Consider the following 72,089-nt stretch of genomic DNA (forward strand, 5'->3'; position numbering starts at 1 on the left):
TCCATGCCAAAACATTCGCACATCTTCCCGACGTCTCACACAAGACAGTGTAATTAAATTGCCCCGCAACCCATGTCAATCTGACCGAAACTTTTGCTTCATTGCGGAAGGAGGAACGGTCAGTCCCATCTGTTGAAGCAATAAGCTCGGGCGAAGCCCAAACACTGCAAATACTATATTCCTTGTCTCCCCATCCTAGCCTTATAACCCATGGCCCAGGATTCTTTACTGCCCAGTAACGTGCTGCAGTGTCTCAGCTATTCCCAGTTCAAATATAACACTCCTGAACCAACCCATGACGGAATAGTAACATAGAGGAAGCTTTGTCTGGACGGGGATCGGTGTTGAATTCCGGGTCTTGTGTCACAACGCGGACGCGGATATATTTCAACTAATCTAAACTGAGCATACTTGGTGATTATTTTATCGTTGAGTGAGACCTAGACCAGGTTAGTTAGTTAGCCTTATTTCCTGTAGTGGAACAGGAACAATCTGTTTAAATATTAAATAGTTATTATAGTCCTGGAAGCTGAGTAGAGTAGATTTTTCTTTTCTTTTAATGCACAAATGTTGACTGGTTGCAAGATGCAATCCCAACATTCATTGCTCATCTCTTCATTGCAATACAGGCGTCATATATTCCATACAGTAAATGCTCAAAGCATCCTGGAATCCACACCGGTTCCTGAGGTCACTGTGCCTCCACAGTAATTACAGTTGGATAAAATCTTCCCTCCTTGAAGTTCTGGTGTCCTGTTACCCCGGTGACTGAGGAAGAGGCTCACCAGAAGCAAAGCAAAAAGGAAGTAACTGTCTCAACCTCACATGTTTTGAGTTTGCTTATGAACAGAATGAATACTGAACACTCAGAAATGTTGAAATGCTCAAACTAAAATACCAGTATCAAGTAAATCTGCTGTCAGTTCCTTCTCCACAACACTTGCAGCAGTGCTGAAGCTGGTCATTAAATACGGTCAGTCTGCTTCAAAAGTCGGTTATCTGTTATTTACAAAATACATTACACAATACATTGTGGTGATAGTCATGAAATTTCCTTCTTTGCTTAGTTAAGCGATTAAAAGTTTTCAATCAAATTTTTGTAGCTTCGAATAACGTAAAAGTACAGTTGACAATACAGGCAAGTTTCTGACCCTACTAATGGATAGAATGATGGAGGAGAAGGTTTGTAGATACATCGCAGTGATTTGTGAGGTTGTGCTATCTGTTCCAAGACATCTCTCCTGATGAAAACATCTTTATCCGTCCACTAGATGCAGACGTCAGTATTTGCCACGTTTCAGTGAGTTTCCCCGTCCCAGCGTGCCCCCATCAGCCATTTGAGAACAGGCCCAGGGACAGCGAATGCTCCAAATACATAAGGCTTCTCATTCCAGGAATCGTTATTATAAACAATTACTGTGGTAAGCACATTTCCACGAATAACAAACTCTTTGGTGGCAGTATATTTATTTAAGAAAACCCGTTGTTTCCTTACTGGCCCGTTAACTGGTTATACGAACTTCTGAAGATCAGCGTGCTCATGTACGCATGGAGCCGAAAGAAATAGGGGAGATCTTCAATGATTTATCTGGGTGTGCATGTACTTGAGAGACAGATATAGAGACATAGAAATGAGGAAACGTTCGTCAGGTCATGGGTTATGTCCAGTTTACGAAACATGTGCTTGCTCGCTTGAAGTGAGTATAGATGGATAAATCGCCAGGCCTGACAACATATTCCCTGGAAACATTTGGGACGCTAGTGTTGAAACTGCGCGAACGCTGGCAGAGACATACAAAACGGTCATAGTTATAGGTGATGTGCCAGCCGACCAGAGGAGAACTAAATATTCTCATTTTTGTGGGAAAGGTTTGATAATAGAACATAGAACAATACTGCACAGTACAGGTCATTCAGCCCACAATGTTGTGCCGACCTTTAAGCCCTGCCCCCATAATACCCTCCACCTTAAATTCCTTCATATACCTGTCTAGTCGTCTCGTAAATTTCAATAGTGTATCTGCCTCCACCACTGACTCAGTCGGTGCATTCCACGCACCAACCACTCTCTGAGTAAAAAACCTCCTAATATTCTCGTTGAAGTGTCCTCGCCTTACCTTAAAGCCACAGCCTCTTGTATTGAGCAGTGGTGTCCTGGGGAAGAGGCGCTGGTTATCCACTCTATCTATTCCTCTTAAAATCTCTATCATGTCTCCTCTCATCCTACTTCTCTCCAGAGAGTAAATACCTAGATCCCTTAATCTCTGATAATAATGCATACTCTCTAAACCAGGCAGCATCCTGTAAAATCTCCTCTGTACCCTTTCCAATGCTTCCACATCCTTCCTATAGTGAGGCGACCACAACTGGACACAGTACTCTAAGTGTGGCCTAACCAGAGCTTTATAGAGCTGCATCATTACTCCGCAACTCTTAAACTCTATCCCTCGACCTATGAAAGCTAACACCCCATAAGCTTTCTTAACTACCCTATCTAGCTGTGAGGCAACTTTCAAGGATTTGTGGACATGTACCCACAGATCTCCCTGCTCCTCCACACTCCCAAGTATCCTGCCCTTTACTTTGTACTCTGCCTTGGAGTTTGTCCTTCCAAAATGAACCACCTCACACTTCTCCGGGTTGAACTCCGTCTGCCACTTCTCAGCCCAGTTCTGCATCCTAACAATGTCTCTCTGCAGTCTTCGACAATCCTCAAAACTATCCACAACACCACCAGATTTTATGTTGTCTGTAAACTTGCCAAATCACCCTTTAACTCCTACATCCAGGTCGTTAATAAAAATCACGAAAATTAGAGGTCCCAGAACCGATTCTTGCGGGACACCAGAAGTCACAACCCTCCATTCCGAATGTACTTACTCCACCACGGCACTCTGCTTTCTGCAGGGAAGCCAATTCTGAATCCAACCGGCCAACCTTCCCTGGATCACCTCCCTTTTGACTTTCTGTATGAGCCTACCTTGTGGTACCTTGTCAAATGCCTTACTAAAGTCCATGTAGATCGCATCCACTACACTACCCTCATCTATATGCCTGATTATCTCCTGAAAAAAAACTCTATCAGGCTTGTTAGACACGATCCTTCACAGAGACATGCTGACTGTCCCTGATCAGATCATGATACTCTAAATGCCGATAGCTGCTATCTCTAAGAATCTTTTCCAATAGCTTTCCCACCACAGACGTAAGGCTCACTGGTCTATAATTACCCGGACTATCCCTACTACCTTTTTTGAAGAAGGGGACAACATTCGCCTCCCTCCAATCCTCCGCTACTATTCCCGTGGACAACGAGGACAGAAAATCCTCAGCAATCTCTTCCTTCGCTTCGTGGAGCAACCTGGGGAATATTCCGTGAGACCCCGGGGACTTATCCGTCCTAATGTATTTTAACAACTCCAACACCTCCTCTCCCTTAATATCAACATGTTCCAGATCTTGAACCTCACTCATATTGTCCTCACCGTCTTCACATTCCCTCTCATTGGTGAATACTGAAGAGAAGTATTCATTGAGGACCTTGCTCATTTCCACAGCCTCCAGGCACATTTCCCACCTTTATCTCTAATCTGTCCTACCTTCCCTCCTGTCATCCTTTTGCTCTTCTCATAGTTGAAGAATGCCTTGGGGTTTTCCTTTACCCTACTCGCCAAGGCTTTCTCATATCCCCTTCTTGTTCTCCTCAGCCCCTTCTTCAGCTCCTTTCTTACTACCCTATATTCAGTAGAACCATCTGATCCTTGCTTACTGAACCTCATGTATGCTGCCTTCTTCCACCTGACTAGATTTTCCACCTCACTTGTCACCCATAGTTCCTTCACCCTACCATTCTTTACCTTCCTCACTGGGACAAATTTATCCCTAACATCCTACAAGAGATCCCTAAACATCGACCACATGTCGATAGTACATTTCCCTGCAAAAACATCATCCCAATTCACACCCGCAAGTTCTAGCCTTATAGCCTCACAATTTGCCCTTCCCCAATTAAAAAAAAAATCCTGTCCTCTCTGATTCTGTCCTTTTCCATGATAATGCTAAAGGCCAGGGAGCGGTTGTCGCTGTCCGCAGATTCTCACCCACTGAGTTATCTGTGATTGACCCGGTTCGTACCTAATACTAGATCCAGTATGGCATTCCCCCTAGTCGGCCTGTCAACATACTGTGACAGGAATCCGTCCTGGACACACTTAGCAAACTCTGCCCCATCCAAACCATTGAACTAATCAAGTGCCAATCAGTATTAGGGAAGTTAAAGTCACCCATTATTTTAACACCTTTCCAAAATCTGCCCCCCAATCTGCTCCTCAGTATCTTTGCTGCTACCAGGGGGCCTATAGAATACTCGAAATAGAGTGACTGCTCCCTTCCTGTTCCTGACCCACCCATGCTGACTCAGAAGAGGATCCTGCTACATTACCCAGCCTTTCTCTAGCTCTAATAATATCCCTGACCTGTAATGCTACCGTCCTGCCCTTTTTCCGCCCTCTCTATCCCTTTTAAAACACTGAAATCCAGAAATATTGAGAATCCATTCCTGCCCTGGTGCCAGCCGGGTCTCCGTAATAATTCATGTATCCAAGCTCTCAGTTCATCACCTTTGTTGCTGATACTTTTTGCATTGAAGTACACTCACTTAAGCCCTTCTACCTTTACACCCTTTATTCTGCTTCTCTTTCCTCAAAATGTTTTTAAATGTTAGATCTGGCTTTACTACGTGAACTATGCTTGCAGTTCTCGCATGACCTTTATCCTTCTACACCTCACTATCTGCCCTAATACTCTGGCTCCCCTCCCCCTGCAAATCTAGTTCAAACCTCCGGAACAGCCCTAGCCAACCTTCCTGCAAGGATATTAGTCCCCTTCCAGTTCAGTTGCAACCTGTCTCGTCTGAACAGGTCCCACCTTCCCTGGAACGAGGCCCAATTGTCCAGAAACATGAAGCCGTCCCTCCTACACCAGCTCCTTAGCCACATATTTAGCTTCATTATCTCCTTATTTCTAGCCTCACTAGCACGTGGCACTGGTAGAAATCCTGAGATTACAACCCTGGAGGTCCTGTTCTTCAACTTTGCACCTTACTCCCTAAACTCTCCTTGCAGGACCTCCTCCTTCTTCCCATCCATGTTATTGCTTAGTCCATTTTTGATCTTTACAGTGAGAGAGAGAGAGAGAGAGAGAGAGAGAGAGAGAGAGAGAGAGAGAGAGAGAGAGAGAGAGAGAGAGAGAGAGAGAGAGAGAGAGAGAGAGAGAGAGAGAGAGAGAGAGAGAGAGAGAGAGAGAGAGAGAGAGAGAGAGCTCATGCAGAGAAAACAGAAAACACAACGATGGCCACCCTGAACGAGAGGCCGTGAGAAATCTGGATCTCACTGCCTTGTCTGAACGGGTGAAAGATGGATCTACTCAGACAGATGGAGCAGTGTCCCGAAGGTGCGATTACTCGGTTTAACCTTCTTTGTCTGCAAGGACACAACAGGTGGAAGGGTCGCTTCCCGCGCCCTGGAATGATGTAAAACAATTGTAGACACCGACTATCGATCCAGGTGAAGTTTGGACCCGATGCGGGACTGGGTGACGAAGGTAAAGTTTGCGGGATAAACCTCAATGGATGAGTGCAGCCTCGGTATCACCACCCCATCACGCTCCCAGGACCAGGGCAAGAGGGGCTGAGCGGCGGCTCATCTCATTCGGTATGTAGTGAAGGTCCCACAACACAGACCGACCCCGGCAGGTTCTGTCCAGCAAGCGCAGAGAGGCCGCCAGATCGGGGAAGTTAACTGGGTGCATTACCTTACATCAGACGTCCACACTCGGGACCAGCCTCAGTACTCACCGATGAGAACTTGTTTTCACGCCGGGATAGTGAACTCTCCCCCGGATTCCCGATTCTGGCGGTGATGGTCGTCCCCTAATCCGGATCCTACAGACGATCCGCCGCCGCCGCCGACCCGCTTCAAAACAGAACTGAAGGGAAGTCAGGACTGTAATTTATGTCATCAGAGCTGGGGGCGGAGCCTCGAAAACAAGGCAGATCTGCGGTAAAATGGGAGCAGGAAAAGGACTCACGTGACTTACACATTCATGTACGTCCATGAAATTGTGCAAAATTTTGCAATTTCCGCCGTCAGCTGAGATTCTAACAACAAAACTTTCTTAAGAATATGCGAATATATCACAGGTCTTGTAGCTATGTTTAGATCGTGACGAGATTTGAAGGATTATTCTAAAGTGGACTGTTCCTTTAAACTAGAGAGAGAGGGAGCGAACAGCTTGTGTACTAATTCAGCAGCAGGGAGACAGAAAGTCTGTGAGTTGCCTTGGAAACTGAGAGGCAGAGCTATATGACGGACAGCTCGTGTTCAGCACTTGGAGATATATATAAGGTCAGTTGACGTTTTAATCAGACACACACCAGAGACACACAAGACACACCACAGCAGACACACACCAGAGACACACAAGACACACCACAGGAGACACACGACTCCTGAGGCAAGGAGGACACTGGTGAGCTTTGTGTGCCCACGACAAGGGTGGGGTTTTTTCTCACAGTGAGGACAGAGGGGTGACCGGTGCGGAGATATCGGTGTGTTTAACCCTGGTCTGGGGTTGATAACTCCACCACAGAAGACGGCATCCCCTTTTCTGTGGTCACAAGTTGGTGACTTTTAAATAACTTTCGGGAACAGGAGGACGACGTGGAGGATCGGCATCGGCATTGGAAGACAAACCAACACTCTAACTCTCTCTCTCCAACTCTACTCAAACCAAATTCCAGAACTGAACTGATTACTTACCATCCCACCGTGAGACTGTATCACCCAATCACCTGAGCTGGGGAAGCTTATTTACTCACCTATATATGTGCATAAACTCTGCTAAACTGTTTACTTTATCTCGTTTTATATTACTTTACTCACGTAGTTACTAATAAAATAGAGTTTATAACGGCAGACACAGACTCCGTGTGTGCCCATTTCTGCTGGCTCTTTAACCCGTTACGAGGTACTTAACAGGCGTCCAAACCCAAAGGCAGTATTCCAAGTTCGGGCTCACCGACCTCTTCAATACCTGCTGCCTCCCGTCTGAGGTGTCTGACTTTGTCTGACTCGGTGGAAAAGGAATGCCGTCTTTTTCAGCCGGATGGACTTGGTTCAGCGAATAAAGGGTTAACCTAGGTGCCAGTGGAAATTGAGGATTCTCAGTTATTTGTGTTACACGGTGTTCTAAAAGTTGGTGATGAGTTGAAAGTTGGTGATGTGAATCTTATTGGAAATATGGAGAAAGGTGCTGTTTCTGGATTTTTGAATAAAGAACTTGGGAGGTTTGGACTGGTTTCGCGACCTTTGACCCTGCTTGCAGGGCAATGGCCTGTAAATTATGTGAATCTCTGTTGAATTTTGTTTTCGCAATAGGAAGTAAACACATTCAAGGTTGTGGAGTTGTTTTTCACGATTGTAATGCGGAGAGAAAGGATTGTTTTGGTTTTGAGAGACCACCTGACTGGGTTGCTATAGAGACGAGTAAAGCTGAAAGTCGAAAGAACAGAATGGATGGGTTGTTTGGGAATTTTCATAATGTAAACGTGGTCTTCGCAAGCTTAGTAATGGTACTGGGTTTGGTAAATATTAGGTTGGCACCTATCCAGGGTGAAGTTTATTCAGCAGTACAGCTAACAAGCAAGCTTGTGTCTGACGACACACGCACAGATACTGATGTGAACCTCACATGCGCAGTGACCCGAAGCATGTCTAAAAATCAGCTGCTGCTTTAAAGGAGATAGCTCTCACAGAAGTGTAGGTTCAGAGAGAGAGGAGTCAGTAGAATATTATCTTAAGGATGGGGTGTCACTGAGGAAGTGGAGATCCCCTACTGTGCCTGCAAGTGAGGATTGTGACATTGAACATCAAGTTGTGGTCCCGAAAGTTTACAGGGCTGAGATTTTAAACATGGCTCATAGTATGTCTTTAGGTGGACACTTTGGAGTGAGGAAGACAGTAAACAGCATTAGGAAGGAATTCTACTGGCCTAATTTAAGGAAGCATGTTGTGAACTTTTGCAGGACTTGCCATACCTGTCAGGGTGCAGGAAAACCTAATCAGGTGATCCCAGCGTCACCACTTAGACCAATAACTGCTTTTGGTGAACCTTTTTCTGGGATCATAGTGGATTGTGTTGACCCATTGCCAAGGACTGCAGCTGGTTATGAGGATTTGTTAACCATCATGTGTGCGATGTCTAGGTTCCATGAAGCGGTGCCTCTCGGGAACATCAAGGCCAAGACTGTGGTAAAATCACTTATCAAATTTTTTCACACTGATATGTCTACCTAAAGAAATCCAATCTGAAGTAACGTTACTTCAAAAACATTCCGGGGGTTGGTTAAAGAATTGAGAGATAAGCACATTGTGTCACCATCGACCCTACTCAGACAGCAATGGTCAGATCAGAATGTGTGTAGGTGCGTGCTGAGTTATGTTTAGGAATTCAGAGACAGACTTAACAAGGCTTGTGACTTTGTGAAGCAGAATTTACAACACGCCCAGATAAACATGAAACAGGACTATGACAGAAGACCGAGGGAGCAGAGATATCGTTCTGGAGAAAGGGTCCTGATCATGTTCCCTCTCCTTACCAACCCCCTGCTAGCGAGATTTAGTGAACCATGTGAAATAATTAAGAAAATTGATTCTTTAAATTATGTTATTAGAACTCCTGACCAATGAAAGGCTACGCAGATCGTCCACGTAAATATCATCAAGGGTTATCATGACCCAGACCCTGCACCAGTGAGTACCGTTATAACAACGGAGGAGATTGTGGTGTCTGGTACTGGGATACCAGAGCTCCGCGTAGTTTCCACAAGACTCAGAACTTCTGATGTTTTGAAAAATCTTGATGGAAAGACTCAGCATTTGCAGTCAAAGCAACGTAAACAACTGAAGAGTTTAATTACCAAGTATAAAGATTTATTCCCTGACATTCCAAGGCCCTGTACGGCTGTGGTGCATGACGTAATTGTAGATGAAGTTAATCCGATTAAGCAGCACCCTTACAGAATGAACCAAGACAAAAATAAAATGGTTAAACAAGGAATTGAATATATGTTAACAGCCGGCATAATTATGCCATCCACTTCAGACTGGGCGTTACCGTGCGTGATTGTCCCTACGTCGGATGGGAGTATGAGATTCTGTACTGATTACAGGAAAGTTAATGCAGTAACTAAGGCAGATGCTTATCCCATTCCAAGAGCGGATGACTGTATTGACAGAGTGGGGAAGGCTAAATACCTTACGAAGATTGACCAGTTGAAATGTTACTGGTGTGTTCCATTAACTGAAAGGGCGAAAGAAATATCTGTATTTGTGACACCATCTGGATTGTATGAGTACAATGTTTTACCGTGTGGGATGAAAATTGCTCCAGGGATGATGCAAAGGATGATGAATTCAGTGATTCAGGATTTAAAGAATACAGTGATTTATATTGATGACTTGGCTGTATGGAATAACACCTGGGAGGAGCATATCTCAGCAGTAGAGAAACTGTTTGAAAGGCTGTCAAAGGGAAATCGCACTGTAAACCTCGCTGAAAGTGAATTTGGCCGCGCCACTGTCACGTATCTTGGATATGTAATAGGCCAGGGCCAGCTGACACCTATGCAGGCCAAGGTTCAGACTATTCCTGAGGTTCCCGTTCCGACAGGCAGGAAAGCGTTATGAAGGATTTTAGGAATGGTTGGGTATTACCGTAAGTTTTGTAAGAACTTCGCAGACATTGCTCTCCCTCTAACGAAACTCCTAGGGAAGAGTGAAAGATTTGTGTGGAATGACCTCTGCCAAGAGGCATTTGACCTCCTGAAAACCATTCTGTGTTGTCACCCTGTACTGAAAGCACCTGATTTCACTAAACCATTTCCAATGGCGGTAGACGCTCTTGGTGAAGCTGCTGGGGCGGTATTGTTGCAAAAGTGCAGGTCGGTGGGACTAGGTGAGAGTCAGTGTTCGGCACGGTCTAGAAGGGCCGCGATGGCCTGTTTCCGTGCTGTAGTTGTTATATGGTTAAAGCATGATGATGAAATTGAACATCCCGTAGTTCATTTCTCAAAGAAATTTAATGTGCATCAGGAAAATTACTCCACTGTTGAAAAAGAGTTGCTAGCGCTCATGTTAGCATTGCAATGCTTCGATGTCTACATATGTCCTGCGCGGAAACCACATGTGGTTTACACGGACCATAATTCATTCGTGTTTCTGTGTAAAATGAAGGATAAGAATAGAAGGTTGCTTAACTGGAGTCTGATCTTGTAAGAGTATGACATGTAAGTAAAACACGTGAAAGGCACTGACAGTGATACAGCAGATTGTTTGACTAGATGCGAAGTTAAAGTTTGTAATGCTTTGCTGTTACCTAATAATTACACATGTATTGCTTTAAGCTGCATAATCGATAGTTAAGACGCAAATTTTGCTGTTTCATCAAAATTCTTCCTGACAGAAGAGAGGTGTGACGAGACCTGAAGGATTATTCTAAAGTGGACTTTTCCTTTAAACGAGAGAGAGAGAGAGAGAGAGAGAGAGAGAGAGAGAGAGAGAGAGAGAGAGAGAGAGAGAGAGAACAGTTTGTGCGCTATTTCAGCAGCAGGGAGAAAGTCTATGAGTTGCCTTGGACAACGAAAGGCGGAGTTATGTGATGGAGAGCTGGTGTTCAGCACTTGGAGATATATGCCAGGTCAGTCGACTTTTTACTCAGACACACGGGACACACAGGAGACACACGACGCCAGAGGAAAGAAGGACACTGGTGAGCTTTGAGGGCCCACGACGAGGGTGGGGCTTTTGCTCACAGTGTGGACAGAGGAGTGACCGGTGGAACGCTATCGGTGTGTTAAACCCTGGCCGGGGTTGATAGCGTTACGGTGGAAATGGTCGCCTTTCTGTGGCCACAAGATGTTGACTTTAAATAAGTTTCGAAATAAAGGAGGACGGCGTGGAGAACTGGCATTGGCATTGAAGGACAAACCAACACTAATCCCAGAGACCTGTGCCAGTACCAAAATAATGCCACCATCTCGCTATCTCCCCAGCCTCGTGTCACCCCAAACTAACCCCAATGCCCCGTTCAGTCCCAGCTTATTCTCCACAGTCCTGAGTCAGTCCTCAAACCAACCCGCTGCCCTGCTCTCTCCCCACACCCGCGTGTCAGTCCCCAATCGCATCCCCTTACCGCGATCTCTCCCCCGAACCTATGTCAGTCCCCGAATTAATCACACTGCCCAGCTCTGTCCCCGCACCCGCCTGTCAGTCCCCAAACAAATCCCGTTACCACGATCTCTCCCTACGAACCTATGTCAGTCCCCGAACTGACGACACTGTCCTGCTATCTCTCCACAGGACCGAAATTTCCAAATTAATGAATTAGCTAAATGGAATTACGATGGTTTAGGCTGGAATCTCAGAGCTAAAACTGGGAATGGATGTACCCTGGAAAATGCACAACAGAAATGAGGAGGTACTTTAGGCAGCACATACATACGGTTCTGGGTAGGTGAATCCACTATGTTTGACAGAGATGTTCATCTAGTTAAGAGAAAGAATTAAACTAACCAGGTTTAGAAAGCTAGGATCGGACACGGCTGTAGAGTTGCAAGGCAGCCAGGGACGAACTGAAGAATGGAATGAGGAGAACTTGAAACCTCTACAGAAGGCCTACAGCGGGATTAATGAAAATCCCGCGACATTCTAGATGTGTGCGAAGAAGTGGATGAGTAGAGTGAGAGTAGGACCGGTCTGGGATAATGATGAAAGATACGACTGGAGTTGGTGGAGGTGGGACAGGTCCTTAATGAGGACTTCACTTCAATTTTCACCAGTGAGAGATCCTGGCGTTTGTGAGGAACCGTCAAACGGGCTTACGTGCGACAACTGGACGAGGTTAGAAAAGAGGATGCACAGGAACGATTGAAAAACATTCGGATAGATAAGTCCTCTTGTGAAGTTGCGAGAAACCCCAGGTTACTGTGGGAAGCGGAGGAAGAGATTGCTGCGCCCTTGGCGATTACCTTTGCGTTATCACTGCCGCACATGCACTATCAGGGGATTGGAGATGGAAATATTATCTCTTTGCTCGGGAAAGGGAGTAAAGATACCATTGTATATCATAGCCCAGTGCATCCTACTTCAGTGACGGGCAAATTATTGGAGAACATTCCAAGAAACCTAATTTGCAAGGTTTGGGAGAACTTGATTTCGGAGAATCAGAATGGCTTTGGGAGAGGCAGGTCATAGCTCACTGCCTGGTTCAATTCGGTGAGGATGTAACAAAACACATTGGTAAAGGTAGAAAACTTTATCTGGTATAAATAGATCTTAATAAGGCATTTGAAACGGTTAAACATGGTAGGACCGTTCATAGCGTCAGAAGGCTTGTTATCCAGGGAGAGTTGGCTGGTGGATTCAGGACTGACGCCCACAGAAGGCAGACTGTAGTTGTAGATCAAGCGTTTTCTCCCTGGATGTCGGTAACCAGTGGTGTCCTGCACGGATCAGTTTCAGACCCCCGGCTTTTGGGTTTTTATGAATGATTTTAGAAGGTTGTCACCGATTTCAACAGGACAGTGACAGGACGCAGAGCAGCCCTGAGAAATTACAGATGGAGCTCAATCCGAATGTTACGAGGTGTTTCTCTTTGGGAGAATACATTTGAAGGCAGAGGTACTACTTGCTCGAATCCACCGACGGCCGCACATTAGTGCGAGTTCCACAATGGAAACAGAGTGGTGAGACTCTCTCCAATAAGCCGAGGGTGGCTCACCGGTACGAGAACCACAATCGGCACGGAGCGGTGCACTGCAGGAGCAGAAGGAAGTGTGATTGACAGGCGAGCTTGAACACATCCGCTGTTCTGTACATACTCATAGTGACGATTGTTTTATGAAAACAGTTGAGTGAACTCGGCCTTTTATCCTAGGAGCGACGGAGGATGAGATGTGAGCTGATTCAGGTGTATAAGGTAATGAGAGGCATTGATCGTGTGGATAACCATATATAACCATATAACAATCACAGCACGGAAACAGGCCATTCCGGCGCTCCTAGCCCGTGCCGAACTCTTAATCTCACCTAGTCCCACCTACCCGCACTCAGCCCATAACCCTCCACTCCTTTCCTGTCCATATACCTATCCAATTTTACCTTAAATGACACAACTGAACTGGCCTCTACTACTTCTACAGGAAGCTCATTCCACACAGCTATCACTCTCTGAGTAAAGAAATACCCCCTCGTGTTTCCCTGAAACTTTTGCCCCCTAACTCTCAAATCATGTCCTCTCGTTTGAATCTCCCCTACTCTCAATGGAAACAGCCTATTCACGTCAACTCTATCTATCCCTCTCAACATTTTAAATACCTCGATCAAATCCCCCCTCAACCTTCTACGCTCCAATGAATAGAGACCTAACTTGTTCAACCTTTCTCTGTAACTTAAGTGCTGAAACCCAGGTAACATCCTAGTAAATCGTCTCTGCACTCTCTCTAATTTAATGATATTTTTCCTATAATTCGGTGACCAGAACTGTACACAATATTCCAAATTTGGCCTTACCAATGCCTTGTACAATTTTAACATTACATCCCAACTTCTGTACTCAATGCTCTGATTTATAAAGGCCAGCGTTCCAAAAGCCTTCTTCACCACCCTATCTACATGAGACTCCACCTTCAGGGAACTATGCACAGTTATTCCTAGATCTCTCTGTTCCACTGCATTCCTCAATGCCCTACCATTTACCCTGTATGTTCTATTTGGATTATTCCTGCCAAAATGTAGAACCTCACACTTCTCAGCATTAAACTCCATCTGCTAACGTTCAGCCCATTCTTATAACCGGCATAAATCTCCCTGCAAGCTTTGAAAACCCACCTCATTATCCACAACACCTCCTACCTTAGTATCATCAACATACTTACTAATCCAATTTACCACCCCATCATCCAGATCATTTATGTATATTACAAACAACATTGGGTCCAAAACAGATCCCTGAGGCACCCCGCTAGTCACCGGCCTCCATCCCGATAAACAATTATCCATCACTACTCTCTGGCATCTCCCATCTAGCCACTGTTGAATCCATTTTATTACTCCAGCATTAATACCTAACGACTGAACCTTCTTAACTAACCTTCCATGTGGAACTTTGTCAAAGGCCTTGCTGAAGTCCATATAGACTACATCCACTGCCTTACCCTCGTCAACATTCCTCGTAACTACTTCAAAAAATTCAATAAGTTTTGTCAAACATGACCTTCCACGCACAAATCCATGCTGGCTACTCCTAATCAGATCCTGTCTATCCAGATAATTATAAATACTATCTCTAAGAATACTTTCCATTAATTTACCCACCACTGATGTCAAACTGACAGGTCTATAATTGCCAGGCTTACTTCTAGAACCCTTTTTAAACAATGGAACCACATGAGCAATACGCCAATCCTCCGGCACAATCCCCGTTTCTAATGACATCTGAAAGATCTCCGTCAGAGCTCCTGCTATCTCTACACAAACTTCCCTCAAGGTCCTGGGGAATATCCGGTCAGGACCTGGAGATTTATCCACTTTTAAATTTCTTAAAAGCGCCAGTACTTCCACCTCTTTAATTGTCATAGGTTCCATAACTTCCTTACTTGTTACCCACACCTTACACCATTCAATATCCTTCTCCTTAATGAATACCGAAGAGAAGAAATCGTTCAAAATCTCTCCCATCTCCCTCGGCTCCACACATAGCTGACCACCCTGATTCTCTAAGGGACCAATTTTATCCCTCACTATCCTCTTGCTTTTAATATAACTGTAGAAGCCTTTCGGATTTACTTCCACCTTATTTGCCAAACCAAACTCGTAACTTCTTTTAGCTTTTCTAATCTCTTTCTTAAGTTTCCTTTTACATTCTTTATATTCCTCGAGCAATTCCTTTACTCCATGCTGCCTATATCTATTGTAGACATCCCTCTTTTTTCGAACCAAGTTTCAAGGCTTTTTCCCAGGGCTGAAATGGCTGACGCAAGAGGACACAGGTTTAAGGTGCTTGGGTGTATGTACAGAGATGTCAGGGGTATGTGTTTTTACGCAGAGAGTGGCGAGTGCGTGGAATGGGCTGCCAACAACGGTGGTGGAGGCGGATACGATAGGGTCTTTTAAGATACTTTTGCATAGGTACATCGAGCTTTGAAAAATGGAGAGCTATGGGTAAACCTAGTAATTTCTAAGGTAGGGACATGTTCGGCACAACGTTGTGGGCCGAAGAGCCTATATTGTGTTGTAGGTTTTCTATGTTTGTATGAAAGACAATATACCGGAAAGCAGATCAGGAGAAAAACAGACAACTTCGTGGCAATTAATATCCTGAAAACCTGCGGAATGTTCACAGATTTTACCTGTTACTTTTGTTCAAACATAGAATGGATGACAAAATACTGGTAGAATTGTAGCTGGTTTGAGCATATCTTTAAAGTTAAATAGAATGCATCGCACGTCACGGGTATGTGGTGGTCAGGTCATTCACTGGCAGAGGTCAGGTTCCTGCCAAACCGCCCATGTGTGCGCTGGAAAACATTGTTCTTCAAACTGTCCTCAGCCCTCGCTAATTTCCCAGGACACGTTCCCTTTTTGATCACAGGCCTCTGGAATATCGCTGTCGATCTTTTGAATTATTTGGAGGAATAGAAGTGCAGTGTTATTGTAATACATGTCAGCTGGCATTGTCAATTCCATCACTCACACCGCCCGGAATGACGGAATGAACGAAAGAAAAGAATGAACGGATGTTCCCCTTTAATAAAGAAGTGTTCTCCAGTTCACCCGCCAGAACAAACTCCTTCCCTCAATTTCAGAAGCGAATGTGCACGGTCAAATATTACAAAATAAATCGACTTCAATATGCATGCCGACTTTAAAAGTAACACAGATACAAAAAACGTCCTATTTAAATAGCTGAAGCCATGTATCATGGAAATTAACATGGAAAATTCACATCATATTTTGTTTTAAAGTAAATAGATTGCAATATCCCTTGAGGAGTAAAATTAATGACACAGGGACATTGAGTAAAAATAGTTTAACGTTATTATTTTTGCAGTTGGTTTACACTAATGTCCCTGACGTGATCGCCACGCTAATTGCCTCAGTGGAATTGCTCTCTCCTCAATAAAAGTCTGCTAAACCGATCACCAGTCCATCTGAGCAGCTGAAACGCTCCGTACAACTGAACGCTGCTTCTGACGGAATATGGGATATGCGGCGATTTACTACATCGCGGCCATTTTCTATCCCACACTTGTAGCGGTTGGTGTCCCCGGTAAGATGCCGGAGCTGGTTACTTTATGTATGGTGCCGTCGTTACTCTGCTGCGGTATCCGCACTGTTACTGAGCACAGTTTCTACCGTCGTCTGAAACGTGTTTCCGGAATGGAGGATTCAGGCATCTAATGGTTTTATTTCCATTTTCCGTACTTCGATCGAAGTGTTTTCTTCTTCTGTCAATTATGTTGGTGCCGACATTGCCACAGTTTCATAATTTAACCATCCTAGGCTTTCTTAAGTGATGCTGGTCTCTGCTTTTCTAGGTCCGAGTCTCTATCAGTGCAGACTCTTCGACCATATAACAACGTGGGAGTTTATTTAAATGAAGGTCCAGTATATTTCCAACATGTAAGACTGTTCTTCCGTGAGTCAGTAAAGGAGCACTCGTGCTTTATATCTCCATGATGCCACGTTGTCACCGCTACAAACAATCCCTTCAGCTATTTCGCCTCTAATAATGGAAATGGTGTTGTTTACAGGAGCGATCGACTGCTCACCGGTACGTGAGTCGTGGAACTCGGATGCCTCGCTCGAAACTGTGGGAATGTCGCCAATCCACTGACACTCACATCCGTCACTGTCCTCCAGCCGGAGTGCAGCGACCGAGACCGCACACACTGGATTCCCGCTTTCCACTTCCAAACAGACCATAACCTGCATAGCATCGGTAGAATGGGGGCATTCAGGGAGCTGATCAAATTTCTATTTTGTTTCCAAATTTCTTGCAGTTAATTTAACGGCGATTGTGATCCTTTCTCGAGGAAAATGCGGACTCTCCAAATGCATCACCCGTTACCTGGTTGGAATGGCAGCAGCGGATCTAATGGTGGTTATCGTTGTTGCTTTAGTGGAACAAACCAACAATATCCACATGTATTCCAGAACCCTGCTCATCACTCCTGTATGCGCACTGACACTTGTATTTCGGGTTGTAACGAGGGACTGTTCTGTCTGGTTCACGGTCAGTTTTACCTTCGATCGCTTCATCGCAATATGTTGCCGAAAGCTGCGGGAGAGATACTGCACGACAGAACAGCAACGCTGGTGATCGTGACCGTTGTTATAGTGAGCTGCGGGAAATGTGCCCCCTTTTACTTTGCCATTGAACCTTACGTCATCATTGATAACATGCCCTGGCGTTGCGCCCTTACATATAAGTACGCTACTTCACCCGTGTGGAGAGGATACGCATTACTGGACCGTATTTTAACGCCATTGATACCAATAGGCTTAATCCTGGTGTTTAACGGGTTAACCGTAAGGCATATCGTTGTGGCAAATAGAGTCCGCAGAAGGCTTCGGCACAGCAGCGACAATCAGAAAGATGCCGAGGTGGAAAAACGCAGAAAATCGATGATTTTGTTGTTTTCTATATCAGTTAATTTCATATTATTTTCGATGCCCTCTGTAGCCTATTCTCTGAAATGGCAAGCGCAAAACTATTATTACCAGGACAGATATTTGAGTTCCCCGGTATACATCCTACAGCAATTTGGGTTCATGTTTCAAATGCTCAGCATGTGCACCAATACTTGTATCTATACACTAACACAGAGGAAATTCAGAGAGGAGCTGAGGAATGGAATGAAGTATGTGTTTACTTTAAATGGCCATCTGTGTAGATAATGCCCGTGTCTACTGACGATTCAGCGGAGTTTTCAAATAAAGCCGTTTTATAGTGAACAGGCTTGGCAAATATGTCATTAATTCAAACAATCTTATGCCTGGGGTTCCGGAAAATGCAGAATTGGCGGAGTATTGCTGACTTCATACAGTTCAGGTAGGTAGCAATACAAACGTTCAATGCTACTGGCGTGATTGTTATACTTGTTGAAGTATTTTCCAAACTATCACAGACACTCGACTGTCACAAGGGCAGGGATGGCTTCAGGAATTTCCGGGGTTTAGATGTTTCAAAATGGGCAGGTTCGGGTAACAAAGTGGAAAGTGAGTGCGATGGGAAACCAGGGATAGTATCGCAGCTGCAGATACGGACGGCAGCAGTGAGACAAACAGAGGTATGTGATCAGCTCACTTGGACTATTCTATACAGCAGCCCCTCTAACAAAAGAAAAAAAACTGCAACGGGAACAGTGAGGAACCGATCAGGAAGCGGGACATGGACATTTGTCATGTTATTGGCACGGGTAACTTAAACTTCCATAATATTCTTTGGAAACTCCCTAAGGAAAAATGTTTCGTTATAGCATAATTTCTCAGTTGTGACCAGGAAGGATTAATGTCACTATAAGAAGACAGGTGGTCTAGCGAACAATTCGTACCGGATCTAATATTAGAAAAGGAAACGGATCAGGTGACAGATCTTTCCGCGGCTCAGCACTACAGAACAACAGGGCACAACTCCCCTCCATTTACCTTGATCAGGGAGCATGGGATCTATTTAATTGGGGATCAGCGAATTATGGTGCGACCTGACAGCAACTTGGGAAGGTAAATTGGGAAATGATGCACTCAGGGAAATGCGCAACAAATATGAGGGGATTTTATTGGGAGTACTGACATAGGGTTCAGTATAGGCTTGTCTCCCTGAAGCAGGGAAAGGATGATAGCGTAAAGTAACTCTGGGTGACAAGAAAGTTGGAACAACTCTTCAAGAGGAAGAAAGAACGATAGTAAAAAATTAGGAAGAAAGAATCAGGTAAGGCTATAACGGGTCAAAATGTAGAAAGGAAAAAATAAACAATCGAGTTAGAAGAGGTAGAAGGGGACTTGAGAAGTTTTTTGCGAATTGCACTGTGAAGAACAGGCGGAGACTGGAGAGAGTCTGGGCAGATCAGAGGACAACTTGTGTCTGGAGTCCCAAAAGGCAGTGCAGCTCCTCACTGAATACATTGATGAATGTGAACACAGCGTAAAACGGCAGACGCTCAGAAAGAGGATTCGGGGGAAACTTCGAAAACATTATGATAGATGATTCCCCGGTGCCAGAAGGGATATAGTCCAGGTAATTTGGGAAAGCGAGAGAAGATATTAGTGAGCTTTTGGACAGAATCTTTGTGTCTTCGCTGGCCACGAAAGTAGAACTGGATGACTTGGGGAGGGGGAATATTATTCATTTGTTAACGAAAGATAATAGGGATACTTCTTGGAATTACAGACCAGGGAGCCTTACATCAGTAGTGGGTAAACTACTGGAGAGGATTATTGAAGAAGGAAATTATGAATATTTAGAGAAATGTTGTCTGGCTACGGAGAGACAACATGGCATGTTGTCCTCTATGAGCCAGATTGAATTATTTGGAAAAAAAATGAAAATAATACCAACAGATGACGCAGGACAGTCGATGTGGGGGCATTAATTCTGGTCAGATGTTGGATCAGTTCCCCATAGTGGACTCATTCAGAAAGTCAGAGGCATGGGATCGAAGGAAACCTGGTTGCGTTGCTTCAGATTTGGCTTCCTAACAGAATGTAGATCATGTAGTAGATAGGGTGACTTCCTGCTGGAAGACAGCGGACAACCGTGTTCCGCACGGAGGGTCGAAATTGTGGTACAAGTTACAACTCTATTTTGGACTCTGCAGTTACAGTGTTCCGCGAAACAGGGCTGAGTGAAATAACCGATTTAACTTGACCACCCAGCAACAGCTGGAAAGTTAATGGAATTAGGGGTGACGATGTAAGCAAATCGCTGAACTATTGACGGCACCGGCACGTTATCTTAACTATCCCGTCATTTACATATTACAGTAACGATGCTAATTTATGGAAATAAGGCCGAAGACGTAAACAGATCGCTCAGCTATTGACTGAACCGCCACGTTATCTAATCTGACCCGTCATTTACATATTACAGGGCAGATGCTACAATGACTTCAAAGCAATCATTTACAGTGGAGCCCTACAACTTAAAAACAGCATTTCAAAGTGTTCAGCAGGTTTTAATAACTAGCCTTCCAAAATTCCAATTCCAAATTCCCAGTTCAAGTACGCATCAATTTATCCTAATGCAAATTTACCTCTGAATCGTGGTTTTATCATATCGAGTGTAGATACGCTCATATTTCGATCTATTTAACCCTGAATCCACATGGCCGGTGTGGAATCCGTGTCTCCCTCTGAAATCAATAATAAATGAAACACACAAAACTACACAAACTAAAAACGCAGCGAAGGCAAAGCAAATATTCGGGCTGACACTTGCCTTCCTTCAAAACCATCGCAGGCTATTGGAGAATACAGAATAAGCAACTTCCAAAGCTTCCATCCATCATCATCTCACATCTGCGCTTCCATCTTCTCATGCTGTAACCATCCATTAACTCAGTCTCCATGCTTCAGTGTGTGCAAGGACAGAGGAATCGAACAGTATCAACGACTTTCTAGATTGGTCGGTGCTGTGAGACACTGAAGCTCTAACCCAGATATCCAGTGAGATACCCAGAGGAAACCACTGCACAGAAACAGGGTCTTCAGCCCGTCCGGTCAGTGAGGAATTATTTAAACTGCCTACTGCCATCGACCTCACCCGGACCGTGGCCATTCATATACCAGTACCTATCCAGTCATCTCTTAAACGTTCACATCGGAATCTCAATAACCATTTACGTAGGCAGCACTGTCTACACTTTGGAGTCCATCTGGGTGAAGAAGCTTCCCCTCCTATTTTCCTTAAACATTTCACATTTCACCCTTCACCCATGATCTCTAGTTGTATTCTCGCCCAACATCAGTGGAGAAAGCCCGCTTGCATTTATACTCTCTATACGCGTCTTAATGTTGTATACCTCTATCTTAATCTCCCCTCAGTCTTCCACCCGCTCGGGAATAAAGTGCTAACATACCTAATCGTTCCTTTTAATTCAAAACATCCTGTCCCGGCAATAGCCTTGTAACTTTGTTCTGTATTCGTTCAAACGTATTTATTTCTGCCCTGTTGGTAGTTGAGCAAAAACACAACATTATTCCAAATTAGGCCTCAATAATTTTTTAAGCAGCATCGACATAACAGCCCAAATCCTGTACTCAGTACTTTCGTCTATGAGGGCCAATGTACGAAAAGCTTTCTAACTGCGCCACAACTTCCATTGAATATGGACCTGCATTCCCAGATTCATTTGTTCTGTCGTACTCCTCAGTGCCCTGTTTCTCAGTGTGTCAGATCAACCCTGGCTGGTCTTCCCAAAGTGCAACATCTGACACTTGTGTATGTGTTACATGCGTCCCGCCATTTTTCAGCCCGTTGTTCAAATTGGTCCAGATCCCGCTTAATGCTCCGTTAGTCTTCCTCACTGAGGAGAAAGAGACTGGGGAATGTAAAGAGACGGTGGCGAGAATCTGAGAAGGACGGGAGGGAGAGAGACGCAGCCGAGATTTTAGGAGAGGAGAAACGGCAGTGGGGGAGAGAAACTGAGCGAGACCGGGTGGGGCGGGGTAGAGGGAGAGACCGAGGGCTTAGAGAAAGACCAGGGGGAGGGAGACCGGGGAACTCGAGAGATCTGGAGTGAGAACAGAAATTTGTGATGTGGAAAAATCAATGTGAGGAGGAAGATTGGAAGAGAACTCGGAAAGGGAGAGCCCAAGACAGCGGTGGGGGGGTGTAAGATATGAGTGAAAGCGGGTAGGGAGAGAAATTGGCCGGGGGGAAGGTGGGTTGGGGAGACTGCTGGATACAGAGAGACGCGAAATTAAAATACTTGGGAGGGAAATAGACACTATGGGTTGAGAGAGAGACTGGGATTAGGTCGGAAAGTGTGAGTCAGAGAATACTGTCCATAAATGCACTGAGCGATTAGAGGACTTTTCGTCCTGCAGGGAATTCTGGGATTACAGCGCTTCCATTCTAAAGTCCTTCAGAAACAAGCAACTCGTGTAATCTCGCTGACCTCTCTCACCCCGCCTGCTTAACCACTCTCCTTCCCACACCATATCCTCGATCTCGCTTTCCTAAACTGGTCTTCGCGGTCTTCACCCTTTCTCTCCGTTTCTGTGATCACATCCGGTGGCTCCTGTTACGAACGCCGCAAAGTAATATGATGAAACACACTGAGTCATGTTAGTAACGGGACATTCTGGACAATTTACAAGTGGGTCCTTCTCCCCGGCGCCCCTCTACCCATCTGTCGGCTGTATAACCTGCCCGACCAGAAAGGGAAGCAATGGAGGCTTACCTAAATGACTCTTTCGCGGCGGGCATTATCCGACCCTCATCTTCCCCTGTAGAGGCAGGATTCTTCTTCGTGCGGAAGAAGGACAGCTCCCTGAGCCCCTGCATTGTCTACCGTGGCCTGAACAACATCACCATAAAGAATAAGTCTCCACTGCCCCTTATCACCTCTGCCTTCGAGCCCCTTCACGGAGCCACAATTTTCTCTAAGTTGGACCTGCGGAGTGCCTATCACCTGGTCAGGATAAGGGAGGGAGATGAGTGGGAAAACAGCTTGTAACACCCCTCTTGGTCATTTCGAATACCTGATCATGCCATTCGGCCTCATCAATGCCCCCGCTGTCTTCCAAGCCCTGATAAACTATGTCCTTACGAAATTTATTAACCGTTTCGTTTTCTTTTATTTGGACGACATCTCAATCTTCTCCCGCAGTCTTCAGGAACACACGCACCATGTCCGTCAGGTTCTTCAGAGGCTTTTGGAGAACAAGCTATTCGTTAAGGCAGAGAAGTGCGAGTTTCATGCCCGTTCCGTCAGTTTGCTGGAGTACATCATTGAGGGCGGCCAAGTGAGGGCGGATCCCGAAAAGACCCGGGCGGTGGCCGAGTGGCCAAACCCCACGACGCTTAAGCAACTCCAGCGATTTCTGGGGTTCGCAAACTTCTACCGTCGCTTCATCAGGGATTACAGCCGGGTGGCAGCGCTCCTTACTCGATTCACCTCTCCTGCGACACCTTTAAACTGGACCCCCGAAGCCGTCTCGGCCTTCTCGGAGCTAAAGATGCTTTCACCTCCGCTCCCATCCTGGTCCAACCTGACCCGTCTGGTCAATTCATTGTGGAAGTCGACGCCTCCGACTCTGGGGTGGGAGTGGTCCTCTTTCATCGCTCCAGCCCAGACCAAGAGCTCCATCCCTGCGCCTCCTTCTCTCGCCGCCTAAACCCCGCAGAACGGAACTACGACGTAGGGAACCGGGAGTCACTGGCCGTCAAACTCGCTTTGGAGGAGTGGAGACGCTGACTGGAGGGAACGGAACATCCATTCATCGTCTGGACGGAACACCGGAACCTCGCATACATCCAAACCGCTAAACGCCTGACCTCCCGCCAAGCCATTTGAGCATTACTTTTTGGCCGTTTCAGATTCACACTCGCCTATCGTCCAGGTCCAAGAACGGGAAGCCCGAAGCTCTCTCTCGTCAATCTTCTCCGAGTAGGGCCTTCCGAACCCCGAGACCATCCTTCCACCATCCGGTGTGGTGGCTGCCCTCACCTGGGAGATGGAATCCATAGTCAGCGAGTCGCAACGGACTCATCCTGACCCAGGGAATGGACCCGCCGGTCGTCTCTTCCTGCCCGACGCTGTTCGGTCTCAGGTTCTCCAGTGGGGGCACTTCTCGTTTCGCCTGCCATCCCGGGATCGATCGAACTCTATCCCTTCTGAAGAGACATTTCTGGTGGCCCTTCACGATAGATAGATAGATAGATAGATAGAAAGATAGATAGATAGATAGATAGATAGATAGATAGATAGATAGATAGATAGATAGATAGATAGATAGATAGATAGATAGATAGATAGATAGATAGATAGATAGATAGATAGATAGATAGATACTTTATTCATCCCCATGGGGAAATTCAACCTTTTTTCCAATGTCCCATACACTTGGTGTAGCAAAAACTAATTACATACAATACTTAACTCAGTAAGAACTAACTCGAAAAGCATTAATAATAGCTTTAAAAAGTTCTTAAGTCCTGGCAGTTGAATTGTAAAGCCTAATGGCATTGGGGAGTATTGACCTCTTCATCCTGTCTGAGAAGCATTGCATCGATAGTAACCTGTCGCTGAAACTGCTTCTCTGTCTCTGGATGGTGCTATGTAGAGGATGTTCAGGGATTTCCATAATTGACCGTAGCCTACTCAGCGCCCTTCGCTCAGCCACCGATGTTAAACTCTCCAGTACTTTTCCCACGACAGAGCCCGCCTTCCTTACCAGCTTATTAAGACGTGAGGCGTCCCTCTTCTTAATGCTTCCTCCCCAACACGCCACCACAAAGAAGAGGGCGCTCTCCACAACTGACCTATAGAACATCTTCAGCATCTCACTGCAGACATTGAATGATGCCAACCTTCTAAGGAAGTACAGTCGACTCTGTGCCTTCCTGCACAAGGCATCTGTGTTGGCAGTCCAGTCTAGCTTCTCGTCTAACTGTACTCCCAGATACTTGTAGGTCTTAACCTGCTCCACACATTCTCCATTAATGATCACTGGCTCCATATGAGGCCTAGATCTCCTAAAGTCCACCACCATCTCCTTGGTCTTGGTGATATTGAGACGCAGGTAGTTTGAGTTGCACCATATCACAAAGTCCTGTATCAGTTTCCTATACTCCTCCTCCTGTCCATTCCTTACACACCCCACTATGGCCGTGTCATCAGCGAACTTCTGCACATGGCAGGACTCCGAGTTATATTGGAAGTCTGATGTGTACAGGGTGAACAGGACCGGAGAGAGTACGGTTCCCTGCGGCGCTCCTGTGCTGCTGACCACCGTGTCAGACCTACAGTCTCCCAACCGCACATACTGAGGTCTATCTGTCAAGTAGTCCACTATCCAATCCACCATGTGAGAGTCTACTCCCATATCCGTTAGTTTGTGCCTTACGATCTTGGGCTGGATGGTGTTAAAGGCACTAGAGAAGTCAAGGAATGTGATCCTCACAGCACAACTGACCCCATCTAGGTGAGAGAGTGATTTGTGCAGCAAATACGTGATAGCATCCTCCACTCCCACCTTCTCCTTATACGCAAACTGAAGCGGATCCCGGGCGTGCCTGGTTTGTGGCCTCAGATTCTGTATTATCAGCCGCTCCATGGTCTTCATCACGTGCGACGTCAAGGCAACAGGTCTGAAGTCATTCAACTCCTTTGGTTGTGGTTTCTTCGGACCGGGACAATACAGGATGTTTTCCACTGTCTGGGTACTCTTCTCTGATCTAGGCTCATGTTGAAGATGCGTTGTAGTGGTTCTCCCAGCTCAGTCGCACAGACCCTCAGTAATCGTGGGGAAACTCCATCCGGTCCAGCCGCCTTGCTGGTACAGATCTTCCTCAGTTGACCTTCCACCTGTGCAACCGTAATCCTGGGCGTGGGCAAGGTCTCCTGTGAGTGGCTATTTTCCTGTGAGGGAAGTAAGCCTGGTGTGGAGTTCTGCGGTGAGGATGAGATTGTGCTGTCGAACCTATTGAAGAAGTTATTCAGCTGGTTCGCTTTCTCCACATCTCCACTTATGTTTGCCCCCCGCTTTGCACCGCATCTGGTGATGATCTTCATCCCATCCCACACCTCCTTCATGCTTTTTTTCTGCAGCTTTTGTTCTAGCTTCCTCCTATACTGCTCCTTTGCCCCCCTTACCTGTACTCTGAGTTCCTTCTGAACTCTTTTAAGCTCCAACCGATCACCATCTTTAAAGGCCCTCTTCTTCATGTTTATTTTAACCCCAGCTGTTGGAAAACACGTCAGCCTTGTGTGATATTAAATAGTTCGTGTGATGGAGCGAGTATAAATGAATGAGCGTGGAGATTCGTCAGCTCAAAGTTTCTCCAGCCAGATCGCGGACAGCTAGAAGACAGGGTGAATCTCAGACAGCATGCGTGAAACCTTTTACCGTGTGAGGAAGATATGGTACTTGGTCATTGCCGTGATCGGTGTTCCTGGTAAGAACACAAGCAAATTAACATTTTAAGTATTGTGTGCGCGGTCCGTGGACTCGTTCAGTGACCGACAGCGCTGCGATGTCGGAGTGTCAGAGAGTGCGGTGTTCACATTGCGACCAATCTCTGCGTTCGTTCAGAAGTTCCCTTCCTTTTTAATTCATGGCTTCTGCTGGAAGTAAACCGGCAGCTGAAGCGGCCGTAGAGAGGAAGATCGGGTAGATGGATTCATTTTGTAGATTCATAGCAGGCAGTTGTGATTTATCAATGCAAAGCCGCTGTCAAGTAAACCCAGATAATCCAGCGCGCTGGCCACCTTTACGGCTATTTGCTTTTATACCGTTTCATTAGAGCAACGTGCTTTAAATTCAAAATTCAAGGTATTGCGCTCCTATTAAAGAAATACTTGCAAATTTGAAGGGAGCGCGGGAAGCGAACGGACTTTGAAATTCAGGGGAGCGTGGTCGATTTCATTTGTAAGTCAGACTCCGAATATAAGTCAAGTAAGGGCCTGTGTGCGTGTTTTGTACCAGGGTTTATTACCACGCCCTGTTATCCGTGAAGTAAAACAGGAGTTAAGAGCAAGCCCAGCGGTGTCCGTTAGGGGTCAGATGGGGTAAGGTGCACGCGATACTCCGTTCTTGTACAATATGCTTCGGAACATTTAGAGTAATGCTGAAGTAATTCGGAGCGGCCCCAAAGGAGACAGATCTTTTGGAGTACCTACACTGTCGTTGATTACATAAGCACTAGCTTATGAAGTGAAAATACTTTAAAGTTCAGCGGGTCAAGCATAAACCTCAAAAACGAAAATTGAAACTTTCTGATCGGATTCGTTGAGAGCGTGTGAAGGAGCCCCGGCCAAGGGTAGTTGCGGATTTTAAAAGAAGCCATCCAAGCGGAGGTGGGGGTGGGGGGGGTGGGGGTGCTGTGTGCGGGTGATAAACGGGAGTCAAGAAGGAGATGCAGGCATTGGAACGGTGGAAATGAATTTGCTTTGAACTTTGTGGATGGACAGAGGTGGAGGGAGCGGGACTTCGCTGCACAGTGAGAGTGCCAGGACATAGGTGACAGGAACGCGGTAATCAGCATCGCTGAGAAAGTTGCCGAGGTACCCAGGTTTTCACATTAGTCCAAAACCTGACGGGGGGAGATTTATATTGATTTCTCTCAAGCGTTCTCGGCGATCCGTTGATAACGCCTCCTTCCCAAACCCTGTTCCTTTTCCAGTATCGAGTACCTTCTCCGTTCACCCCGCATACATTCGTGAGAGGGATCTGAGATTCCCGCATTACTCCTTTTAAACCCACAGAAATGAGTTGTCTGCACAGTTTGATTGTTCTCAATTTCCAGCTTGTCTCTGCCCTGAGACCCACTGATCGGTGAGCCAGTAATTCACTCATTCTGTTTGCTGTTCCCCAAGTGAATTTAGTGGCGATTGTGATCCTGTCCCGGGGAAAGTGCGGCCTCTCCACCTGCACCACTCGCTATCTGGTGGCCATGGCAACGGCGGATCTCCTAACCATCATCTTTGATGTCATACTGTGGCGGCTCAGTTATTACTACTTCCCCGGGACTTTCCTGGACATCACCCCCGTGTGCAGTGTGATCGGTGCCCTGGGACAGGCAGCCACTGACTGCTCTGTCTGGTTCACCGTCATGTTTTCATTTGATCGGTTTGTCGCCATCTGTTGTCAGAAGCGGAAAGCGAAGTATTGCACCGGGAAAACTGCGGCTGTGGTTCTGACAACAACCGGCGTCCTGATCTGTGTTAAAAATGTGCCCGACTTCTTCATATATCACTCAGTGAAAGTGATTGACAATATACCCTGGGACTGTATTATAAAGCCGGGCTACTATACGGATCCCGGGTGGGTGGGATATGACTGGTTTGCCACAGTTCTAACGCCATTACTCCCTTTCCTGTTAATACTACTGTTCAACGCTCTGACAGTCAGATATATTTTAGTGAACAGTCGCGTTCGTAAGGGTCTGAGGGGTCTGAACCAGGCGGAGAACCGCAGTGACCCGGAGATGCAGAGCAGGAGGAGGTCTGTGATCTTACTTCTCACCATCTCCGGGAGCTTCATCATCCTGTGGTCGGTGTATGTTGCCGAATTCCTTTATTACATCATTGCCGGGTTGGATCCATATAATTACAACGATTCGGAATACATACTTCAACACGCTGGAATCATGCTGATGATATTAAGTTGCTGCACAAACACGTTTATTTATGGGGTAACTCAGTCCAAGTTCAGAGAGCAGTTCATTAGCGCAGCGAAATACCCGCTCACTTCAATTATTCAACTGATTAATGAACAGAATTTCTAAGATCTTCTCAGAGGCGGTCGCCGTGTTTTCATCTTGTTACTATGGAACTGACGGTCACCATAAACACAATCTCTCACAGTCTGGTACTTAGCACAGTTGCTGTATTTTACACTCCGGGTTTATCAGAGCCGCAGACACCAGTTTCACTCCTGAATCTCCCAGTCCATTCTTTCCGAATCTAAACACAAACAGACAAATTGAAGAACAAAGTGATTCAAACCGTACATCGGAGGGAATTTCTCTCATTCGGATAGTTCAAGAACGTTAAGCACTTCAGTAAATCACTATTCGGAGTTCCCATCACTCTCAATGTCCCTCACTGTCCATATCCAGGTTATTCACCGAATGCAGCAATTTAGTCGGCAAATGTGATTTTGTAAACTCCTCATGTTCTGTCTCATTTCCCGATGGTTACAAAAGTGTTCCTGATGTGAAATGGTCAAAAGGGCAGGCCCACAGTGAGGAAGATTTATGAATGTGGAACTGTCGATGAGAAAAGACTACATCTGAGGAAAAGATAGGGGAAGACAGAACAAGAACGTGGGACGGAAATGCGGACAAGATATTCCACATGAGGATAGGAGATGGGGAAGAGAGATCCCACAGGAGAAACGGGATGGGGAAGAGAGATCCCAAAGCAGGAAGGGGGAAGTGGAAGAGAGACCACAGAGGAGCAAGGGGATGGGGAAAAGAGATCCCGCAGGATGAAGGGGGATGGGGAAGAGCGGTCCCACAGCAGTAAACCGATGGGAGAAGTTAATCCAACAGACCGGATGACGCAGAAACCGATTTTTCTGGAGGGGTGGGTGTGACTTAAGTCCCACAATCGGGAGAGGAGATGCGCGCATGGGTTCTGGGTATCTCGTAGTGAGCACAGTCACACAGGTGGACTGATGGTGATAGTCACACATGGGGAAGGGCAGGAGAGTACAATCTCACAATGCTATTTCTTTCCTTCTCACTGGGACAGTTTGCTGACGGTCTCTTGTCCCTCACCGGGAAGGGAGTGTGAATCTCTGACCCACCTGCTGCAGTCAGTGTCGGTCTGGGTGTCAGTAACAGTGAGAAAGAATATTGTCAATGGAAGTGTCACAGGCAGTGAGAAACACGGTAATTCCTGTGATTTACTACCATTAAACCAATGGCCGTTGTTCACTGATCTGATGAAGTCTCCAACATCCCTTCACAAGGAACCACAGAACCCTCCCGCCTTGGAGATTTACTGATCGATCCCCTGGGCATTTGTCACAATTCTTCTTAATCTGATTTTCTACAGTTTTATCCAAATTCCTTTACATTGAACCAACACAATGGAACGGTTTCACAGTTCAAAGGAAGAGACAAGTCAAGTTACCTCAACTCCTGGCACTTGTGCAGCCCGGGTCCCAGCCGCAGGATTCCTTCACACTGAATGAGGCAGTGTCCCAGGTCGAAATGTTATATTGTATCACAGAGTCCGATGACATGAGACAGGACCGCGCAGTCAATCGGAGTCAGTGTCATTCCACTGAATGAAAGTGTTTCCACAGATCCCAGTGCGGCCTGAGCCAGTCCACGATTCTGAGACTCAAACAGGTAGTGCAATGTGTTCAGGAGGCTCCTTTTACCAGCTTCACTCCTCATGTTTCCACTCCGGCGTTTAACCTCCTCCTTCACCCAGTCAATCACCCGGCAGGGTTAAAAAGTACCAGCAGATTCACCTGGAGTCTGAGTCTTCCGTTATAAACTCTATTTTATTAGTAACTACGTGAATAAAGTGATATAGAAGGAAATAAAGTAAACAGGTTAGCAGAGTTTATATGTGCGCATACCTATCTATATATATATGTGTGTGTGTGTGTGTGTGTGTGTGTGTGTGTGTGTGTGTGTGTGTGTGTGTGTTTGTGTGTGTGTGTGTGTTTGTGTGTGTGAGTGTGTGTGTGTGTGCGTGTGTGTGTGCGTGTGTGTGTGTGTGTGTGTTTGTGTGTGTGTGTGTGCGTGTTTGTGTGTGTGTGTGTGTGCGTGTGTGTGTGTGTGTGTTTGTGTGTGTGTGTGTGTGTTTGTGTGTGTGAGTGTGTGTGTGTGAGTGTGTGTGTGTGTTTGTGTGTGTGTGTGTGTGTGTGTTTGTGTGTGTGAGTGTTTGTGTGTGTGAGTGTGTGTGTGTGTGTGTGTGTGTGTGTGTGTGTGTGTGTGTGTGTGCCCAAGCTTCCCCAGCTCAGGTGATTGGGTGATACAGTCTCACGGTGGGATGGTAAGTAATCAGTTCAGTTCTGGAATTTGGTTTGAGTAGAGTTGGAGAGAGAGAGTTAGAGTGTTGGTTTATCTTCCAGTGCCGATGCCGATCCTCCAAGTCATCCTCCTTGCTTCCGAAACCTATTTAAAAGTCACCAACTTGTGACCACAGAAAAGGGGATGCCATCTTCTGTGGTGGATTTATCAACCCCAGACCAGGGTTAAACACACCGGCCGTACTCACTGGTGCAGGGTCGGGGTCATGATAACGTTTGATCATTTTTACGTGGACGAGCTTGGTAGCCTTTCATCGCTCAGGGGTCCTAATAACATAATTTAAAGGATCAATTTTCTTAATTATTTCATATGGTCCACTAACTCTCGCTTGAAGGGGGTTGGTAAGGAGAGGGAACAGCATCAGGACCCTTTCTTCAGCACGATATTTCTGCTCCCTCGCTCTTCTGTCATACCTCTGTTTCATGTTTATCTGAGAGTGCTGTAAATTCTGCTTCACAAGGTCACAAGCCTTGTTAAGTCTGTCTCTGAATTCGGAAACGTAACTGAGCCCGCTCCTACTCACATTCTGATCTGATCAATGCTCTCTGAGTAGGGTCAAAGGTGACATAATGTGCTTAGCTCTCAATTCTTTAACTACCCCCTGGAATGTTTTCGAAGTAAAGTTACTTCAGATTGGATTTCTTTAGGTAGACATACCAGTGTGAAAAGTTTGATAAGTGCTTTTACCACAGTCTTGGCCTTGACGGTCCCGAGAGGCACAGCTTCATGGAACCTAGACATCGCACACATGATGGTTAACACACACTCATAACCAGCTGCAGTCCTTGGCAATGGGCCAACACAATCCACTATGACCCTAGAAAAAGGTTCACCAAAAGCAGGTGTTGGTCTAAGTGGTGCCGCTGGGATCACCTGATCAGGTTTTCCCGCAGCCTGACAGGTATGGCAAGTCCTGCAAATGTTCACAACATGCTTCCTTAAATTAGGCCAGTCGGATTCCTTCATAATGCTGTTTACTGTCTTCCTCACTCCAAAGTGTCCACCTAAAGGCATGCTATGAGCCATGTTTAAAATCTCAGCCCTGTAGTCTTTCGGGACCCCAACTTGATGTTCAATGGCCCAATTCTCACTTGCAGGCACAGTAGGTGATCTCCGCTTTCTCAGTAACACCCCATCCTTAAGATAATATCCTACTGACTCTCTCTGAACCTCCTCTCCTGTGAGAGCTGTCTCCCTTAACGCAGCAATTTCAGAATCTCGACTTTGTTCCGCTAAAAATTCATCCCAGGACAAGGACAAACCTTTCTCCTCCTCCTTACTACCCACATTCTGATGCAATGTGGAAGGCAGAAAAGTCTCTGACAAAATTCTCATAAATTAAACCACTGTCAGACCAAGGAGATGGTGGTGGAATTTAGGAGGTCTAGGCCCCATATGGAGCCAGTGATCATTAATGGAGAACGTGTGGAGCAGGTTAAGACCTACAAGTATCTGGGAGTACAGTTAGACGAGAAGCTTGACTGGACTGCCAACACAGATGCCTTGTGCAGGAAGGCACAGAGTCGAATGTACTTCCTAAGAAGGTTGGCGTTATTCAATGTCTGCAGTGAGATGCTGAAGATGTTCTATAGGTCAGTTGCGGAGAGCGCCCTCTTCTTTGTGGTGGCATGTTGGGGAGGAAGCATTAAGAAGAGGGACGCCTCACGTCTTAATAAGCTAGTAAGGAAGGCGGGCTCTGTCGTGGGCAAAGGACTGGAGAGTTTAACATCGGTAGCTGAGCGAAGGGCGCTGAGTAGGCTACGGTCAATAATGGATAACTCTGAACATCCTCTACATAGCACCATCCAGAGACAGAGAAGCAGTTTCAGCGACAGGTTACTGTCGATGCAATGCTCCTCAGACAGGATGAAGAGGTCAATACTCCCCAATGCCATTAGGCTTTACAATTCTACCTCCAGGACTTAAGAACTTTTTAAAAGCTATTAAATGCTTTTTGAGACGGTGATTTAGATGCATATCATATTTTTTTACTGAGTTAAGTATTGTATGTAATTAGTTTTGCTACAGCAAGTGTATGGGACACTGGAAAAAAGTTGAATTTCCCCATGGGGATGAATAAAGTATCTATCTATCTATCTATCTATCTATCTATCTATCTATCTATCTATCTAATTGCATCAGCAGCTTTTTTAGACAGGGTTCGGGCTACTGCGCATGTGAGGTTCACATCAGTATCTGTGCGTGTGTCGTCAGACACAAGCTTGCTTGTTAGCTGTATTGTTGAATAAACTTCACCCTGGATAGGTGCCAACCTAATATTTACCAAACCCAGCAACATTACTAAGCTTACGAAGATCATGTTTACATTATGAAAATTCCCAAACAACCCATCCATTCCGATCTTTCGACTTTCAGCTTTACTCGTCTCCATAGTAACCCAGTCAGGTGGTCTCTCAAAACCAAAACAATCCTTTCTCTCTATATTGCAATCGTGAAAAACAACTCCACAACCTTGAAGGTGTTTACTTCCTATTGCGAAAACAAAATTCAACAGAGATTCACATAATTTACAGGCCATTGTCCTGCAAGCAGGGTCAAAGGTCGCGAAACCAGTCCAAACCTCCCAAGTTCTTTATTCAAAAATCCAGAAACAGCCATTCTACATATTTCCAATAAAATTCGCATCACCAACTTTCAACTCATCACCAACTTTTAGAACACCGTCCAACACAAATAACTGAGAATCCTCAATTTCCACCGGCACCTAGGTTAACCCTTTATTCACTGAACCAAGACCATCCGGCTGAAAAAGACGGCATTCCTTTTCCACCGAGTCAGACAAAGTCAGACACCTCAGACGGGAGGCAGCAGGTATTGACGAGGTCGGTGAGCCCGAACTTGGAATACTGCCTTTGGGTTTGGACGCCTGTTACGTACCCCGTAACGGGTTAAAGAGCCAGCAGAAATGGGCCTACACGGAGTCTGAGTCTGCCGTTATAAACTCTATTTTATTAGTAAGTACGTGAATAAAGGAATATAAAACGAGATAAATTAAACATGTTAGCAGAGCTTATGCACATATACAGGTGAGTAAATAAGCTTCCCCAGCTCAGGTGATTGGGTGATACAGTCTCACGGTGGGATGGTAAGTAATCAGTTCATTTCAGGAATTTGGTTTGAGTAGAGTTGGAGAGAGAGAGTTAGGGTGTTGGTTTGTCTTCCAATGCCGATGTCGATCCTCACGTCCTCCTCCTGCTCCCGAAGCTTACAGTCACCGACTGTGACCGCAAGAAAGGGTTGCCGTCTTCTGTGGTGAATTTATCAACCCCAGACCAGGGTTAAACACACTGATAGCTCCCGACCCGTCACCCCTCTGTCCACACTGCGAGCAAAAACCCCACCCTTGTCGTGGGCACACAAAGCTCACCAGTGTCCTCCTTGCCTCAGGGGTCGTGTGTCTCCTGTGGTGTGTCTTGTGTGTCTCTGGTGTGTGTCTCCTGTGGTGTGTCTTGTGCGTCTCTGGTGTGTGTCTCCTGTGGTGTGTCTTGTGCGTCTCTGGTGTGTGTCTCCTGTGGTGTGTCTTGTGTGTCTCTGGTGTGTGTCTCCTGTGGTGTGTCTTGTGTGTCTCTGGTGTGTGTCTCCTGTGGTGTGTCTTGTGTGTCTCTGGTGTGTGTCTGATTAAAAAGTCAACTGACCTTGTATATATCTCCAAGTGCTGAACACGAGCTGTCCATCACATAGTTCCGCCTTTCAGTTTCCAAGGCAACTCACAGACTTTCTGTCTCCCTGCTGCTGATTTAGCACACAAGCTGTTCGCTCCCCCCTCTCTCTTTTAAAGGAACAGTCCACTTTACAATAATCTTTCGGATCTCGTCACAATCTAAACATAGCTACAAGATCTGTGATATATTCGCATATTTTTTAAGAAAGCTTTATTGATTGAATCTCAGCTGATGGCGGAAATTTCAAAACCTTGCAACATTTCATGGACGTACATGCATGTGTAAGTCACGTGAACCTTTTCCCCGCTCCCATTTTACCGCAGATCTGCCTTGTTTCCGAGGCTCCGCCCCCAGCTCTGATGACATAAATTACAGTCCTGCCTTCCTTCAGTTCTGTGTTGAAGCGGGTCGGCGGCGGCGGCGGATCGTCTGTAGGATCCGGATTGGGAGACGACCATCACCCCCAGAGTCGGGAATCCGGGGGAGGGTTCACCGTCCGGGCGTGAAAACAAGTTCTCATCGGTGAGTCCCGAGTGTGGACGTCTGATGTAAGGTAATGCACCAGGTTAACTTCCCCGATCTGGTGGCCTCCCTGCGCTTGCTGGACAGAACCTGCCGGGGTCGGTCTGTGTTGTGGGACCTTCACAACAAACCGACTGAGATGAGCCGCCGCTCAGTCCCTCTTGCCCTGGTCCTAGGAGCGTGATGGGGTGGTGATACCGAGACTGCACTCATCCATTGAGGTTTATCCCGGGAACTTTACCTTCGTCACCCAGTCCCGCATCGGGTCCAAACTTCACCTGGATCGATAGCCGGTGTCTACAATTGTTTTACATTATTCCAGGGCACGGGAAGCGGCCCTTCCCCCTGTTGTGTTCTTGCAGACAGAGAAGGTTAAACCGAGTAATCGCACCTTCGGGACACTGCTCCATCAGTCTGAGTAGATACATCTTTCGCCCGTTCAGACAAGGCAGAGAGATCCAGATCTCTCACGGCCTCTCGTTTTGGGTGGCCATCGTTGTGTTTATTTTTGTTGAATCCATGCCACTGTTCCGACTTGCTGAAGCGCAGCCAATGTTTCCGGTTTTATAACCCCAATAAATGCAACAAATAAGCCTTTTCCAGTGATCTGGGTTTCTCAAACTTGTACAGCACATTACAACAGCACATTGAGGTGATAACATATTGTTACAAATCCTTATGGTTACAGAGAGAGGGCAGTGAACATCGAGTTAGACTGGGAGATCAAGAGTCCAACTTATCACCGGGGAACATTCAATGTGCTTACAACAGCAGCCTGGACGGTTTCCTGGAGCCTGGTGCTGTGTGTTTTCAATGTTTTTTTTTTAAATCTTCGATCCGGCTGAGAAGAGAGAATAGCGAGGGTTTTGAGGATCTTTGATGCTGCCTGCTTTACTGATGCAATGGGAAGTGCAGTCACAGTCCAGGGAGGGGAGTCTGGTTTCTGTCATGTCCTCAGCTGTGCCCACATTTCCCTGCAGTTCCTTGCAGTCAAGGGTAGAGCGGTAGACTTATGAAGGCGTTATGTATCCGGATGGGATACTTTCTATGGCGCTTTGATAAGGTTTGGGGAGGGGCAATGTGCCTAAGCCAAAGTCATTGTTGTTTGATCTAGGCTTGTCATTTTAGAATCTTTTTCTAACGTTTTATTCAGTCCCTGTGTATTGCTGAATGACCACCAGTGACTGTCCTTGATCCCTCACCCAAATGTTCCATCTCCTCATTCACTCACATCTCGAGCAACCTCTCTCCAGCCCCAGTGTACCCACCTCAATGATGTACAGTATATCAGTAAAGTTTCCTGTAACATTTGACATCATTGTGAAGTATTATCCTGCACTGAGTTTTCCCAGGAATTGTTTATTTTTGTTAGTAGAACTACCAGAGGTTTAGTTGAATGCAACACCTGGTGAGGTAAGAGTTACAAGCTACGAGCCCAGGGTGTGGCAGGAAAGATTCCAGCATGTATAGAGCAGTAGTTGGTGATGGAATGTATACCTGCTTGTATACATTTTTTTATAACAATTTACTTGATTGTATCTGCGGAAATTTTGTAAAATGAATGGGAACTTCGATGAGACATAAAGTATGCTGCGGAGTTTGACAGGGACGTGGACTAAATAGTTCCTGTTTTGTGAGGGTCTGAAACCAAGCACCGCCAGCTGAAGACAGCCGAGATGTTTTTCTCTCTCCCTCTCCGGGTCTAGTGTGTCATGGTAATCACCGTCCTCAATATTCAGCAGAAGGAGAGTCTTTCATTTAATATTGTAATCCTGCAGTGTAGTGATACACAAATGAGTGAGATGTTACAGGTGAGAGGCAGGATTGATGCGCCGAGATCACAGTCTGATCTGGGTGGGTCACAGTGAATGCAAGATGCCAATGAAATTAAATATCCGCGGATAAAATCCAATGCATTGTTATTTTTTTTTAAAAAACTGTACTGTATATAAGCATGTCTCCCCTGTTTTATGTAACACCACAAGTCAAGATCACAACATATTCCTCATAGAAAAACTCGCAGGGGCAGATATCTGTCTGGTAAACCTTCCTCTGGTTTCCCACCTACCCACTCACATCTGACAGAAGGGAAACAACACTGCAGACGGTGATCCACAACAGATCTCACCAACCGACTATATAATGGAACCATCAACTCCTTACACCGCCTCCCCCCACGACCACCCCCCGCCCGGCTGTAATCTCCAGTGTGGGTGTTTCCATACTTTTGTCCACCAACCGAAATGCCGTTTAGGATGGACAGATAGTATCAATCCCGCCAGTGAAGGAATAAACAAAGCGAATCCTCAGTTCCCTCGGTCGGGGATCGGTAAAGCCCCGAGTATGGACGGATCTGTCTTCCTGTTACTGCAAGCAGTAGCCCGCGGACAGTTCCGAGGTGCGGGGAACTCGCAGCTCCCGAGTCTTTGCTGATGATTCGGAGCCGGGTTGAAAGTGCGGCGTTTCCGATAACACTGTCAACTGCCCCGGTTTCCCGCGGGAAATACACAGGAAGTCGATGCATTCAATTAGACGAAAGGAATTATTAATTTACTTAAAAGCGATTCGCTACAGTTCTAATGTCGATCAACGTTATCAATTCCATTCGTGTTCATAAAAGTGGCTGACTGCCTTTGTGATGTTTATATATCAGTATATACTGCTTCTTACCGTGTACCGCGGCTCCAGGTTCTGTTACCACCCTGTCCCAGTGAGGCTGTGTTACGGGTTCTGTAAGTAATGAACACACGCTGGTTAATGCTCAGTCAGCTCCTGGTGATAATCATTAACTAAACTCACAGCATTATCAGTGGGTCACTCCGTGACCTGTTCCTTAGCACAGGGTACGTTCTGTCTCCAAACAAACATCACCATGGAGATGAAATGTGATCTCAGTGATTTTGAGAGTGGAATGTTTGTCGTTGCCAGACGGTGCAGTTTGAATATCTCAGGAACTGCTGAACTCCTGGGATTGTCAAGTTCAACAGTCTCAGTTTGCGGAGAATGATGCTGTGAAAAAAATCAGGTAGCGGCAATTCTGAGAGAGAAAAATCGCCTTGGTAATGAGAGAGATCGGTGGTTAAAGGCGGACTGATTCAATCTGCCAGGAAGACAGTAACTCAAATAATCACGAACTACTGCACTGTGCAGAGAGGCATCACTGGACGCGAAACATGTCGAACATTGGACTGAATGAGCAACGGCAGTAGAAGACCATGGATATACAATCAGTGGCCGTATTATTAGGTACCGGAGGAGCATAACACAGTGCACATCGATATTTGTTATCAGCAATGAGATTTAACTCATAAAGTTTAATTTTTAATATCACTGACACATACTTGTTGTCTTTGCTAAAATAGCACACTCACTCCTGCAAAAAAATCAGACGGATCCGCAAAGCCACTCAATGTTAAAGACAGTATTGAAATGGTAGAAATGTCATAAGGGGACATGGAATGGACCCAAATGCAGGACGCAGGCACTGAAGTACTAGGGGCAGGACAGGGACAACTAAAGGATAGAACAAGTTGGGGTGACCGTGGCGTGAGGAACGTGGCATTCAAAGGTGATCCTGGTGTTCAGAGATAGCTCAGGCAAGGCAGGAGGATCCTGAGGATTCTGGCAAGGCAGGATCTTGGGGTTCATGGCAAGGCAGGATCTTGGGGTTCATGGCAAGGCAGGATCTTGGGGTTCATGGCAAGGCAGAGTCCTCCGCCAGGTAACGGCAATCTGACCTGACCTACCCGACGGAGGCGAGGGGTAAGTAAGGGGCAGAGACCTTTGGATGACTCATTGGCACTGCCGCCTCCCAGGCGTGAACACAGAGGCCTGGGCAAGACGCGGTAAACTGGGCAGGTGCGGGGTACCACCCGTCGGGACCGAGGGGTAGGAAAGTGGCAGAGCCCTCCGCCAGGTAACGGCAATCTGGCCTGACCTACCCGACGGAGGCGAGGGGTAAGAAAGAAGCAAAGTCCTCCGACGGGCAACGGCAATCTGGCCTGGCTTACCCGACGGAGGCAAGGGATAGGAAGGGGACTAAGTCCAGGGTGACTCTGAAACTGACTCACAGAACTAGTTGATTAGCGATGGGTACACCAAGCCGGGGCGAACAGGAACGAAGACCAGGCGAACAGCACCAGCAGGACAAACATGACGCACGGGTCTGCACAGGGAAAACAGGGCGACCAGCGCAACACAGGACGAGGAGGTCAAAACGGGATGGACAGTCGGACAGTCGGACAGCGCGAGCAAGGCAAACCGAACGGAACCGCGGGACGAGCACCTACCAGGGAAGCAGGACAAAACAGGTTCAGAGCAGGACGACCCCCAACTAGACTCAGTCTCAGAGCCCCTTATATCCACCTACCAGCCGATGGGCAACAGTTGCGCCTCCTTGAGTCCAAACAAGCCAGAATGATCCACAGGTGTGACTAATTAGCTCAAGGGTGAAAGGAGGGACGGCTACAAGACCCGGAGTCAGGAGTCCGCGGACCAGATCAAGACCCGGAATAGGGGCTCCGGACCGGACCATAACAAGAAACACTAGAAAACCTGCCGTCACAAGTGGGCGTATTAACTCATCGTAACGTTGCCCACCCACTACAGTCTCTGTGTTTACTCTGTGCTGAGCTCCTGATTCTGTTACCAGCGAATCCGAGCACCGGAGTTCCGTGGGACCAAACAGTAAGTGAACACAATCAGAGTAATGTTCAGTTGACAACACACACATAAGCCTGCACGTCACACTCATCAGCACGTAACTCCACACCCTGCTCCACAGCGCAAGAACTAAACGACACAAAAACTCCTTCGAGCCAATGGTTCTGATGTGCTGTTCGATCCAGGCTTAATTTTGCACCTCAGTAGACGGTGACAAAGATTACATACAGTATCTCACGACAAATCGATCTGCTCCAGGGAGCAACCGCGACCCGCATCCTGGTTCAGATCGGGTGGTGTCATCGCATGAAATTATTCTTTACTTTGGGACCAATTTACTTCAGTGACAGCTGAGGGCAGAAATCGCTGTGGGCTTGTAGGAAAGACGCAGTCAGGATGGGACTTCTGAACTCTGGTGAAAAGTTATGATTTTGAAATAATCTTTTCTTTTGAACACTGGACATTCCCTTTCGCCAGATTTAACTGTGCCCCGGCAACCTGGAACAGCACTGATCTCAGAGACAACTTCATACTGCAATCTTAAATATTTGTCCACAATTGGACCATTACACTGAAGGGCAACAACTATGTGGAGATTGCAAACTGGAGATAACCACGTCCAAAAGAATACAACATATTTCACCATCAGATTAGTGCTCACTTACTGGAAATAAATAACCTTATCAATCAGATGACTTTCCTGACTAAAAGGTCTATTTAAGTTACTCCCGTCGGTGTGTTACCCCGCTATCTCCTTTACTTTACAAATACCTTAGCTGTTTAAAGAAGAAGAAGTACTGGCACTATTAAGGAATATAAAAGTGGATAAGTCTCCGGGACCTGACAGGATATCTGCTAGGACCTTGAGGGAAGTTAGCGTAGAAATAGCAGGGGCTCTGACAGAAATATTTCAAATGTCATTAGAAAAGGGGGTTGTGCCGGAGGATTGGCGTATTGCTCATGTGGTTTCATTGTTTAAAAAGAGTTCTAAGGGTAAACCGAGCAATTATAGGCCAGTCAGTTTGACGTCAGTGGTGGGTAAATTAATGGAAAGTATTCTTAGAGATGGTATATATAATTATCTAGATAGAACAGTTAACATGGATTTGTGCGAAGAAGGTCATGTTTGACAGATCTTATTGAATTTTTGAAGAGGTTACCAGGAAAGTTGACGAAGGTAAAGCAGTGGATGTTGTCTATATGGAGTTCAGTAAGGCCTTTGCCAAGGTTCCACACGGTTGGTTAGTTAGGAAGGTTCAACTGTTAGGTATTAATATTGAAGTAGTAAAATTGATTCGACAGTGGCTGGATGGGAGATGCCAGAGAGTAGTGGTGGATAACTGTTTGTCACGTTGGAAGCCGGTGACTAGTGGTGCGCCTCGGGGATCTGTACTGGGACCAGTGTTATTTGTCATATACATTAATGATCTGGATGATGGGGTGGTAAATTGGAATAATAAGTATGCTGATGATACTAAGATAGGTGTCGTTGTGGATAATGAAGCAGATTTTCAAAGCTTACAGAGAGATTTAGGCCATTTAGAAGAGTAGACTGAAAGATGGCAGATGGAGTTTAATGCTGATAAGTGTGAGGGGCTACATTTTGGTAGAACTATTCATAATAAGACAATCATGTTAAATGGTAGGGCATTGAGGAATGCAGTAGAACAGAGTGATCTGGGAATAATGGTACATAGTTCCCTGAAGGTGGAATCTCGTGGATAGGGTGGTGAAGAAAGCTTTTGGTATGCTGGCTTTTATAAATAAGAGCATTGAGTATACGACTTGGGGTGTAATGTTAAAATTGTACAAGGCATTGCTGAGGCCAAATTTGGAGTATTGCGTACAGTTCTGGTCGCCGATTTATAGGAAAGAGGTCAACAAAATAGAGAGAGTACAGAGAAGATTTACTAGAATGTTACCTGGGTTTCAGCACCTAAGTAACAGAGAAAGGTTGAACAAGTTAGATCTTTATTCTTTGGAGCGTAGAAGGTTGAGGGGGGACTTGATAGAGGTATTTAAAATTATGAGGGGGATAGATAGAGTTGACGGGGATAGGCTTTTTTCCATTGAGAGTAGGGGAGATTCAAACAACAGGACATGAGTTGAGAGACAGAGAGTAAAAGTTTAGGGGTAACACGAAGGGGAACTTCTTTACTCGGAGAGTAGTAGCTGTGTGGAACAAGGTTCCAGTAGAAGTGGTAGAGGCAGGTTCGATATTGTTATTTTTAAAAGATTGGATAGGTATATGGAGAGGAAAGGAATGGAGGGTTCTGGGCTGAGAGCAGGTCGGTGGGACTACGTGAGAGTAAGCATTCGACACGGACTAGAAGGGCTGAGATGGCCTGTTTCCGTGCTGTAATTGTTATATGGTTATTTGTGAGGTGATGGACATTCAAATGAAGTAGAACTTGTACAATGAATGGCAAGGCGCTGACAAGTCAGTTCACTGAAAGGCAGGATGGTGAAAAAACTCGTTTAGCATGCTAGCCTTCATCAGTTATGGTGTACAGTTCAGGAGCGGCGAATTATTTGCAGTTACATAATTTGTTGTTGAGACCACTTTTGGAATATTATCTACAATTTTGGTTACCCTGTTATAGGAAAGACACTGCCAAGTTGGAGAGGGTGCAGAAGAGATTTAGGAGGATGTTTCTTTGGACTACAGGGCATGGATTACACAGAGGTTAGCCATGCTGGACCTTTATTCCTTGGAGAATGAGAGGTGACCTCAGAAGTCTAAAATCATAAGGGGTATTGATAAGGTGGATTGTCATTATTGGAGAGTTGGAGAGTCCGAAATGAGAGGTCACAGATAGAAGAGAGGAGGGAAAAAATTGAAAAGAGATCAATGGGTTAACTTCAGTACACAGAGGATTGTGAATACCTGGAAGAAGCTACCAGAGGAAGTGGTTGAAGTGGGTTCCACTGCCACATTTAACAGGCATTTGGACGGGTACATGGAAGGGAGAGGCTTGGAGAGTTATGGGCCAAACTAGAAAACTGGGACTAGCAGGGAGGATGCTGTGGTTGGTATGGACCAGTTGAGCCGAAGGGCTTGTTTAGATCGCATTACTCTAGGATTCCATAATTCTAAAGTGACACAAGTTGCATCCCTGTGCAAATAGTTTTACTTGTACACATCGTTCTGCTATCAGTCACTGGTGTCTTTCCACGGCTCCTGGCATCCAAGGTTTTACTCATACACATTGTGGATCATGCTATCTATCTGCCTTGTTCTGCTATCAGTTACTTGTGCTTTCTCTGGGCTCCTGGATTACAAGGTTCACTGCTCTTCATGAAGCGTAAATTCCTGCCATAGGTGATGCTGGTGCCGTTTTCCTTCAATAGATATGGGCCTGCGATGGCTTCGCTGTCTTGTCACAATTGCTTACTACTGAATGTCTGGGTGGAATCAGCCTTGCCATTGGGACTAGTTATGCCTTAGTTGTAGCCTTTCATAAAGTGGTTTGACCAATGGATGGCAGGGTGGGTGGGCCACTGCTAATTTAACTTTGAATACACTTCTCTGGTTAAAATAGAAGCAAAAAGCCAAGGTCCTTGAGTATACTTCTCTTTGTTTCTCCTATTGTAGGCATACATAGACCAGGTTGAAATGCCCTGAAAATCAGATGCTTTCAGTAGCTGTACTAACACGTTACCTTCCCTGCACTGCCATATATTCAGTTACTAATCAATGGTCAATAATAGATCATCTTCCATAGTATCAATAACCTGTGAACTTAAACTGAATGTTGACCGAGATGGGGCCTTCCTCTTTAGAGCAAAGGGGGAGGAGATGTGATTTGATAGAGGCGTATAAGTTGATAAGATGCATAGATAGAGTGGACAGCCAGCAACATTTTCCCAGAGCAGAAATGACTAATAAGATGGGGCATAATGTTAAGGTGATTAGAGAAAAGTTTAGGGGATTGTCAGAAGTAGTAATTTTTAAAAGAAAATGGTGGGTGTATGGAATGCACAGCCTGGGTGGTGATAAGGGTCGATGCATTACTGAGATTTAAGAGGCTTCCAGATAGACACATGAATGAAATAAAAAAATGGAGAGCTATTTGAGAGAGTAGGGGTACATTGATCTTGGAGCAGATTAAAAGGTTGGTGCAACATCATGGGCCAAAATGCCTGCATTGTGCTATATTGCTCTATGTCTGGCCCAGCTCAGTTTAAGCCCCGAGAGGAGTGATGAAAGCTCTGAAGCGAGGTGGAATAAAGCCTTTGGAATAATATATCTTTAATGCACCGAAAGAAACTATACGATTTTCAGTTTAATGACAGATGGTATCCTATAGGTAGATTTGTTTTTCTGCTGGGATGGAATGCTTCAGGTCAATTAAACTTTCTGTAGGGCCTTGCCTATTCCTTACCTCACCACCATTTTGAGGTTAATATTACAAAGCATTAGTGAACCTCATTACAGTTTAAACTTCTCATTCTTCTCAAGCATCATGTAAATGTAAAGTTTTCTTTGAATTACTCCATATTTTTTCTCTATTTCAGGTGAAAGATGAGAAGACATCAGCAATTCTATGTGAAAGTACTGCTGGGTGTTTTGATTACTCTGGGATTGTTCTTCATGTTCTGGAATAATGACAAACGTCGAGAGACTGATGATGTTGCAGAAACTGTTCATCGCAAAGATCTGCCCAAGGTTGTTACTGCTGATGCAACTAAATCAGTGCTCAAGCCAAAGTGCCACGCGAACAGGACATTGTTGCACCTGTCCTCATTTCATCAAGAGAAAGAGCACATAAAAAACTTCTTGATGTATAAACACTGTCGAGAATTTAACATGATTCAAAATGTCCCAGACAAATGTGGTGGTCGAGAAGGATCTCAGAATGTCTTCCTGCTCCTGGTGATCAAATCTCACCCTTTCAACCAGGATCGGCGGGAAGTGGTAAGGAAGACCTGGGGCAAAGAACGCGAATTCAATGGGGTCCTAATTAAGAGAGTCTTTATCTCTGGTGTCTCTCCTGACCAAAAAGAAAGTAGGAAATTGAATCAGCTGTTAGCAATGGAAAACAGAGAACACAGAGATGTCCTACAATGGGATTTCTTGGATACCTTTTTCAACCTCACCCTCAAACAATACAAGTTGCTGCAGTGGGTCTGTGAATTTTGCCCCAGTGCTAAATTCATCTTCAATGGAGATGAAGATGTCTTTGCCAACACCGATAACATGGTTGATTACTTGCTAGGCATGAAGGTTCACCAACACCTGTTTGTGGGCCGTCTCATTTATGGGTTTGGGCCCAAACGCCAGAAGTCGAGCAAGTATTATGTGCCAGAAATAGTGACCACTATCAAGTCTTACCCACCATACGTTAATGGAGGGGGCATACTTATGTCTGTGTATACAGCTCATATCATTTACCACATAGCCCAAGACCTTGAACTATACCCCATTGATGATGTATTTTTGGGGATGTGCCTGGCCAAGGCTGGACTAGCCCCACGCTCCCATAGTGGATTCAGGGCAGCTGGTATCAGTGTTCCTTCAACCCAAGAGGACTCTTTCAATCCTTGCTATTACCGTGAGTTACTGCTAGTGCACCGTTTTCAGCCTTTCAAACTGCTACTGATGTGGGATGCGGTGCATGATGCTAATCTGAATTGTGCTCATGCTGCCCAGAAGTCTGCATCCACGAAAAGGACCGCATGAGTCATGAGAGAATGTAGCAACTGTTGGAATGTAATGCAGTTTGTAAACATGTGTTAATCAGTTGTTTATGCAATGTAAGAAGGTTAATTCCTAAATTATATTGGAGGATACATTAATTCATAGGGTTGGTGCCTTTCTACATTCCACAAATGTTTGTAAAGCTGTCAGGTGTCATCACTCAGCCTAATTCTTACTGCACCCATAATGACATTACAATATTGATAGGCGCACCACAATTTAAGTCAATTGTAAAGTTATTCCAAGTGAGCAGTCCTTGTTGCATTGCGTGCAGATAGGTACAGCATGTTCACTTGGGGCATTTGTATAATAAGCCACCAATAAAATTTTTAGTAGCAGTTATATCTGTGTATTTTTTTCTTGCCGTTTCTTACATGTCCCTTGCAAAATATGAAAGACACAAATGTGTTTCTTGGACTGGAACTGTGAGGACAACAAAGAATCTAGATCTAAAATTGTCTCAGGGTTGGAGGAATAGAGAAACTTATGGTCATCACTTCTGTAGTCAAATGTCAGCCTGCATTGTGTCTGTGTAACTACATATCAAATAGAAGCACACACGCAGGAGATGGCTTTAACTGGAGTATTCACATTGCAGAGAGGGAAAGAGATCAATGAACATGTGCGGACAACAGGTCAATATGCATACATAGACGGCAGTCCATATGTAGTGCGAAGGGGAGTGGCATTAGATTTGGCAGGTGTCTTGTCCGAGACAATGTACTCGGTTGCCAGTGTCATGTTGCTGTCATTGCCATGGCCATCACTGAGAGGTAAGTCCGGTAGCTTTGACTAGTGGCCAACCAGGACATCGGAAATCTGGAGAGGAGGGGACTTCAATAAGGCTCATTGTCCGAGGGGCAGCTCACGGCAGTGCAATAGAGCAATCGGTGACCAATCAACTAGTGGCCAATCGGCATTTGGGATTGATTAGTAAGAGCAAATTAAAGGAAGGTGGGACAAACCCTTTTGCCGTCGTCTGAGTAGAAACATAGAAAACCTACAGCCCAATATGGGCCCCTCGGCCCACAGAGCTGTGCCGAACATGTCCCTACTTTAGACCTACCTAGGCTTTACCCATAGCCCTCTTTTTCTAAGCTCCATGTAACCATCCAGGAGTCTCTTAAAAGACCGTATCGTTTCCGCCTCCACCACCGCCGCCGGCAGTCCATTCCACGCACTCACCTCTCTCTGTGTAAAAAAATCTTACCCCTGACATCTCCTCTGTACCTACTTCCAAGCACCTTAAACTATGCCCTCTCATGCCAGCCATTTCAGCCCTGGGGAAAGCCTCTGACTGTCCACACGATCAATGCCTCTCATTATCTTGTACACCTCTATCAGGCGACCTCTCATCCTCCATCGCTCCAAGGAGAAAAGGCCGAGTTCACTCAACCTATTCTCATAAGGCATGCTCCCCAATTCAGACAACATCCTTGTAAATCTCCTCGGCACCCTTTCTATGGTTTCCATGTCGTTCCTGTAGTGAGGCAACGATAATTGAGCACAGTACTCCAAGTGGGATCCGACCAGTGTCCTATATAGCTGCAACATTACCTCTCAGCTCTTAAACTCTATCCCACAATTGATGAAGGCCAATGCACTATATGCCATCTTAACCACAGAGTCAACCTTTGTAGCAGCTTTGTGTGTTCTGTGGACTCGGACCCCAAGATCCCTCTGATCCTACGCACTGCCAAAAGTTTTGCCTTTAATGCCATATTCTGCCATTATAGTGTAGGGACTGCGGTCTGCAGTCAGGTACTCAGGATCACTCAGCATAATGTTGCACGAACATTATTAGCAAAACACTCCGACACAAGACGCGTTTCATTTTGTTACAGACAGGAATGCCAGTTTGGTACTACAAGTAAACTGCATTTCCACATTGGTGGAGAAGTGTGCTGACACACCTCACTATCTGTAAAAACTGTGACGAGATGCTAAGGTGTATTCAATATGGACTGTGCCTTTAAAAAGAGAGAAATTTGGTGTACACCGATTCAGAGAGAGAGAGAGAGAGAGAGAGAGAGAGAGACAGCGAGAGAGCACCGAGCAGGCCGTGAGTCTCCATGGTTACGGAAGGGCGGAGCTATAAATGGGCAGCTGGCGTTCAGCATGTTTGGGATATATTCAAGGTCAGCTGACTTTTCAGACAGACACACAGACACGGACAGAAATGCAGAAGAAATAGACACTGGATGAACATTCAGTGCCCACGAAAGTGTGGGTTTTGATCGCAGTGTGTCAAAGGGGTGACCGGTGGAATGTTATCGGTGTGTTTAACCTTTGATAGCTTTACTGCGTGAAGGCGGTACTCTTTTGTGTGATCACAAAACTTTAACAGGACTTTGGAAGGCAACGGAAAGATCGACGACATCAGCTTACTTGGAAAACAATCACCTCTCTCTTTCTCTCCTCAATTCTACTCAACTTAATATCACGAACTGAACTGACGTCATGCCTATACCATCGTAAGACTGTATCATTTACCACCTAAGATTGAAGAAGTTTGGGGTTTTATATTTACACACTTATATATGCATAAACTCTGCTAACCTGTTTGATTTATCTGGTTTTATATTACGAGATTACGTGGATACAGATAAGTAGTGTTTTATTTGTAACAATACCAGACTCCAGGTGTGTTCCATTTCTGCTGGTTCTTTTAACCCGTTACAGGGTACGTAACAAAACCGTTCAAACCCCTACATCACACCGCATTTCTGTAAACCCCTTCGACCCCTACAGCACTCGGCATCTCTGCAAAACCTCCATCATCCACCCCTGTGCATTCAGACGACAGCAGACCCGAGAAAGATACCGTCGTGTCAGATTGAATGGCTCATAAATCACTGTTGGCCAGAAGAAACTACAGACTGATCAAGGACAGGGAAGCATACAAACCAGTTCTCTCTGTTTTCCCCCATTTTGTTGGCTATGAACTGATTCTTGCACTGGAATAATTTAATCACAGGAGCTGAATGTGGACACAGGAAGCTTCAGGTAATGATCTGCTAAACCTGAGACCATTCTCAAACAAGTCGCCATTTGTTATGTGAAGGGCGTGGACTCTGAACTGATTCTTGACTCTGGGACAATCTAATCAGAGCAATAAACCCGAGACCATGCTCAGAAGAGTAGCTACTTGTTAAGACAAGTGTTTCCAACCCATTTTTCCAGCTGGTCCAGATTCCGCTTCATGCTTCTGTACTCTTCATCACTGTCGACTACACCCGCAATGTTGCTGTCAGCGACAGTGTGTAAATCTACGTGCTTTTAGTAGAAATAATAAAAAATACTTGTTGGAAGGAGATACAGAAGCCTGAAAGCTCATGCTCAGCGATTCAGGAACAGCTTTTTTCCCCGCCGCCACCTGTATCTCAGTTTTGTTTTCTCTATATTTATTTATCCAGTATTTCTTTGTACTGCTACCGTAAAGTTAACAATTTCGCGACGTATGTCTGTGATATTAAATCTGTTCTGATTCTTTAAATGTACCTTTGAAACCTTTGATTCTGATGGAGATGCAGGGGGGATGTGTTAGATCGAACTTACATTAGTTGAAAGCCTATCAGAACCTTGTGTATTGTGCTGTAATATTCTATGTTCTGCGTTCGACCGAGCGTACCGTATCTTGCTATAGTTAAGTAAATCGATTAATTATTTAAAGCTACAACGCCTAGCTCTTCCAGACTACTCTCAATGCGTCGGATAATAAAGTGCAGGAGAATTAAAAAAATATTAGGCCATAAATATCAGTCCCGACCGCTGGATGATCTCGATAGCTTTGCTTGGAAGGGACTCGCTCAGTATTATGTAATGATGAATTGTCCTTGTTGTTCAGACTACGCTGGTCATGGAGTATGAAGGGAAGTAACTGGACAAACAAGAACATTAGCGATAGTCAGAATGGGCCCGTGCGTAGTAGGTCATGTCTAACCAATCTCACAGAGCTTTAAGAGGTAGTTACCAGGAATGGTGTGGAAGGCAAGTCAGTGGATGCCGTCTAACAGGGACTTCAGCAAGGAATTTCTCAAGGTTCCGTATGGGAGGATGTTCGAGAAGGATCAGTCGTTTGGCTTTTACGATGAGGTAGCAAATTGGATTCGCCATTGGATACGTTGGGGAAGCTAGAGTGTGGTAATGGATGGTTGTCTCTCTGACTGCGGACCTGTGATGAGTGGAGTGCCCCAGGGATCGTTCTTGTGCCCGTTGTTATTTGTAATCTATATCAACTATCTGGATGATAATGTCGTTAACAAGATCAGCAAATTTGCCGATGACAGCAACATTGCGGGTGTAGTCGACAGTGATGAAGAGTACCGGAGCATGAAACGGAATCTGGACCAGCTGGAAAAATGGGTTGAAAAATGTCAGATCGCATTTAACACAGACAAGAGTTAGATCTTGCACTTTGGCGGACCAGTCAGGGTTGGTCTGACACAATGAGAAATAGGGCACTGAGGAATACGATAGGACAAACGAATCTGGGAATGCAGGTCCATAATTCAATGAAAGTTACACCAGAGTAAGACAGGGTCATAAAAAAAAAGATTTTCGCACATTGGCTTTCATAGACCAAAGTACTGAGTGCAGGAGTTGTGACGTTACCTTGCTGTTGTTTAAGGCTTTATCGGGGCCTAATTTGGAATACTGTGTGCGCGAAAAATGAAAATAAATTTAAAATAATGCAGAAAAAAAATTACACGGCTAGTGCCTTGACGGACTGAATATTTTTTAATTAAAAGGAAAGATTACATATGTCAGCATTTTATTCCCGAGCGGGTAGAAGACAGATGGGAGATTTGATAGAGGTATACAACATTATGAGGCGTATAGAGAGTGTAAATGCAAGAGGGGTTTATCCACTGATGTTGGGCGAGAATACAACTGGAAATCATAGGTGAAGGGTGAAATATGAAATGTTTAAGGGAAACATGAGTGAAAACCTCTTCACTCAGAGGGTGGTCAGAGTGTTGCCAACACAAATGATAATTGAGATTCCGATGTCAACGTTTAGGAGTTGATTGGAGAAGTCCACGGATGAGAGGGATATGGATGGCCACGGTCCGGGTGAGGTCGATGGCAGTAGGCAGTTTAAACAATTCCTCCCGGTCCTGACGGGCTGGAGACCCTGTTTCTGTGCAGTGGTTTCCTATGGCTGACTGACTGTATGTCTGGGTTAGAACTTCAGTGTCTCACAGCACCGAACCATCTAGACAGTCTTTGATACTGTTCGATCCCTCTGGCCTCGCACACACTGAAGCATGGAGACTGAGTTAATGGATGGTTATTGCATGAGAAGATGGAAACTTTTGAAGTTGTTTATTCTGCATTCCCCAATTGCCTGTGATGGTTTTGAAGGAAGACAAGTGTAAGCCTGGATATTTGCTTTGCTTTCGCTGCGATTTTAGTTTGTGTAGATTTGTGTGTTTCATATATTAATGATTTTAGATGGAGACACGGATTCCACACCGGCCATGTGGATTCAGGGTTAAATAGATCGAAATATGAGCGTATCTGCACTGGATGCGATAAAACCACGATTCAGAGGTAAATTGGCATTATGATAAAATGGTGTGTACTTCAATTGGGAATTTGAAATTGGCATTTTGCAAAGGCTGGTTATTTTAATGAGCAGCAAAAGCTGCTGCTGGACACATTGAAATGCTGGTTTTGAGTTGTAGTGCTTTGAAGTCAATGTTGCATTTGCCCTGTAATACGTAAATGACAGGTCAGTTTAGACAACGTGCCGGTCCAGTCAATCGTTCAGCGATTTGCTCACGTCGTCAGTCTTAATTCCATTAATTATCCAGCTGCTGCTCTGTGTTCAGATTAAATCGACTATTTCCCTCAGCCCTATTTCAGCAGTTTAACTGCAAACTCGAAAGAAAGTTATGAAGTGTACCGAAATTTCGACTCTGCATGCGGAACACGGCTGCTCGCTGTCTTCCATCCAGAATTCATTCTGTCTACGACATCATCTGCCTTCTGTTAGGAAGCCAATCCTGAATCAACACAACCAGGTTTCCCTCGATTCCATGCCTCTGACTTTCTGAATGCGTCCACTTTGGGGAGCTGATCAAATACTTGACCGTAATTAATGCACCCACATCGACTGTTCTGATTCTTCTGTTTGTTTTATTTTCACTTTTTCAAATAATTCAATCTGACTCATAAAGGACAACATATCATGTTGTCTGTCCTTAACCAGACTACGTTTCTCTAAATACTCATAAATTCCTTCTTCAATAATACCCTCCAGTAGTTTACCCACTACTGATGTAAGACTCCCTGGTCAATAATTCCAAGAAGTATCCCTATTATTTTTCGTCAACAAATGAATAACATTTTCCACCCTCCAATTTTCTAGTTCTACTTCCATGGCCTGCGAAGACACAAATATCCTGCCCAAAAGCACAACAATATCTGAGCTCGCCTTCCAAAATTACCTGGAGTATATCCCTTCCGGTATCTGGGAATCATCTATCACCTGGAATATATCCCTTCCGGTATCGGGGAATCATCTATTACCTGGAGTATATCCCTTCCGCTATCGGGGAATCATCTATCACCTGGGGTATATCCCTTCCGGTATCGGGGAATCATCTATTACCTGGAGTATATCCCTTCCGGTATCGGGGAATCATCTATCATGTTTTCCAAGTTTCTATCGCATCCTCTTTTCAGCGTCGGCATGTTCGAGCATATCTGTCTTTTTAAGCTGTGTTCACATTGATCAATGTATTCAGTGAGGAGCTTCACTGCCTCCTTGGACTCCAGACACAAGTTTTCCTCTTTTACCTCTGATCTGCCTACACTCTATCAGGTTTCCTCCTGTTCTTTACTTATCTTAGTGCATCTTTACTCCGCTTCTAACTTTGAAGTCCATTGTTAAATTCTTTTCTGTCTACATTGTGACTCGCCATAACCCTATCTGATCCTAAACCTTAAGTATCTTCCTTTCTTCTTCTTGACGAGCTGTTCCATATTTCTTGTCAGCAAGGGTTATTTTACGCTATCATCCTTTGCCTCAATGAGACAAGCCTATACTGAACCCATGTAAGTGTTTAGTGAATAATCTCCACATATCTGTTGTGCATTTCCTTCAGTACATCATTTCCTTATTTACCATTCCATGTTCTGGCCAGTTAGCACCACACATCGCAGATCTCCAGTTCAATACATCTCATGCTCCCTGGTCATAACCCCGTGTACGGTAAATGAAGGAGAGTTCTGCCCTGTCGTTCTAAAAATGTGACCTGCGGAGAGATCTGTCACCTCATCCGTTCCCTATTCTAATTTTAGATCCGGTATGGACTGTTCGATAGATTGTCTTTCTTTTTTATATTGACATGAATCCTTCCAGCACACAACTGAGAGATTATGCCAGACCGCAAGGGCAGGAATGGCTGCTGGACTTTCCCGGGTTCATATATTTCAAAATGGAATCAGGTAAAAGAAAGTAAAGGAAGTCCCACTGAAACACGGGGAGAGTATGATAGCACGCAGAGTCCGAAAGGGAAGGAACCGTGGAGTGACTGTCTATTGATAGACTGGGAGTAGATCTCAGAGCAGAAAGGGAGCAATCACTAGTTTGTGAGCATTCTGTACAGACCGCAGACCCGCACCCCATCACCAAAAATTATAAATAAATAAATAAATAAATAAATAAAATAAAATATATATGTGTGTGTGTGTGTGTGTGTGTGTGGGTATGTGTGGTGTGTGTGTATGTGTGTGTGTGGGTGGTGTGTGTGTGTGTGTGTGCTGTGTGTGTGTGAGTGTGTGTGGGTGGTGTGTGCGTGTGTGGGGGGTGGTGTATGTGTGTGTGGGTGTGTGTGTGTGGGTGGTGTTTGTGTGTGTGTGTGTGTGTCTGTGTGGGTGGTGTGTGTGTGTGTGGGTGTTGAGTGTGATGTGTGCGTGTGTGTGCGGGAGGTGTGTGTGTGGTGTGTGTGTGTGTGTATGGTGTGGTGTGTGTGTGTGTGTGTGTGTGTGTGTGTGTGTGTGTGTGTGTGTGTGTGTGTGTGTGTGTGTGTGTGTGTGGTGTGTGTACACACACACAGATACAGAAACAGCGCGGAGATGCGGAGATATGTTTTGGACAGGTGCCATATTAACAAGCTGTTGTCACAGGCAGCTTAAATTTCAATAAAATTCTTCGGGACTTCCTCGCGTTAAAGGGTATAGATATGACTGAATTTCGCATTTGTGTCCAGAAATGAGTCCTGGCACAATTATCGGACAGGTGGAATGGAGAACAGGCCCTCCTGGATCCTGCACCAGAAAAGGAGAAGGATCAGGTAATAGATCTCTTCGCGGGTCAACTATTCGAAATGTCCGATAAATACACCGGGATAGATGCAGACTGTATTTAATTGGTGCTAATGGGTAACAGCTTGGGAGCCGAATTCGGGAGAGGGTTTGCTCCTTGATCTGCACAACAGGTGATTCTTTATCGACTTGCATTGGGGTTCAGTATAGACTTGTCTCATTGAGGCGAGGTAAGGACGGTAGTGTAAAGTAAACCTGATTGACAACGATATTGAACACCTCGTCAAGAAGAAGAAAGAAAGATATTTGAGGGTCAGGAAGAAACGATCAGGCAGGGCTGTGGAATGTCACAATGTAGCCTGGACGGAAACGAACAATGAACTTAGAAAGGGACATGAGGCGACTTTGGAAAATCGCATTAAGGTACGAGAAGAACAGGAGGGTGACGAGACAGAGGGTGGGAGAGCTGAGAGATAAAATGGTAAGCATTCGTCTGAAGTGCAAGGAAGCAGTGAAGGTCCTTAATGATACTTTGCTTATACATTCAACAGTGAGCGGGACCTTGATTAATTAGGATTAAGCGTAACAAAACACAGATATACCGACGGTAACAATTACGCGCTGGAAACTTATAAAATATTAAAATAATCATTCGCCTTTTCTAGAAGGGAGATACGCTGTTGAAAGCGGGCGAAGATATTGCTGCGAATTTGGGCATGATATTTGTGGTCTCACTATCCACAGAAGTAGTACCGGAGGATTGGAGGGTGGCAAATGTTTTTTTCTTTGTTCTAAGAATTCCGTGAGGATTGTCCTGAGTGTTACAGGCCAATGAGTCTTCCGTGAGTTGTTGGCAAGCTATTGGAGAGGATTTTTAAGGTGGAAATGTTTGAGTATCTCGAGAAACGTATTCTAGTTGGGGATAGGCAGCGTGGTTTTGTAATGGATGGTCATCCTTTATGCCCATGACTGATTTCTTTGAAATTGTAAAAAAAAATACCGCTTAAGTCCCACAAATACCGATGTGGGATGTATTAACTTGGTCATGTGTTTCACCAGGCTAGGCATGGTAGGCACGTTCAGAAAGCTAGACGGCATTCCATCTCGGGAAACCTGGTTTCGTGGACTCAGAATTAGCAAATTGGCAGATTAGATAGTAATTGGAGGGAATTCTGCCTGGAGGACAGGGACCAGTGATGTTCTGCAAGAGGGTATAAAGTTTAGTACAGTATACTAGTTTGTCTCGACTCTGCTGTTACAGTGCTCTGAGAGGCAGACTGTAATCTGACCATCCTGCAGCACTTGGATAATTTACCGATGTCAGCAAAATGGTGAATTTCAGGATGGAACCGCACGTTATACTGTATAATCTGAACACCCGTTACATAGAACAGGGCGGATGCTACATTAACATCGGAACAACCTTTTCCAATGGAGGCCCCAAAGTCGACATTTAGCAGCATCTTGTGGTGCTATCCAAATATATCGGATGATACAGTATAACGTGCAGTTGCATTCTGAGACTCAGCGTTTATCTAAGTGCTGCAGGATGGTCAAATTAAAGTCTGACCAGGCAAGTGAACCAGCATTCCAACATGCCAAAATCAAATTTCTAATTCGAGTACAAATGCATTTATCCTAATACCAATTTCCCTTTGAACAGTGGGTTTATCATACATGGATACCTTTTTACCACGATTCCACCTGGCCGGTGTGAAATCGGCGACTCCCTCTGAAATCAATAACAAGGTAGACAAGTAAAAGAACACAATATAAGTACACAGGTACATGCAAAACAAAGTGAAAGCATGTCCTTTTCTGCGTTCAAACCCGTTGTAGATAATTGGCGCATACAGAATAAACAGTTAAATACCAGATTGTAATCCCTTATCAGATATTCCAAGGACCAGAGGAAAGAAAGATCGGGGTGGTTGCGGCCCACATACACTAACACTTCATGTAATTTCGGAAAGACCCACTCTCTGAAATTCAACTCATATACCTGGAAATGCATTTCACTCAACGAACTAGACTTTTCCAGACAGTCATATCCTGTGATGAAACAGAGGATTAATTCAAACATCCTGTCAATACAAACCTAACAAAGACACGACTGCTTTCCATTCATTTACGACCGAATTACCTCTCCTTGTTTTTCAAGGGAACCCGCAAACGTCCTGTCCTCGTGCAATATTTTACAATCTCAATGCATTCACATTATAAACTTTTGCAGAACACGTCGTACTATTAAGTGTTGAACAGTTCACAGCTAAGCAATAATTAGAATCATTCAAACATTTAAGAAATCCTTTCGAGTTTCAAGCATATGGACGCTGGAGGCTATGTATCGTCTCAAGTTGATATTCAACAATTTAAAACATGCAGTCATCGCGTCACCGAATCCCTAGCGGCTTCCACGTTTTCTGGCCTCTAAATTCCGCTCAAACATAGGATGTAATTTAATTGAAAGTTTTGCTGTATAGAAGCATGTTTAGTAATCCCCATAACCACCGCTGAATGAATATATATTTAACAGGGTACTGGTCTCGGCCCGAAACGTCGACAGCGCATCTCCCTATAGATGCTGCATGGCCGGCCGCGTTCCACCAGCATTTTGTGTGTGTTACTGGGAACATTTGCCTACCAAATCCAGTCCGGAACTATCGCCTTTATCACCTAATTAAAGGTATATTACTTTAGTGTGTGTCCTGCCTAATATACTCACTCCTGCACTTACTTATTCACAGCCGATAACTTTGTACTGAGTCTCCATGCTGAGTACTCCATACTCCATACTGAGTCTCCATGCTGAGTACTCCATACTCCATACTGTCTCCATGCTGAGTTCTCCATACTCCATTCTGAGTCTCCATGATGAGTACTCCATACTCCATACTGAGTCTCCATGCTGAGTACTCCATACTCCATACTGAGTCTCCATGCTGAGTACTCCATACTCCATACTGTCTCCATGCTGAGTACTCCATACTCCATTCTGAGTCTCCATGCTGAGTACTCCATACTCCATACTGAGTCTCCATGCTGAGTACTCCATACTCCATACTGAGTCCCCATGCTGAGTACTCCATACTCCATACTGAGTGTCCATGCTGAGTACTCCATACTCCATACTGAGTCTCCATGCTGAGTGCTCCATACTCCATACTGAGTCCCCATGCTGAGTACTCCATACTCCATACTGAGTACTCCATACTCCATACTGAGTCTCCATGCTGAGTACTCCATACTCCATACTGAGTGTCCATGCTGAGTACTCCATACTCCATACTGAGTCTCCATGCTGAGTACTCCATACTCCATACTGAGTCTCCATGATGAGTACTCCATACTCCATACTGAGTCTCAATGCTGAGTACTCCATACTCCATACTGAATCTCCATGCTGAGTACTCCATACTCCATACTGAGTCTCCATGCTGAGTACTCCATACTCCATACTGAGTCTCCATGCTGAGTACTCCATACTCCATACTGAGTCTCCATGCTGAGTACTCCATACTCCATACTGAGTCCCCATGCTGAGTACTCCATACTCCATACTGAGTCTCCACTCCGTGGGTGTAATGACAGACCGATGAAACATTACCATGGATTTTCTATGTTGTCAGTGCTGCGACACAGTAAAGTTCCGAACGAAATTTATGTGACCTCTGGCTCTAAAATTTCTCGATGTAATGTTGAATAATTATAGCGCTTGGACCACCATTCATGGATCTGACGTAAATGTGGTCAGGTGCTTGGCGCTTGTCTGGTTTGCACGTCTAGCGGTATCCTCTGTTAATACCTAGAAGTGACTTAACGGATTATTTAATTCTTCACTTGCTCACCTATCCATGTATTTTCGCACAGTCCAGTGTGGAGAATGTAATTCTGAGACTTTAAAAGGCAGCTAAGTGTTCTGGCACAAAAGCTTCTGGGTGAGGCAGAAAGGATGCATTGCATGGTATATTCTGCTTTCAGATTCCTGCCTCTGTCTCCTTCCGTTGCGACTTTCTCACTGGTCGCATGTGGGGAAGGGGATGGAAGAAGGTAGCATAGTCCTGTCTGGGTACTGGCGGGAGATGTTTGGAAGTGGGCTGCCGATCATAGTCATAACCATGAGGAATTGCACCACTCCTGATTTAAATCAGTATACATTGCACTCAATCCTTCCACATCGCTACAAGCTGATTTGCCTCTTATCACTCACTCTTCTTTCACAAACCATCAGAAACTGATTCAAATGCATTATTTTCTCGCTCCTCGCACCCGCCCTCCTCGCAAATATGTTGCCCTCTCCTTAAGGTGGACAACCTCTCTTCAAGAAGAGTCTCCACGTCATGGAAAACATTATTGCTTCTTATAATCGGTCCCGCTGCACTTCAGTGTACTGCCGCTATTCTACCCAATTCTCAATTAAGCATCCTTTCTCTCTGGTTTCGTTTACCCTCCTTGCCTCACATTGTCCCATGGATAATCATCCAAATCTTTATCACAGCTTCTTTATTTTCCTTCATTCACCATGACCAGTGGAGTCTCCACACTGAGACTTTGCGTTACCCTCTTCTCAATTACAAAACAGGCAAGTTCTGAGATTGATGCTATAGGTACAGGGGGCTTTTATTTCCCAAATATTGAGTGAGAGAACCAAGTGGCAAATGGATTACAGGGAAGTGAGTTCATTATGTTAGTGAATTGCTGTTTTTTTGACGCGGTATGTTAATGCACCGATAAGAGGGGAGGTCTGTCTAGATTTGAAATTCTGTAACAATTCAGGATAGAATTTTGAGTGCAGAAGTTGATAAACTTTTCCAATGTCTCGAAACTTTCGCCTCAGTAGAGAATTCCTGGGTTATATGTCATAGGGGTCTGTCAAGTGTATTTAAAATTTGAGAGGAATGTTCAATAATGAATGAGGATGGAGAGAGGTGATCAAGACAGTTCACTGGTCAACTTGGTTGAAACTGGTTCAAGCGACAATCAGTTACTGAACATACTGAGGTCAATCGACCTGTCGTAGAAAGTGCTTGGACTAAGAGGAACAATCGAGATAAAGTAGACGGCGAGAAAGAATGTATAGTAGAGACACCAATTAATAATTTTCGCCGGTATTCATATTCGAAAAGGGGTTTGCAGTGGCGGATTCAAAAAGGCAAGGTAAAATTCTGCTGCGACTCACCAGAAATGTAGCCGATATCCTAATGGACTTAAATGAGAATAACTGCGGGGCTGAGTGAGGCTTGTGGACTGAAAGAGGAGAGAATACTTTGTCCAAGTTTATGACATTTTGGGGAACAATTCTGAGATGCTAGATGATAACAGGGGCTGCAAAAGAGGACCCAGCACGGAACAAGAACAGAACACTGTGGCTCAGAGAGACACGAATATCAGCCAATGATAGGCAGCCATTTTTTTGCTGGAAAGGCTGTGGTCTAAATTCGTTTGCCCGACATGTGTTATTATGAAGAGCACCGTGATCGGGTGGGAAATGTGCATTTACCCCTCAGAGGGAGAGTGGTCACAGATCGGAAACAAGATGCACGGATGTGGAGGCAGAGTTAAGATGCCACTAAATGACTCCTTCGCACGCATCTTCGGAAACAGCTCTATTAACATCTTTCATGTTTTCATTTTTCTTTTTCAGGGTTCTTTCGAAGACCTTGACCTGGAGTTACACGCTGACTTCGGTTCTTTGCGGGAATGGGACTGGAGTATCAGAACTGTCCGTTATCCGATATGCCAAGGGTTCGGCCTGAGAGTCTCGGCCGCACTTGGAAGCCTGAGATCTCGGGGCTCTGGAGATGGCCGGGTCGAGGGTCGGTGTCACGGCAAGAGACCCGTGTGTCACCGGTGAGGCCGGAAACACTTTTGCTGTGGGCCAGAAGACCCGAGAGCTTTACTGTTTTCAGGCACGGATCTCGGTTGCTGTTATGTCTCCCACTCGCCGTGAAAATGGGGGACACCTCCCTCTCCCTTATTAGGGGGAGAGATAACCTGTGGTTTGTCGAATGCCAGATGTAACGAGAAGTCTTTGGGGTAACTGCAAGTCTGTGTCTTTGGTGTTGCCTACCTCACGTTTGTGCTCGGTGGTGGTGTTGACGCATTTTGCCGGGATTGTTGCTCGCTGCCGCACTCGGGGAGAGGGGAGCTGGGGAGGGGGGATTTGGAGTTCTCACGTTTAACCGTCGTTCACTCTTTGGGGCACTTCTCTGTTTTTGTGGATGTTTGAGAAGGAAATACGTTTCAGGATGTATATTGCATACAATTTTTTAATTGAATTGGACCTTTCAACATATAAACCTTTCAGCACCTAGCGAAGCTAAGCAGCCTTACAGTCTGTCAGAAGTATCTGGATAGGGGGACAACGACCAATCCTGATCAAATTCTGGTAAACGAATTCAGATTACTGGAAAAAAAGCTGCCCCACTACTTTGTAACTGTCATGGTCCGGTCCGTGAAATTCGCGTTCCGGCACACAGCACGGTCCGTGGACTCCAGACTCCGCGTCTTCCGGCTGTCCCTTGTCTCATTTGGGCTTCATCATAGGCACCTGATTCTCGTCTTGTGGCCGGGAATTTAAGTGGCCCTGGGTTCGAGGCGGGTGGCTGGTTCGTCTTGTCAGTATCCTGTCCTTTTCTCTGTGGGGTTTCTGTCGTCAATATCCTGTCCTTGCCTTTGTGTGGGTTTCGTGCCGTCGGTATCCTGTCCTTGCCTCTGTGAGGGTTTCGTGGGGTACGTCAGGCCGTCCTTGCCGTTACCCTACGATGGGATCTGTCCCTCCCGGTCCTTGCCTCCGTTGGGCAAGTCAGGCCATCATTGCCGTTACCCTAAGGCAGAACTGTTCCCTTCCTTCCCTACGCTTGAAGCCCTGCCCTGCAAACTGTGCCTGGAGCCTTGCTTCTCCTCGCCTTGTCTCGCCTTAATAATAAGATTATTAAGGGATTGGACACGCTAGAGGCAGGACGCATGTTCCCGCTGATGGGTGAGTCCAGAACCAGAGGCCACAGTTTAAGAATAAGGGGTAGGCCATTTAGAACTAAGATGCGGAAAAGCTTTTTCACCCAGAGAGCGGTGGATATGAGGAATGGTCTGCCCCAGAAGGCAGTGGAGGCCAAGCCTCTGGATGCATTCAAGAGAGAGTTAGATAGAGCTCTTATAGATAGCGGGGTCAAGGGATATGAGGAGAGGGCAGGAACAGGGTACTGATTGTGTATGATCAGCCATGATCACAGTGAATGGCGGTGCTGGCTAGAAGGGCCGAAAGGCCTACTCCTGCACCTATTGTCTATTGCCTCTGCCTGGAGCCTTTCCTCGCCTAGCCTTGTCTCCGCCTGGAACTTTGCCTCGCCTTGCCTGTGTCTGGAGCACCACCCTGTTTGTAACTGTCTCAATAAGTCCAAGACTCCTCTAGGTAGGTCCGGCCGTTTCGTCGCTACCTAGCGTTGGGACCTGTTTCGTTGTTTTCAGTGTTCTGTGTAATGTGTCCCGGCCCTACGTACTATACCCAAGGAGGGTTCCCTGTTCTGTGTTCCACGTTCCTGTCTCTCCTTCGGTTCCGTATTCTGCGTTCCTGTTCTTCCCTGATCAAGGCTCTGCGTTCCTGTCTCTTCCTCGACCAAGTCAAGGGTTCGGAGTCTCGTCCAGTCCCAGTCACCTCCAAGGTCTTTGTCCTGTCCAAGCCAGCGCTTTGTGTTCTCGTCTTGTCATGTGCCTCGCCCAGCCCAAGAGTATCTTGCCCAGTCCTGTGCTGGGATTCCCTCGTCCTGTGCTGGGGTTCCCTTGTCCTATCCATGAGTCTGACGTCCAGTCCTGTTGCCTCTCCTCGTCCTGTTGCCTCGTCTTGTCCTCGCCTGGTTCTGGAGTCCGAGACCGAGTCAAGACCCAGGTTCTGGGTCCTTGTCCAGTCTCTGGCTCGGAGTCCAAGCCCAGGCTCCTAGTTCCGAGTTCCATGTCCTGGTTCTGCTATCCTCGTTATTCCTAGCCCAAAGTAGCAGAGTGTGTAGGAAGTGAAACCCCGTTAACCCTAACCCACGGGATTGGGTCAGGGGTGCAAGTGTGACAATTTTCAACGTGGAGATGACAGAGCGGTGAAAGATCAATTAGACCATGGAACTTTATGAGAAATACTGGCCGTTATTTAGGATTATATGGTACCGGGGCAGGAAGGGGTCATGGGCATCATCGGAGTAACAACGAAAGATAATTCAGCCGGAATAAGTAAAAAAACAGCAGTGTGTTCCCTATCGTTGTGAGGTGTCCAGCTGGAAGATGAGATGTTGTTCTCCTCATTTATGTTATGACTAAATTGGCAGTGGACAACGTCCCAGACAGAAGAAAGAAGTCCGAATATCAGTGGATTAAGCATTAAATTGGGATGAGCTCAGGATCAACCATGCTCGCTGTCCGAGCAAATCCAGGTTGTGTTTTATTTTCCAATGTAGTGGAGACATCATTGTGAACCCTGAAAGTGCAGTAGGCTCGGTCGGCACGGCACAGCCCTAACAAGCTAATTAAGGTCTGAGACCGACCTTGGACAAAGTTATCTCAAAGCTCAAATCTCTTGCGGTGCCCAAACTTTTGAATGGTGCACCTTCCCTATTTTTCACTGTAAAATTGTACAAAACAAAAATAATATACTAATAACCATATATAACCATATAACAATCACAGCACGGAAACAGGCCATTCCGGCCCTCCTAGTCCGTGCCGAACTCTTAATCTCACCTAGTCCCACCTACCCGCACTCAGCCCATAACCCTCCACTCATTTTAATCTTGCTTAAAATGATGAAAAGAAGTTTCATCTTTAACTTTATGACTTCTGGAAATCATTTCAACTTCTCTTCACTTAAATATTCACAGTAACATACATTTTGACCAGTGGTGCCCCAGACTTTTGCAAGCCACTGTATGTCGCTAATAATAGTTTAGCTTCTGGTCCTCTGGTCCTCCGCTTCAAGGAGAGAATGACAGATTCTCCGCTGATATTGGAAATGTTCTACGTTCGGCAATTTCCTGGTGAAACACTTGTGCAGCGGCTCCACAGCAATCACGTCCATCACTCACGGGGAGCAGAAAATCAGACTACTATTATATATTATTGCATCATGACTTTTCCCGTCCGTGACGGCATCTGTTCAGAACGTATTGGATGCCCCATTGTAAATCTGCTTCCATACTTTTATTGATGTTTGGACTTCCATTTTTTTCTTCCTGTCCACATCAGCACTCCCGAGAACTCCGTCACTCTTCGTGAATATCCCAGCCATACTCACCCATGGAAGGGAATCTCGTACCTCAATATTGACCCCTGTCTGCCCTTCGCTGATGAGCTGACAAAATGACCAATTTAATCCCACAACCGACGACCCATTGAGCGAAGGGCTCTTCTCATGAGCCATTCTGTTCAGACCATTCAATACATAAGTAAATCGAAGTGGCATATTAGGAACATTAAAACAATAGGCAAATACCATTGTCTACAACACTATCAACAACGCTAGCAATTTAGCGCATCTGCCAAACAATTCTTGTTACAAATGCAATGAATGCAGATGCTATGTCGGTTTAAACATATACACAAATTCGAGGGTCGTGTGTACGGCGGTTGAATTACTTTGCTTCATTCCGGTGCGAGCATTGGTGGCCGCTGGTTTACTACACGAAGGACTGCATGTATATCAATTGTATTCACATATAAAACGCTGGGGGTATCTCCGCTGGTCAGGCAGCATCTATGGAAATGAACAAACAGAAGTCGTTTCGGGCCAAGACCGTTCATTAGGGGGCAGAAAGGAAGGAGGAAGATGGCAGAATAAGAACCTTTTGGGAAGAGGGAAGTACAAGCTAGAAGGGAATGGGTGTTGCCAGGTTGGCGAAATAACAGTCTGGGTGATGATAGGTGAACAAGGCAAAGGGCTGCAGAAGAAGGAAGCTGATAGGAGAGGAGAGTGGATCCAAGGAAGAGGGGCGTCATGGGAAGGCGATAGGCAGATCAGGCGGAGAGATAAGAGGCCGAAGTGGGGAAAGGAAGGAGGGGAAAATATCGGAACTCAACGGAAATCGATGTTCTTGCCATGAGATTGCAGGCTACCTGGACGGAATTTGAGGTGTAGCACATCCGGCCTGAGAGTAGCCTCATTGTGGCACGAGAGGAAGCCACGGGTCGACATATCGGACCGTGAACGGGGATCGGAAAGAAAATGGTTTGCCACTGGGAAATCCTGCTTCTGTTGAAGGAGGTGAGGTGCGACGAAGTGTTAATTAATTTGAAGAAAGTTCTTGGCCAGAAAGGCCGACAGATTAATCATTTCCAAAGATGCTGCCTAACCTGTTGAGTTCAACCAGCATTTTGTGCGTGTTGCAGTAAATCTGATTAAACGTTTACATGCATTCAATATCTCCGTGAGCCTGAATATGATATTAGTTTAAGGTTCTTCACTACGTTACAGGAACATACAAACATGTTATTCTTTATTTTATATTTCTATTGCAAGATCTATAACCGAGACAATTACCAGAGTGAAACAGAACAGCCCATTGACAGTATAATATTGGTCTATGGTGACAAAGTCCATGGATCCTCGGAATGGACAAGATCAACAATAACAATCATGAAACCGAGAGATGAGCCTGAGATTGTCTCACAACAACATTCACTGACTTCTCCAATCGTCATTTCTTCATCTTCCAGATTTTGCAATTTCGTGTCAAGCTATTCATATCTCATCACAACTGGGAGTTTACTTGAATGACATCATGTTTATTTTAACCCCAGCTGTTCGAAAACACGTCAGCCTTGTGTGATATTAAATAGTCCGTGTGATGGACCGAGTATAAATGAGTGAGCGTGGAGATTCGTCAGCTCAGAGTTTCTCCAGCGAGATCGCGGACAGCTGGAAGAGAGGGTGAATCTCATGCTTGCAACCTTTTACCGTGTGAGGAAGATATGGTACTTGGTCATTGCCGTGATCGGTGTTCCTGGTAAGAACACAAGCAAATTAACATTTTAAGTTTTGTGTGCGCGGTCCGTGGACTCGTTCAGTGACCGACAGCGCTGTGATGTCGGAGTGTCAGAGAGTGCGGTGTTCACATTGCGACCAATCTCTGTGTTCGTTCAGAAGTTCCCTTGCTTTTTAATTCACGGCTTCTGCTGGAAGTAAACCGGCAGCTGAAGCGGCCGTAGAGAGGAAGATCGGGTAGATGGATTCATTTTGTAGATTCACAGCAGGCAGTTGTGATTTATCAATGCAAAGCCGCTGTCAAGTAAACCCCGATAATCCAGCACGCTCGCCACCTTTACGGCTAGTTGGTTTAATACCGTTTCATTAGAGCAACGTGCTTTAAATTCAAAATTCAAGGTATTGCGCTCTGATTAAAAAAATACCTGCAAATTTGAAGGGAACGCCGGAAGCGAATGGACTTTGAGATTCTGGGGAGAGTGGTCGATGCAATGCTCCTCAAACAGGATGAAGAGGTCAGTACTCCCCAATGCCATTAGGCTTTACAATTCTACCTCCAGGACTTAAGAACTTTTTAAAGCTATTAATGCTTTTTGAGACGGTGATTTAGATGCATATCATATTTTTTTTTTACTGAGTTAAGTATTGTATGTAATTAGTTTTGCTACAGCAAGTGTATGGGACATTGGAAAAAAAGTTGAATTTCCCCATGGGGATGAATAAAGTATCTATCTATCTATCTATCTATCTATCTATTTGTAAGTCAGAATCCGAATATAAGTCAAGTAAGGACCTGTGTGCGTGTTTTGTACCAGGGTTTATTACCACGTCCTGTTATCCGTGAAGTGAAGCAGGAGTTAAGAGCAAGCCCAGCGGTGTCCGTTAGGGGTCAGATGGGGTAAGGTGCACGCGATACTCCGTTCTTGTACAATATGCTTCGGAACATTTAGAATAATGTTGAAGTATTTCGGAGCGGCCCCAAAAGAGACAGATCTTTTGGAGTACCTACACTGTCTTTGATGCTATAAGCACTAGCGCGCAAAATACTTTAAAGTTCAGCGGGTCAAGCATAAACCTCAAAAACGAAAATTGAAACTTTCTGATCGGATTCGTTGAGAGCGTGTGAAGGAACCCCGGCCAAGGGTAGTTGCGGAATTTAAAAGAAGCCATCCAAGCGGAGGTGGGGGAGGTGCTGTGTGCGGGTGATAAACGGGGGGTCAAGAAGGAGACGCAGGCATTGGAACGGTGGAAATGAATTTGCTTTGAACTTTGTAGATGGACAGAGGTGGAGGGAGCGGGACTTCGCTGCACAGTGAGAGTGCCAGGACATAGGTGACAGGAACGCGGTAACCAGCATCGCTGAGAAAGTTGCCGAGGTACCCAGGTTTTACACATCAGTCCAAAACCTGACGGGGGGAGATTTATATTGATTTCTCTCAAGCGGTCTCGGCGATCCGTTGATAACGCCTCCTTCCCAAACCCTGTTCCTTTTCCAGTATCGAGTACCTTCTCCGTTCACCCCGCATGCATTCGTGAGAAGGATCTGAGATTCACGCATTACTCCTTTTAAACCCCCAGAAATGAGTTGTCTTCACTGTTTGATTGTTCTCAATTTCCAGCTTGTCTCTGCTCTGAGACCCACTGATCGGTGAGACAGTAATTCACTCATTCTGTTTGCTGTTCCCCCAGTGAATTTAGTGGCGATTGCGATCCTGTCCCGGGAAAAGTGCGGCCTCTCCACCTGCACCACTCGCTACCTGGTGGCCATGGCGACGGGGGATCTACTAACCTTCGTGTTTAATGTCATATTGCGGCGGATCAGTTATTATTACTTCCCCGGGACTTTCCTGGACATCACCCCCGTGTGCAGTGTGATCTCTGCACTGGCAGAGACAGCCACTGACTGTTCTGTCTGGTTCACCGTCATGTTTACATTTGATCGGTTTGTCGCCATCTGTTGTCAGAAACGGAAAGCAAAGTATTGCACCGGGAAAACTGCGGCTGTGGTTCTCACAACAACCGGCGTTCTGCTCTGCTTTACCAGTGTGCCCTACTTCTTCATATATCACTCTATGAAAGTGATTGACAATATACCCTGGGACTGTATTATAAAGCCGGGCTACTATACGGATCCCGGGTGGGTGGGATATGACTGGTTTACCACAGTTCTAACGCCATTACTCCCGTTCGTGTTAATACTACAGTTCAACGCTCTGACAGTCAGACACATTTTAGTGGCTAGTCGCGTCCGTAAGGGTCTGAGGGGTCAGAACAAGGCGGAGAACCGCAGTGACCCGGAGATGGAGAGCAGGAGGAGGTCTGTTATCTTACTTCTCACAATCTCTGGAAGCTTCATCATCCTGTGGTCGGTAAAAGTTGCCGAATTCCTTTACTACAGCATCGCCGGATTGGATCCAAATAATTACAACGATTCGGAATACATACTTCAACACTCTGGAATCATGCTGATGATATTAAGTTGCTGCACAAACACGTTTATTTATGGGGTAACTCAGTCCAAATTCAGAGAGCAGTTCATCAGCGCAGCGAAATATCCACTCACGCCAATTATTCAACTAATTAATGAACAGAATATCTAAGATTTTGTCAGAGGCGGTCGCAGTGTTTTCATCTTGTTACTATGGAACTGACGGTCACCGGAGAACGAGGCAGAGGTGAGAAATAAACTGTTTTATAGCCCGAGATAGACACAGCACGGGAACAGACTCTTCGGCGTCCGCAGCCCGCGACCTCCACCTCCTAACAATTACTCAGCTCATTCCAGCATTTTCTTCACCATACTCCCGCTCCCGTTACAGCCACAACCCTTTAGACAATGATAGGGCTGTTCAGGATCTGAGGACATTTAAGACCAAATCGGCAGATATGTAAGCCATTCGTTACTTTTGCACAAGAATAAAACGAAAAAGAAAGTCAACAGTCCGCACGAACTTACAGTAAACCTTACACTTGTCCTTCGCGTTAGAAAACCCTGTTGTGGAGAAATATTTAACACCGCAGAAATCATGCATTCTGATTATAATTGTGCAAATTCCTATGGAAAGCCCAGATGCCCACTCTGCTCCAGGGAAAGATTGTCATCTCACCTGACGATTTCGATTAAATTCCCACCCGAGGAAACTGCATGTCGAATCTCCTCTGCATTCTCTCCAGTACAGTCGCAAGTTTATTATCACTTTTCTCAGCTAAAACTGGTAAAGCCTGAGGTATGGACATGGGAAAGCACACTCATTTCTCAATTGCTAGCAACTTTCGGACTATTCTCGTGGTGATTAGCATTGTGGCTTTCGAGAGATTTACATAGATTTTGCCGGGTAATAGTTCTATGTCATTGTGTGGTGACTTAGGGATAACACCAGTTGTAGATATTTATATTGGGACAATGTTTACCCTGATCGTGTACTATGGACTTTCTATTTCCCCTTTCAAGTCAGCATATTTCCGGTATCTTCGCTTTTCGATTTTCTGTAAGTGGTGTGTTATCTGGAATGGTTGTATCTTTCATTTCCCTCTTTTACGCCAGCGTAGTTCAGATGACTCTCCCTTACTGATTTCTGTGGTGTTCTGCGTGTTTTGGATAGCCATGCCTCTTTATAGGTTGATTTTACTGGTTTACCCTGCAATATTATATCCGGACGGGTATCGGGTACTGCCCTATCTGCAATGAACGATCAGTCGTAATATAATTGTAGGACTCGGCCTCTGAAACTGTATTTATACTAAAGTATAGTACCTTTTGTATCAGGCGTTTCTATTGTAAAGCACGGTTTTGGTGAATGACTCTTACCACTGCTTTCTGCCTGTGTAAGAAATCAGACTAAATTAAACTGTTGCAGGATTCTGTAATGTGTTCGATAGCTTCTGTGTTTTCCTCGGCATTTTCTGCTTTCATCGTCTTGAATTTGTTGGAATTTTATTGTGTAATTTTGATATTTTTGTGCTAACCACCTGACACCCTTTTACCACAAGCAACCACTCCGTGTCTGGAAGGTGGACTCCAACATTGAAACAGGCGTTGGACGCTTCCTGTCGACATCTACCAAGGAGATGATGGTGGACTTTAGGAGATCTAGGCCTCATATGGAGCCAGTGATCATTAATGGAGAATGTGTGGAGCAGGTTAAGACCTACAAGTATCTGGGAGTACAGTTAGACGAGAAGCTAGACTGGACTGCCAACACAGATGCCTTGTGCAGGAAGGCACAGAGTCGACTGTACTTCCTTAGAAGGTTGGCGTCATTCAATGTCTGTAGTGAGATGCTGAAGATGTTCTATAGGTCAGTTGTGGAGAGCGCCCTCTTCTTTGTGGTGGCGTGTTGGGGAGGAAGCATTAAGAAGAGGGACGCCTCACGTCTTAATAAGCTGGTAAGGAAGGCGGGCTCTGTCGTGGGCAAAGTACTGGAGAGTTTAACATCGGTAGCTGAGCGAAGGGCGCTGAGTAGGCTACGGTCAATTATGGATAACTCTGAACATCCTCTACATAGCACCATCCAGAGACAGAGAAGCAGTTTCAGCGACAGGTTACTATCGATGCAATGCTCCTCAGACAGGATGAAGAGGTCAATACTCCCCAATGCCATTAGGCTTTACACTTCTACCGCCAGGACTTAAGAACTTTTTAAAAGCTATTATTAATGCTTTTTGAGATAGTGATGTAGATGCATATCATATTTTTTACTGAGTTAAGTATTGTATGTAATTAGTTTTGCTACAACAAGTGTATGGGACATTGGAAAAAAGTTTAATTTCCCCATGGGGATGAATAAAGTATCTATCTATCTATCTATCTATCTATCTATCTATCTATCTATCTATCTATCTATCTATCTATCTATCTATCTATCTATCTATCTATCTATCTATCTATCTGCTCCGATTTAGGTGATGTCCATAGAAGTTCATGTCTATCCATTGGTTAATCATTTCATCCATGGCGACGCTGTAGAAGTAGCTTCACTGTTTCTGACATGTCGAGAGTGTGATGCGACAGTGTGGAGTGAGATGTACTCTGTGTCTGACCACGGGTGTGTGTAATGGGACGGTGGGGAGGGAGATTCCCCCTGTGGCTGACCCCGTAAATGTGTGATGCGAGGATGCGGAAAGAGCGTCACTTAGTGTTTGACCCCAGGTGTTAGTGATTGGGCGGTGTATACGGAATTTCACTCTGCGTCTGACCCTGAGGAATGTGCGATGGATGATGCGGATGGAGCTGCTCTCTGTTTCGGACACAAGGAGTGTGGGATGGGATGGTGCCGATGGAGCTGCTCTCTGTTTCGGACACAAGGAGTGTGGGATGGGATGATGCGGATGGATCTGCTCTCTGTTTCGGACACAAGGAGTGTGGGTTGGGATGGTGCGGATGGAGCTGCTCTCTGTTTCGGACACAAGGAGTGTGGGATGGGATGATACGGATGGAGCTGCTCTCTCTTTCGGACACAAGGAGTGTGGGATGGGATGGTGCGGAGGGAGCTTCACTCTCTGTCAGGCCCCGGGCGTGTTTGTTGGGATGATGTGGACCGACTTTCATTGTGTTTGTGATCCCCGGAATGCTGAATGGAACGTGCAGGGAGTTTCACTCAGTGTCTGAGGAGACGAGGTCGAATGAGCTTCACTGTGTGTCTGACTCCGTGAGTGATGCGAGGATGAGGAACGAGCCTCACTGCGGGGCTGCCTCAATGTCACAGCGTTCGACTGGAGCCGGGCCCGATGGAACAGTTGGGAATGAAACCCGGAGCGCGGCCGTTAAAGGGGAGGATGGCTTTAAAGGGGACGGCGGGGAAGCGGCCAAAATGTCCCAATCCCAAACCACGGTTCACACATTCAGTTGTTCACAATCTCACTCTCAGTCCGGGTGTGGTTTCCTGCAGAGATCTCAGTTCCTTCTTCCATTTCTGACTGAACTGATTGTACCGCGGACTGAAACAGATGGAAGGATACAGATGAAATAAACATATTACACAACAGTGTCAGTAACAGGACAGTGGATTAAAGTTTCAATAACACTCATCCACAAACGCTGCCAGAAAACCCACGAATCGGCTGAAACTTTATCACATTATAAACACAAGCACTTATCCGATTGGGAAGGTCAGTAGGAGGCGCTGGAGAGCAGGGACAGATCATTGTGTCAGCCAGTTTGATACCAGATCCAGCACTGTCAGTGATGGGTTTGTACTGAGAGCGGAGTCGAGATCCTTGGCACCAGAATCTGTGAAGCCGACAATGTGCAGCCTGGAGATGAGAGAGAGTGAGGGTGAAGGACACAGAAAGACAGGAGACAGTACAAATCCCCAGTGTTTATCAGTAACACAATTACTGATCACATTAATATTCAGTGTCAGACACCCAGTGACTGTAAACGCGATCTCCCACAGTCTGGTACTTAACACCAGTGTCTGTATTTTACACTCCGGGTTCCTCAGAGACGCAGACACCAGTTTCAATCCTGAATCTCCAAGTTTATTTTCACTCAGGTTCAGCGTCGTCAGTAACCCAGCGGGACGGTTGGTCATAGGCACTGAACACTCTGGGAGCAGCATGCCCTGGATTAAACTGTACACAATGTCAGACATCCTGCAACGGAATTCAGGATCTGTGCATGTGTATTGGGGTTCTCTGTCTCTCCGGCTGTCAGCAAAAACAATTTTGTCATTGAATTCATCAAAACCATCCAATATGAACTGTAACACTTCTGGATTGTGTTCTATTTGAAGGCTACAGATCTGTTCATTAACTATACGCCGACTCTGAGACGGGTATCAGTAATATCTGACAACGTAACGTCCCAACACCGTCAGGCTGTATAAACGTTAAAGTGACAAACTCAGTCCAGATTGTGTGTGCAAGGAAATGTGCAAAATCTTCATGAAGCTCGTCATTCCCCGTGACGCCGCTAGTTACTCCATTCTGTAGATACTGAACCGGGTCAATAACTTTACTGGGTGTTTTTTATAGGCGGCCCAATAGTAACAGGGACATCGAGGAGCAGATAGGGAAACCGATCCTGGAAAGTTGTATGAAGAACAGAGTTGTCGTGATGGGAGATTTTAATATCCCAAATATCGAATTGCATCTCCTAAGAGCTAGGGGTTTAGATGGAGTGGAGTTTGTTAGAACATAGAACATAGAATAGTACAGGACATTACAGGCCCATCGGCCCACAATTTTGTGCCGACCCACAAACCCTGCCTCCCATATAACCCCCCAACTTAAATTCCTCCATATACTTGTCTTATAGTCTCTTAAACTTCACTTGTGTATCCGCCTCCACCACTGACTCAGGCAGTGCATTCCACGCACCAACCACTCTCTGAGTGAAAAACCTTCCTCTAATATCCCCCTTGAGCTTCCCTCCCCTTACCTTAAAGCCATGTCCTCTTGTACTGAGCAGTGGTGACCTGGAGAAGAGGCGCTGGCTGTTCAC

The 72,089-nt window shown here is 45.5% G+C and overlaps 1 protein-coding gene and 1 pseudogene across 1 annotated transcript; both read left to right on the top strand.

The window, feature by feature from the left end:
- Positions 1 to 18,813: 18,813 nt before the first annotated feature.
- Positions 18,814 to 23,459, top strand: LOC140723158 (uncharacterized). The gene is made up of 2 exons (XM_073037782.1): positions 18,814 to 18,842; positions 22,952 to 23,459. Exons 1-2 carry the CDS (start codon positions 18,814 to 18,816, stop codon positions 23,457 to 23,459), a joined length of 537 nt encoding a protein of 178 aa, XP_072893883.1.
- Positions 23,460 to 34,919: 11,460 nt separating this feature from the next.
- Positions 34,920 to 45,827, top strand: LOC140723166 (N-acetyllactosaminide beta-1,3-N-acetylglucosaminyltransferase 3 pseudogene; annotated as a pseudogene).
- The last annotated feature ends 26,262 nt before the right edge of the window (positions 45,828 to 72,089 follow it).

This window comes from Hemitrygon akajei, unplaced genomic scaffold (assembly GCF_048418815.1).
Source record: "Hemitrygon akajei unplaced genomic scaffold, sHemAka1.3 Scf000102, whole genome shotgun sequence".
NCBI classification, from domain to species: Eukaryota; Metazoa; Chordata; class Chondrichthyes; order Myliobatiformes; family Dasyatidae; genus Hemitrygon; species Hemitrygon akajei.

Coding starts and splice junctions, on each gene's coding strand:
- LOC140723158 (XM_073037782.1), top strand. CDS start 18,814: ATGGTGCGACCTGACAGCAACTTGGGAAG. Junction 18,843..22,951: donor CCTGACAGCAACTTGGGAAG/GTAAATTGGGAA, acceptor CTTCTCCCGCAG/TCTTCAGGAACACACGCACC.